The sequence below is a fragment of the Perna viridis genome, chromosome 13, assembly GCF_037379345.1.
Source record: "Perna viridis isolate PV_CMFRI_1.1 ecotype Kerala chromosome 13, ASM3737934v1, whole genome shotgun sequence".
Taxonomy (NCBI): Eukaryota; Metazoa; Mollusca; class Bivalvia; order Mytilida; family Mytilidae; genus Perna; species Perna viridis.
Window position 1 is genome coordinate 6,760,744 of NC_142457.1, and position 72,089 is coordinate 6,832,832.

The 72,089-nt window shown below is 31.8% G+C and overlaps 3 protein-coding genes across 4 annotated transcripts; 2 read left to right on the plus strand and 1 right to left on the minus strand.

Moving 5' to 3' along the window:
* Window positions 1–845: 845 nt before the first annotated feature.
* LOC148599395 (degenerin-like protein asic-2) lies at window positions 846–4,408 on the minus strand. The gene is made up of 2 exons (XM_088558948.1): window positions 4,337–4,408; window positions 846–1,574 (listed from the first exon to the last, which is right to left on the minus strand). Exons 1-2 carry the CDS (start codon window positions 4,397–4,399, stop codon window positions 1,413–1,415), a joined length of 225 nt encoding a protein of 74 aa, XP_088415074.1. The 5' UTR covers window positions 4,400–4,408; the 3' UTR covers window positions 846–1,412.
* Window positions 4,409–10,886: 6,478 nt separating this feature from the next.
* Window positions 10,887–28,470, plus strand: LOC148599396 (luciferin-binding protein-like). 2 transcript variants are annotated; one of them, XM_088558946.1, is made up of 4 exons: window positions 10,887–11,020; window positions 11,948–12,049; window positions 26,251–26,352; window positions 27,892–28,470. In XM_088558946.1, the coding sequence occupies exons 1-4, from the start codon at window positions 11,001–11,003 to the stop codon at window positions 27,980–27,982; spliced, it is 315 nt and encodes a 104-aa protein (XP_088415072.1). In that variant the 5' UTR covers window positions 10,887–11,000; the 3' UTR covers window positions 27,983–28,470. The 2 variants fall into 2 exon arrangements, with proteins under 2 accessions (XP_088415072.1, XP_088415071.1); XM_088558945.1 differs by lacking the exons at window positions 26,251–26,352; window positions 27,892–28,470 and adding an exon at window positions 12,320–12,834.
* Window positions 28,471–57,303: 28,833 nt separating this feature from the next.
* LOC148599397 (luciferin-binding protein-like) lies at window positions 57,304–59,298 on the plus strand. The gene is made up of 3 exons (XM_088558361.1): window positions 57,304–57,471; window positions 58,404–58,505; window positions 58,774–59,298. The coding sequence occupies exons 1-3, from the start codon at window positions 57,452–57,454 to the stop codon at window positions 59,228–59,230; spliced, it is 579 nt and encodes a 192-aa protein (XP_088414487.1). The 5' UTR covers window positions 57,304–57,451; the 3' UTR covers window positions 59,231–59,298.
* The last annotated feature ends 12,791 nt before the right edge of the window (window positions 59,299–72,089 follow it).

Here is a 72,089-nt window from a genome sequence, read left to right on the forward strand (position 1 = left end):
GGAAACTATGGTCCATGTATATTGAAAAATCATTGTTTGTTTGATAGGTTGAACAACTTGAATCAACTATACTCTCAATTCAAGGCAACCTATTGGTCTTCAATGAACGAAAATGAACGAAAAACATTATACATAGGTTCAGTGTTGTAGCTATAGACTCCAGAAACATAAAAATAAATGGAAACTGCAAAACGAAGCAAGACACACAGAGGGTATAGCTTGTTCACCTCTGACACGGGAGGTCGTGTGTAAGATCAGAATCATAACAAATACTTTGGAATTGGTGTTTTTCCGACTTGAATACAGCATTAAAGGATAGGAAGACAACTATTTGGGAGTTAGAATGATGTGTCCAGGTGGGTTGACATTATTTCCTGTATGATATACGACTAGTTAGTTGTCCGAATAGTATAGGACAGGGCCTGTTTGATTAAAAAATGAAATATATGTCATACGACGTATTACTACAACTAATCAATCATATAAGCTTTAATGGATCACTTACCCAGATCACTCGATCCATATTTCTCTATACAGATGACATCTTGCATTTTAACAATCCAAAATTTGGGAATTTTCTGCATCTACACCAAAATAATTGAGGTAAACAACACTCCAGACATTGATAACTTATCCTCATATCTTCATTAACTCTTACAGATAGATGGAAAGGGACGTGTCGTATCGTCATGTATTTTCATCCGTGGCAATATCACTTCAGCACCTCTTTATAGAGATTTCATACATTAGAACTTGCTAAACATACGCAGACTTTTTTGTGCCGTGCTAGACCTCTTCCAAGTTGTCTACTGGAACCGGGTTATTTTGCTGCAAGATTAAAGTCATCTCTACAAAAAATTATGGTCGTCATCATGAATTTGTGGATCGTTATGTGTATTCATCTGCACCATGAAAGCCAAATGATCAACTATGATATACATTCCTTTTCATCTTTGATGACTTGTATTGGGCAAATCGGCGGGTGTTTCAGGACAAGGAGAGGACGCCTACACTATCAAAGCACCTGGTGAATGCCTTTAATTTTTAAAAAAAGTAAAAAAAAAAAAAAAAAAGAAACAGGGTATGAATGTTCTATGCAAAAAGGTTTCTACGGTATAGTTGGATGTTTTACCAAGTTAACTAGATGTTTCATATATTGTTGTGGTTACAAAGTAAATAAGGATAACTACAAAATTACAAAACACTAATCCGATATATAATCAAGTAAACTATGTAAATACATATGTACCTACTCAAAACAATACTTGCAGACCTCAAACATTTACTAAGAGAAAGTGCAATGAAACACACAAGTAGAATTGCCGCTTTGTTGTATCACAATGAGTGCCAGCATTAATTTACAATTATTGAATCTTCATCAATGAACGGTTCATTTAGAAACGTTTCAATATTTAGTCTTTTACAACTGGCCGAGTAACGTATCGTTTTGATTTGTTTTTCCTGGCCGTTCGACTGAGAATTAATAACAACTCAACCACTTCTCCGATACTAATGACAGACATTCCAATCCAAAGTCCAAGAGTTCCACCAATGTTGGACAAAAGGTTTTCAATCTGCAACAAAATGACTACAAATTTAGATCATAGCCAAAGTAAATGTTTTCATAGAATTGTGTCATATAAGAGATAGAAATCTTCCTGATATATTTCTTGTCGTTCGGGGGTATGATGAACCTTATTACTTAAACAATGTGTCTTAGCTAAACAATTTAGTGTGAACGTGTGAATTGGACAAAGCAACGTTATTTCGTATAAATATGCAAATATTTTCCCGTTCAATTCATGTTTATCGAGCTTCACGTGAACTCCGCATGACATGAACGTGATTTCATATGAAGTTCACTTAACACAAATTTCATGTGAACAATTCACGTGAATTGTTCATATAATATTCGTGTTTAATGAAATTCACGTAAAAATCCCGTTTATTTTATGTAAAGTTAAAGTGAATTTCATGTGATGCTCGATTTTTATTTCACATGAAGGCTCGGTTTACCCGAATTTCTCCCGCACTCTGTCAGAAAATGTATTTGCTCAATTCTAGTGAATATCATATAGATTCGTGAAATAATTATGTGACATAATTTTGCCTGTGAATCTGTTCCATAAATAAAAAAAATCCCGATAATTTAATTTTAAATGAATGCCCGTACTATTCAAATAATTGTTTTTTTTTCTTAAAAATGGTTGTTTTATAGTCGATTTATGAAATTTAAGACTGAGGAAAATGGATGTAAATAACGTCACGATACCAAACAAGGTAGTACATATTAGAGTAGGGTTGAACTGTTTACCGTTGAAAATATTATCAAAATAAATACGGAGCGGGCCTTCCATTCATTAGACTGAAAATCGAGTAAAAATTTCAGAAGTACCTTTCGTTCCATTACGAAGAAATGCGTGTCGCTCGGATTATGACCATGGAAGAAGAACAAACATTTGTTCATCTTTATTAAATTTTCTTACAATTTTAATACTTATTATATTTTTATGATATTATCAGCATGAATGAAAAATCAAACTTATGCATTATGAATTTTGTAAAATGTAAACTATTGATTCTTTGCAAAATATTTGCAAAAGCTACACATCATTTAAACATTATTAAGACAATGTGTTGACACATGTAAAATATGAAAATTGATTCATATATTGAAAGATAAACAGTTCAATATCTCTCAGGCACATAATAGCTAGAAGCACTCGCATTTCTGATATCCCTCGTTTGTCATTTAGAATTCTCAGTCTTTTTAAGTCGAGGTGGTTATGGTCCTGAATGGTAGAGAAGACTCTGTTAGTGACTACTTTGATAGTGTGGTTCTTGTTTTATTCACCTACTGTCTGTAGTTGACGTTGGTATACTCGATTAACATACAAAGGAAAAATATCTCCCGAGACGAAGTCTGAGTATGGTGATCTTGTATACCAAACTCAAATGCAGAACAATATATGTTATATTATACTAAATATCTCTAAGTTTGTGTTTTGATAAATTTTCACGAATTTGTTAGGATATATTTCGGAAAGTTTTACTTTTTTTCTGTTTCCCACCTTTGTTGGTGTCACCAAGGGGGAAATGACCGATGATTTCCGGTTATGATAAATATCGAAACAGTAAAAAAATTAAGAACAATAACATTGAAGAAGAAAAAGTACGATATATGACGGTAAAGTTTTTATTAATGTAATTTCCCTGGAAACATCTTTTGATAAACCATTTTTAAAAGATTATTATCTCACTCAACACGCCTTACACACAACATAGTGTATAGACTAAATAATACAACAGCAGATCCAGGATTTCATGTTAGTGGGTTTGTTAATAGGTGATAATGAGGTAGAATGTCTGAATAGTCAGGACTTCATGCCAAAAAATTCCAAGTTTATCTTGGGTTCAAGCATTAAAAAAACAGATAAGCGTGATAAAAATAAGCGCATTTATGATTAAGTAACGCGTTTGATGAACTTTTTTTGTACAGAAAGAGGTTTCAAAACAAGAATTGACGTGTTCATGTATTTACAGGGAAAAAGGTTATTGTAAATATAAATATATATATATATATCAATTGAGAATAAAATCTAAAAGCGTCGTCAAATCAAATAAAAAAAACCAATCAGATTACAGTATTTATCTCAAATTATTTTTTTTATAGATATAAGTCCTAGACCATATATCAATGTGAATTCAAATATATTTTAAATTTGCTCATACGACTTTCAATGCAAGATCTCAAATCGAAAAAAAATATGATGTCGAGCCCTGACAATGTACTACACGTCTTTTCAAACTATGGACCATATCTTCTGTTAAATACTAAAACAAAATAGAAAACTATACGTGTAAGTAAAGCCTGTGTGCATGCGAACGACTTTCAGGTTAACTGTTCTATCGCTCTCGACTATTACAACAAAGCTTGAATTATTATATATTCTTAAATATGTATCTCCTAAGTTTACTATCGGATTGACGGAGCCAGTGCGTTCCTGGGTTTGAAATCCCCTTCTTTCAGGAAAGTCGGTAAATTTCAAGCATAATTAGGACACAAAGAGCTAGAAATAGCCTCAGAACCCCCTTTTTTTCTCCAGTCTACTCCCCTCCTTTAATTATGCGGATCCGCCCTGCTTATCGGAAGTACTGCGCAAAATATTATGTCTATATTGACTATTCAACACAGCTTTGAAAAGTTGTGGTATGGATATTTTGAATACTGAATGGAATTTTTCATTGTTCTCTCAGTTATTAAAATAAAATTAGAAAGAAGCAGAACTTTACAGATACATCCATCTATATCTTACAAGGAAGTTTTTATACTTACCGTAAACGCTTTCTCTTCCTCTGTCATTTCTGTGGACAAATCAGAGAAGAACACGTTGACCATTAACAAATTTTCTCTACAAAAGCAAACAAAAAAAATTAAAGTTACATTTTTGAAAAGTGTCCAACTCGATTGCGCATTAAATATGCAACAAACATGACATTTTAATATAAACAAACTCAATCCAAAAATGTACCTCTGTTTTGAGTACTCTAAAACTCCAGACATTCCATCAAGTTTTGCTGATAACATATACTTCTTGGCTGGCCAAGTTGATAGAGTCATTTCTCTCTCGTATATTGATTCTCTGTAAAAGCCAACATGGTTTATTACACTTAGGGGCATAGAACGCTTTGCAGGACTAATTGAAGTATTTATCACGTAAAGGTAGCACGATAAAAGTCTTATTAAGACAAAATGACAGTATAAGATACATGTTTAGACGTATAGATGTGATGTTTTCGGTGGGAAAGTGCCATTTCACAGAGTATGACAATGTTATCAATAGGGTTCGAAACAGATGTGATGAGCATGTACGATTAGGTACAAATGTATCAAATATAATGAGCATATATATTTATGTTGGAAAGTGCTGTTTCAAGTAGTTTTGCTATATATTAGGAGTGCTGCTGGCGTCTTATGTGATGGGCATGTACAATTTTGTGAGGAAAATGCTGTTTCAAGTAGTATGGTTGTGTTCAGAGTAGAGTCTATTTCAGATGTGAAGAGGGTATATGTTTGATTTGGAAAGTGATACTGCAAGAAGTATGGCCATATGAAGAGTACAATTCACATCAGATAGTTTCGTTTTAGTAGAAATTACTAGTCTCAGTAGTAAGCCAATTTATGCCAACACTCCGTATTATATGTGATGACTTCGTACTTTCCATTTCAAGTAGTATGGTCATGTTAAGAGTATGGCACAATCAGATGTAATGAGCATGTTTTATTTTGGTAGGAAAGTGCTTTTTCAAGTGGTATGGCTATATTAATAATAGGGTTTGAATACCATATGATGGGTATGTATGATTTTGGTTAGGAATTGCACTTTGAAGTAGTATGGCAATAGTTATAGTACAGACCGCGTCAAATAAGATGAACATGTATATTTTGAGTAGGAAAATGCTATGATAGGTATTATGGCAATGCTAAGAATACGGTACAAATGTGATGTGATGAGTCTGAATGTTTTGGGTAGGAAAGCGCTAGTTCATATAGTACCGATATATTATGAGCACATGCGAAATACATGGAATCAACAAGTACACTTTTTGTATGAAAACCCGTTCTTACGTTGTCAATCAATGTTTAGAGTACATTAGGTATGGTTGGCTATATCAAGAGCACAGTACAAATCAGATATAAGAACATGTATGAATATGTATGAATTTGGTAGGAAAGTACTATTTTTAGTTATAAACCCATGTCAGCAGTAGGAGTCGGAGAAAATGTAATGACTATGAATATTTTGGGGTAGGAAGATGCTATTTCAAGTTCTTTGGCTATATTGAGAGAGAAGTCGGCAACTGATGCGAGAATCACATATGTGTTTGGTAGTTACGTGCTATCTCAAGTGATTTGGCCATATGATGGGTACTGTCCACATCAGATGTGATGTTTTCGGTCGGAAAGTGCCATTTCACAGAGTATGACAATGTTATCAATAGGGTTCGAAACAGATGTGATGAGCATGTACGATTAGGTACAAATGTATCAAATATAATGAGCATATATATTTATGTTGGAAAGTGCTGTTTCAAGTAGTTTTGCTATATATTAGGAGTGCTGCTGGCGTCTTATGTGATGGGCATGTACAATTTTGTGAGGAAAATGCTGTTTCAAGTAGTATGGTTGTGTTCAGAGTAGAGTCTATTTCAGATGTGAAGAGGGTATATGTTTGATTTGGAAAGTGATACTGCAAGAAGTATGGCCATATGAAAAGTACAATTCACATCAGATAGTTTCGTTTTAGTAGAAATTACTAGTCTCAGTAGTAAGCCAATTTATGCCAACACTCCGTATTATATGTGATGACTTCGTACTTTCCATTTCAAGAAGTATGGTCATGTTAAGAGTATGGCACAATCAGATGTAATGATCATGTTTTATTTTGGTAGGAAAGTGCTTTTTCAAGTGGTATGGCTATATTAATAATAGGGTTTGAATACCATATGATGGGTATGTATGATTTTGGTTAGGAATTGCACTTTGAAGTAGTATGGCAATAGTTATAGTACAGTCCGCGTCAAATAAGATGAACATGTATATTTTGAGTAGGAAAATGCTATGATAGGTATTATGGCAATGCTAAGAATACGGTACAAATGTGATGTGATGAGTCTGATTGTTTTGGGTAGGAAAACGCTAGTTTATATTGTACCGATACATTATGAGCACATACGAAATAGATGGAATCAACAAGTACACTTTTTGTATGAAAACCCGTTCTTACGTTGACACTCAATGTTTAGAGTGCATCACGTATGGTTGGCTATATCAAGACATTACAATACGATGGAAACTATTGGATTTAAACGTGAATTATCTCATAAAAACAGACAGACTGGAATGATTAATTATTCATTTAATAATATAGACCTATAGAGCAACTTAATAACAAAAATAAAAATGTATAGCCTTTTTGGGGGAGTATCATTCATTACAGAATTTGCATGATTCTGACAAAAACTAATACTTGCAAATTGCAGTTTGGAATAATTTGTCCTTGAGTTTATGTACAAATTATAAATTAATGCTAGTGTATTTGGTGTAGTTAAACACTTTATCAAGAACACTTATAATGACATGATACAGCAAATAAAACATGTTTATGTCACTATATCACAATCCTTACAAACTGATTATTTTGGAATATCGTACAAACCATTAATTTGCCATGGTTGTTTTGCAAAACAGGAGTCGCATGATTAGCGTAATTACTACTTTATTCGACTCAAGCAGTTGAACTATCATTGTGAAACGAAAGAATAAAATGTAGTAAGTTTGTTTCATGTATATATAAACACTGTTTACAGCAGTATCATACCAATACATACTATGAAGCTGGTAAGGATCTGCTGCAAAGAAAACATACTGTCTTGTGGTCATTTATTGTCACCATTTGGTTCACCACGCCCAAAGGCAAAGTAGTCCATCTCTATCCTTCTACCATTTTGCATTTATCTCCAGTCCCCATTAGGTTTATACCGGTGATGTTGCGTCCACCGACAAGAAAATGTAATCCTTCAATAAAGCAAAACAAAAAAAAAACAAACAAATTTATATGCTTTGAAATGGAAAAAACCAGATGAATCCGAAAATCTGACGAAAGTGGCTTAACATGAGCAGCAAACATCCCTAATAAATTTGTAATCGTGAATGGCCAAAATACAATCTTTTTCATCGAACGACTCAAATAATGTTATAATGAACAGAAAATCGGGGGTCATCGGGCAAAAAATATGTATGGTTTGAATTGGATAAAACCAGAGAAGTCCGAAATCTAAAAATAAATAGCTGAACATGCGCAACAAACACCCTCAATCAGTTGGTAATCGGGAATAAAACAAAATCGCTCGTTAATGCCTTGGATAATTGGCACCCGTAATCATACCTTTATTATTCACTCGTTTACATAATCATCCCATAAATACGATTTCATTCACCTGTATTCATTTGTTAAAGATTATGCCGTATAAGCATCGTTTCTTCTAATGTTTCAAAGTTAACAATGTTTGAGCCTCGACGACGGGCTGACACAGCGCCTGAAATATATAATACATATTTTGTATAATATATTGCATAAAGTTTTCATTAATGTCACTATATAATGTGTCACAATTTTTTTTAAATATTGTATAAAAATGATATATGCATTCCATTACATTCCTTTTCATAGATGTTTTTAACCTAATGACATAATTATGAGCGGTTTTAACTATTTAAGAAACATGACATACAATCAATGTATTGCACATTTGTAACAATAACAGAATGCAAATTTTGATTAATGTTTAACTGACTTTTAAAATTAGTAAATGTTATAAATAGATAATCTTCACCAGTGACTACAAATACATGCACCATCAATACAAACAAATACTAATTCGTCTTACATGCCAGTTACTATGTCAGAGTTACAACGTATCTTTATTGACTTATAAAAGCAGTGTCGGAAGAGACTTTGTTTTTGGAATCAAATAACAGCTATTCCCTATCCGTCTCCATTGATACTAACAATCACCTAATTAAAAAATTGACAAAATGTTCAGATTCATTAAACAAAGAATATTTACATTAACTCTTTGATATTTTCTATATCATTGTATGAGGTAGAAAATTTTCCATTTTTGAAATCGATAATGTATATACAGTATATTGTTTGTAGTACAAAGAATAATGTTATGATTAGCTTTTCTCTTGTGGAATTGACAATTCACGATGCATTTAGATAAATAAACAATGCCAAAATGCAGGTTCTCATCATTCAAAGTCTTGCTGGAACAAAGTTTGTTACGGAATGTTTAATCCTATTTTTATTTGTGCTGTCGTATCAGCGTGTAACACATGTTATTTGTTACCTATATCATGTCGATTGAATTTCATTTTTTTTTTATTTTCATTGATTTTTTTTGTTGAACTTCAGGGGAAGGTAACATATGTTGTAACATTCATGACTCACAGGAAATATATTTTTCATATCGAAGAGATTTTTAAGTACCATTATGCGTAAGAATCAGGGATTGGGTTGCATACCTTTTTACATTCTTTTATGCCTTAAATACTTTCGACGAGAGTGCATACTATCAACATTAGTATAGAATAAGCTAAGTGAAAAACAAATTTCCGACTGCTGATTAGTTTACAATGGTTTTAATGAGATTTAAGCAAAACAAAATTCATATCTGTTATGAACACATTTGTAAGATGTAAACTTCTTACGACCAATAAATCATACTAACCTTATCTTCATCTGAGGATAGATTATAAATTACAGAAGTTGAAAGAACAACACAACCAACGGAAGATATAGTAGCGTCTAGTCATCATGTGACATATCATAACAGGCAGATGGCAAAAGAAGATCAGATCAAAACTTACTGTATTGAACTATTTTTTACTTGTGTGTTCTTTTAAGAACCCAAGAGCTTTACAAAAGATTTAATTGATCGGTTCATTTATGCTTTCAAATAAACAAGTTTCCGTATTTTCGGAGACATCATGATACTTTGGAATTGCTATTTAGTAGCAGTCTTTATAAAATATTGACAGGAGGTGATTCACGTATGTTCAGAAACAGTTACTGATCACATAACCAGCCGTAGTTTCTTCGGGAGCGTTAAAAGGTTTCACCTTCATTATATTATTTTTATGTAGATTTTACTATTCTTCCTACAAGATTTTAATGCTATAATAGCCTTAGACTGATTGTCTCCAAAAGATCTTTCGAATTTGTGGTAGGACTGCAGACCCTCTTTGACAGAGTATAGAAGTTAAATGTTTTGAAAGAGGTTTGGTGGTACATTTTGCAGATCCTACTATGAAACGTTGTTTGCATGGATTCTTTTAGAGTTTAGGAATTCAGTATATAGACGGTAAATCACAATCATCGTCATTGGTATAGAGACCAAAAGAGGATAGCACAGATTTATGGTTTTCCACAATCCCTTTTTAGAGAGTGTGGTAGTGCCTTATCACTGCTATTGTTTTCTACGTCTACCTCTGATAATAAATATGGGTTGTAAAACGTTTTGTAGAAAAAAAACGATGTTGTTTTGGGCTTTGTCTGCTGGTACGACAACATATTTGTCATGTTTAGTAGACAATATTTTTGCTACATCGGGGTCTTTGAAAACTGATGTAGCATTGGCACTCATTGACCTAATTAAAACTTTAATTCGTTTCAAAATTAAAGACCTCACGACCTTTAACCACTCTGACAGAAAATCAATGTCTTCTAGTTCTCGTTTTATCTATTTTCTTGCATAGTCCTCGACGGCATCCATAAGAACATAAAGTTATAATTCCAATTTATGGAGCGTGGTTTACGGTACTTGGGACTTTTAGAAAGGATATTACACAGATTCGTTTTTAAAAAAAATATATATTACTTTCTTACGAAAAACAATAGGCGTCCTCTGTTGTCACTATGTTGTCATACATTCAACATTCCACATTTTGTTCGATTGCTACAAAAAACTATTAGTCTTTTGTAGTAATATTTATAAAATATCATAAGTTGCGATTTCCATTTGAATAATTTTTAATTTCATTGCAACAACCACTCTTTAATACTTATTTTCTCTATATTAATGTAAGATTATCCATTCGTCTGAATCTAAATATTTATGATGCTAAAACCACTCAGCTATTCCGTGTTTACATCGAGTAATATTATTAAATTCCCTCTATAAAATGGCCATCACCTGATGAATTTCCTTAAGTATTCATTTGACAAAAAGTTTAAATAATTTTATTCGTAAACTATCACGTGTAGTGCTTTAAATGTTCATCACATGCAGGTATTAAACATCCACATGACATTGAGCAATATCATCGAGTATTAACCAAATTGGATTTTTTAAAATTTTTTTACAGTCTTTGTATATAGTTCTGTGTATACCATTCACGATAGCTAAATTCTTCTGTATTCCTATACACGTCGATGGTGCAGACATATTTGAGGTAAGATTATTTCCCTAACAATTAAAATCCTTTGTTGAATGCTTGATTTTGATTTTGCTGAAATTTCAATTAAATAATCTTGCGTCTTTCAAGGGTTTGATTACCACACATTAAGTTTTCTAAAATCATTTTGTACTTATATTCAAAAGTCGACCGAGACAATATGGATCTCATTCTAAATCAATGTAGAATTCAATATATAATTGTGAATGGACAGAATAAGGAATTGAAAACATAAAATATAGACTTGAACGAATTAAAGCTTTCCAGGGAAAACACGACGAACATTATTATTAATGATACCTATTGTGGATGCTGCCTAAACCAAACCATAAATAGCCAGACTTTTAAAAAAATATAACGAAAATGGAAATTGTGAATATGTCAAAGAGACAAACTTTACCGGGATGAAAAATGTCAACTCAAGGCCACTCATGTATCTTCAATGAACGACAAGGAAACCTTCGGACCACAGGGCAGGTTGTAGTTTGCTCGAAAACAATATTTTACACAGTTATAGAGAAACATTTGCCCATAAAGCCCTCTTTCATCAATACAAAAGTTGTGTGACCTTGGTAAACCAACACCTATCTTAACCCACTAGATGTGGTTCGGTTTTGAAAGTTTTTGGTGTTTTAAAATCAATTTCTGATAAATCTATACACTTTGCTTAATGTGAAAGAATACTAGCGTAAATACTATAACAGCTTTGACATAATGGTGGAGGTAAAAAGGAGGATGCTTGACCATCTGCTCACCTGGTCAATATTTTAAGTTCTTTAGTGGAGTCCTGGTTTTACATTTACTTTTGTTTCATGTTATTTCATATTTTTTGTTGTGTGTATATTTTCCCTATCCAGTCTTTATCCTTGAAATACATTCGTTTGATTTCCACTGAAATCTTGAGTCTCTTGATTACTCTTTCAGAATGGTGACTCCTTACCTAATAGAGAAGTGGAAACACGCATTCAAATGCGCAGATGTTAATCATGACAACGTGCTTACAGTTGTGGATGCGTATTGTTTTGCGTAAGTAAAAATAGAAAAAAAAATCTATGTTTCGCTTTTTTTACGGATCTTCTTAAAAAAAAGACACGAAAATGGTTCCAAGTCGAGCAAATGTTTGTTTTCGTGACGGTTAAGTGAAAAACATTTTTAACTATTTTCCTAATCAATGATGATCTCTTGAACACTGTTAACATACTTTTTGCCATTTATAAACCTATCAACCCTTCAACGGTGTCCTCGAATGACATGTATTTGTCGCTTTATTTAAAAAAAATAAGACCTATTTTATAGTGAAATGGCTGCCAAGGGAGCAAACCTGAACGGTCAGGCCGCTGATGACTTCCGATCAAAATATGCCAAATTATTCTCGGAATTTTTTCTAAACGGAACAGAAAGACAAACTGAAGATGAACTGGTTGGAAGATGGCGATGTGAATATGAGACAAATAGAATAAAATTCGAGCAACAGATGAAAGAAGTGTGTGGATCTTATGTTCGTCTTACAGATTTAAACAGCGACGGAAATATATCAAAAGATGAATTCAAAGCGCAGTTAATGGCCCAAGGTTTAGAATCTTTTGATGATAAGTATTTCGATGCGTTTCCAGAGACGAAGAATGGAGAAATTTCAAACGATATTCTTCTTGAAGCATTAGTAAAATATTACTGTAATAGCGATGAGAACAATGTAGGTCGTTTGGAAAGAATCATCTGTTATGGAATGAAAGTGGTTGCTCACAACAATTAAACAATTAACAGCAATATATATTTATTTTATTTTATTAATGCGATCAAAACCTATTAAACGGTAGTAAAATTGTCGTTTGTTTTTTTCTATTTGCTTTCTGACTCAACTCTGCAATGTATGTACCTTCAGCTCAACTTCTGATTTTCTGATTTTTGAAAATTTTCCTTCTTAATTTTCCTAATTCATTTCTGTCTTAAATTGATAAAGCTACTTAGATGAAAATATATATTATTTTACGTCTCATAACGAAACAATCCTTTGATTATATATGATATGAGCAAAATTGAGGGGTACGTGTCAAATCATAATTGAGTCCTTCAGATTTTATCCGTTAATTAACCATTATTAAATCATCAATTATTAAGTTTATGGCTAACGTACCATCAGTATTCAGACTTATACATATTCTAGTAGATGTTACAATCTTTTGACGGATTCAAAACCATAAACAACGAAATAAAAAGGTATTCAAAGAAAAAAAGAAAAACAAACACAAAAACATTTCAGGTTACAGGAAAGTACAAAAAAATGTCCGAAAAAATATCGTCTCTTTTTGCATTGTAAAAATTAATATGATCTATATCAATAAAACTCTGAGAGTAAAATGGAATACAAAAATGATAATAATTAGTAAAACAAATGCTTATTTGTCTAACAATGGGTTTGTTGTCGAGTATTGCATAAATTGCATTGGAATTGTAAAAGCACATTGCAACTGAAAAGATAACGAAAAGAAACACTTGCTTTCCTGTGTCTATAAAAGAAATATTGGCCCTCACTTATATACACCGGCCTTGTGTAAACATACAACTGTTGACCATGTCTAGTTAGTCAAAGCATGTGACAAATATTTTGGATCAAAATACCACTTGTAAACCTCATACTTTCAAATCAATAACATTTGACGTCAATATAACTTGAAATATTGTTACAAAATAAAATATTTGTGAAGATGTAGCTACCTTTACAAGATGAATATAAAAGTATGCAAGACATATTTTTCCTTGTAAACCTGAATTTTCAAATTCTTTTACAGGACTGAGAATTAAAATATAAAATATATAGAGATATAAAAGACTATAACGTTAATTTTCACGTGTGATTGTAAGGTGGGTTTGACAACACACTATGAAAAAAGACAATTGTTTTTTTTCCAAAATAACTTCCGCTATAAGCAGACATTTGCAACCTTTTTCATTATTTAGGTAAATGTAATAGAGCGGTGCAACCAAATAAATTGAATCCTGTTTGAAAAAAGAAAACAAAATCACCTTTCCATGTGAGGTAATCATCCAAAATAAGGCATTCCCATATGACACCCTTTTGGATTATTAGATTGTGTGACAATAATGTTACACAATTCAAGAGTTTTGAATAAAGTAATATACTACGACACACTAGTACGGTAAAAATAACAGTTTAATGTCATTTGCTCGGCTGACCGTGACTCTATTTTGAATTTGTTGGTCAATGTTATCGAACCGAAAACTTATTAAGACTTGTTAATTTCCAAATAAGAAATAAACTTACCACGAACGGTTCAAGTGTAAAATACACACGACTAACATTTCAATTTGACAGATAACTATCAAACCACTTCTCTACATAAAACTCTTCGAACGAAAACGACTACCACGCAACAACTCGCTGGATATCTTCCAGATCGCCGAATCAGAGATTTGCATAACCTAATGTAATAAAATACATTAGACAGAAAACTTTTTGTCAAATAGGTCTTTTCTTTTCAAAGTAAAGCCGTCAACGTCTGTACATGTATTAATCAAAACTCGCCAAGTCAACAAAGAACTAAATGAAAGTCTCCTTAAATGGACACATGTCATTTTGTTAACAAAATTCGCAAATATTTTCAATTTAAATGCTTATTTACACTTTTAATAATACTTGAAATCCCTCTGAATGACACAAACATTTGTAAAATCTAGTATTTTACTTTTAACAGGATCTAAAAAAAACAAAAAAAAACCTGAATGTTTAATCTATTATTGAGATTTTTCCGTATATCGACAATGAATGCACGATATTCATTGTCTGGTCCATCTATTGAAATGCTCATAATGCTGATGTGCTTTAACAGGAAAAGCAGGTACAGAACTAACGGAATTCAAATTAAACAGACATAAAAATAATCTAATATTTTACTACTATTCTGGCCTACTCAACAGGAAATAAATCTTATACGCTTGGAATCAATTAAAACTTGCTACCTACGAATTACAAATAAATAAAAAAAGTTTTTTGATTGCATATTTCTCTCTGACAACACATCTTCTAATATTTGTGGGAGAGAGGGTAGTGGCGTTATCAGAAAGGTTAATTGCATAGATTTTCTGTGTCATATGAAACAAGTCTAGTTATTAAGTATTAAGAGCGTGCGCTGATCTTAGATCCAAATGTATATATCAATAGCAAGTTTAATGTAAAATGGTTCATGAAAAATATTTTGCCGGGATTAAAATGTAGTTAAATAAAGTCACACCATGGAGAAATATAAATAAAAATTTAACATTACAAAAGTAATGGCTGTATGATATATTTATTCCGTAGGTACATATATTCCTAAATAAAATAGAGATTGAAAAGATAATTGTTTGCATTTTGCACTTGAACCGTTCGTGGTAAATTTTATTTCTGATTTGGAAATCAGCAAGTCTTAATAAAATGTCAGTTAGATAACATTGATTAACAAATTCAAAGAGTCACAGTCTGTTGAGGAAAGAACATACAACCATTTTAATTTTACCGCAGTGGTGCGTCGATTATATTGTTTCATTGAAAACTCTTGAGTCGTGTCAAATTATTGTCACATAAAGTTATAATGTATAAGGGTGTCATATGACGAAATCATGCCTTATCTTTTTATGTTTATCCAAGAAAGGTGATTTTTTTCAACAGGTGACATGAAAGTTGATTCGGTTGCATCGCTCTAGTCTATTTACCTATATAATGTAAAAGGTTGAATTGTCTGCCTATAGTAGACTTTATTTTTGAAAAATGAAATTGTGGCTTTGAACATATTGTGTTATCCAAACCAATCGTACGATCACACGTTAAAGTTAATTAAATAATAAAGAATTTTATATCAGTTCTCAGTCCTGTAATCGTATTCAAAATTAATCTAAACAAGGAATAAAACTTGCTTGCATACTGTCTTATTCATAACACAAAGATAATGACAATTAAACAGTCATTTTATCTAGTAACGATATTACAAATGATATTGACCTCAAAGCTTATTGTTTTGAAATTGTGATGTTTGCAAGTGGTACTTCGAAATATAAATCACATGCTTTGACAAACGACTTTTTTCAGTTATCTGATAACACTAGACCGGTGTATATATGTAAGGGCCAATATTTCTTTCATAGAAACATCTCAGGAAATCAAGTGTTTCTGTTCTTTTACTTTTCATTGAAAATGTCAAAGCAATTTATGCAATACACGACAAAAACACCCTTGTTAGACAAATAAACATATTAGATTATTTGATATTTTTTCAACGAGAGGGAGTTTTTCATGAAGATCTCGTCGAGAAACTTGGTCACGAGACGAGATGAGCATGAGAAAGCCCCGCGAATTAAAAGAAAATATTAAATAATATGTTTATCGCATTTAATGAAGTGTAAGGTATTAGAATGCTCTTATTTTCAGTCCTAACATGAATATGTAAGTTTATTAGCGCTGTAAAGTTTCCTTTCTGCACTATTTTTCAGCAGAGTGCTAAGTGCAGTCACGTATGTTGTGCAGCTATACGATAATTTTCATTCTCACTCGATTGACGTGAGATTGTAAATTATCCTATAGCAAGATCAAAGGGATTTTATACAAAATAGCTATAATTTGTTTTACTAAATATTATGAAACATTTATTCAAATTTGGCAAAGTTTACTCACAGTTTTATGTTTGATACTGATATAAATTTTTTTAAATGCAAAAAGAGACGATATTTTTTCAGACATTTTTTGAAACTTTCTTGTACCTGTTTTTTGTCGATTTGTTTAGTGTAATGCGCTTAGAAGCAGTAGTATAATCTTATTTTTTGCTATCCTATCACTTAACAACACATTTTAAATAATATGTTACATGTAAACAATCATTAGAAAGAAGTGATGGAACAGATATTTGTTTTAAATTACATATACTACTTCATGCAACTCAGAGATCTAAGTTACAGAGACGGAGGTACGGCAGGGTGATCTGATCCTTTCAATCAAGCTTTATTTCTTCGTGTGATTGACACATTACAAATAATATTGTTTACAATATTTAACACTCTTAAACATTTTAATCTGGCCTGACCATAGTGTTCATTTTTCATATGTTGCCATAAATTAAGCCCATTGAATATTAATCGAAATAGTTTGTTTATGTTCTATACAAACATCATACCTCTAACATTATATCAAAGCCTATATCATCTTCTAAAAATGTTTATATAAATGAAACCTCGTTTTAATTTGTTTTCAGTTATTTTTATTGTTTAATTTTTTTTCCAACTATATGGGATTCGTTTCTGGGATGTTCGTTAGACAAATGAACGACATTATTCACTACAATATAATAGGTTTTTATTTCAAGTGACTAAACTACACATATTTTTAAATATACATTTATATCTATGAACTATAGAAAGACAGTTTACATAACAGAGTTCATGTTTGTGAATAGTGATCAATGTCATTTTACACGGTATTCCATTGTTATTTGTTCTATTATATAAACTGCGCCAAGGAACTTTTTTTAAATTATCATTACATATATGTATGCATATTTTCTAAATATAGAGACTAGATATCATCAATCACCCTCAAACCATAACAGATGATTTGTTTCTAAATGACCTACATTATTTTCATCACTGTTACAATAGTATTCAAATAATGCTTGAAGAATTACTTCGTTTGAAATTTCCCCATCATCCGTCTTAGAAAAAGCATTGAAGTATTTTTCATAAAAAAATTCAAAACACTGGGCCGTTAGTTGCGCTTTGTGCTCTTTTTTTGATATATGTCCATCACCATTGAAATCAGCGAGGCGAACATATGTCTGATAACTTTCCCTAACCATTTTCTTGAATTTTGCTTTACACATCTTACATTCATAAGTCCACTTTTCAATTAGTGCCTCCTCAGTTTGTCCTTCAGTTCCGATGAGGAAAAAATCTGAGAAAAATTTGGCATACTGAGTTCTGAATTCATCTGCAGCGCGATCTGTTAGTTTTGCACCTTTGGCAGTTTGTCACTGAAGCAAAAAACAGTATTTGCATTGACGAATGCAGTTAATTATAGAACGTTGCTAGAAATCAACATTTAAGACATAAAACTTTGTGGAGAAAACTCTTGTTGGCAATTATAAACGTTTTTGGTAGTTTATCAGTTATATAGTCTGATACCTGTTTTAAGACATCATTTTAGCGCGGGTACAGAAATTAAAGCCCATCGTCACGCTTCAGTTATTTTCTTTTTATTCATTTTTTTTCCCGACAAACAGGAGGGCACGCACCAGGCACTTTGTGCCTGGATCCGCCTACTGCTTTAAAACTCCTTACTGTAAAGAAAACTGGTTTATTGGTATAAATTTGAATGAATTATCCTCAATTCGCAAATAAAACAAACATAGTACAAAGAACAAAAACAAATACAAATCAAATGCACAGACAACACATTTGATATTGCAATCTTTTGTCTTTATAATAAATGTTCTTTCTATAGTAAGGTGAAGGTTAAATGTTCATTAAACGACATTGTACGCTGGAAATGTCATTTATTTGAAGAAAAAGGATTTTAGTGGAGTCCGGGTTGCTCATTTACTTTTGTTACTTTGTAGGTATGATTTTAGTTACTTTATGTTCTTTGTTGTGTATGTCTGTTTTCCATTTCTGTTCTTTGTCCCTAGATTACATTCTTTTGATTACCGCTATGGCCTTGGTTCCCTTGATTACTTTTACATACGCAAAACAATGGGCGTCTTCTATTGTTAGTATGTTGTCGTGGTTCAAATCTGCGCATTTGAATCCCGCTTTCCACTTCTTTATTAGGTAAGGAGTCACCATTCTAAAACAAAACAACTGCCTTATAACACATACGTTTACCCAAATGTTTCAAATTAGTAACTGAGTTTGTCAATATCATCCTTGTTAACACAAGTGACAGATTTTATAATAGATTTTATGTTGTTGTTTTCAATGAAATCAAGTTCAGACACTGCCAATAGTAGAGGTAATTAAAGCTGCAGAAAGGACCACAAAATAGTGCTGTTTTCACATACAAACGCCATATTTTTACGTAAGGACAGCCATTTCTGTATACATATCTGTATTGTGGAAAAAAACCATACATGTATCTCCTTCTTAAATCAACCAAACTCAAGAATGAAAACATTTTTTTTTTATTTTGTAAAGTAGCAACTTTATTAAAAGTCTATCAAACTTTCGTTTCAAAAGTGCAATACGGAATTGAAGATTGGTTATGTTATCTGAAACTGTTTCTAAATAGTTAACTAAAATGAATTTGGTAGATTTTTTGACATGGATAAATCCAATTTAATAAATAACGACCGTTATTTAATTATATTCTGCTTAATGGTGTAAAGCATACGACCCCCTTCGGCAGCTAGGAATTTCCATAAAGAAGGCTGTTTTAGCATTCGTATTGCTGTCGTAGTCAAACTATTTTTTTTTATCTTAGTGTATTGAATTTGCCATTTTAAAACTATTTTAACAGAATTAAATAATGTATGTTAATCTTTAAACACAGTCTTCTAAAGATGGAAACAAACATCTTACCTCAAGGAAATGTGTCTTAGATTTGTTATGAAAACCAACTAAAATGTTTGGAACGGTACAATTTACATATATTTACACAAACTATCAATTAAAAAATAAATAATCCTCGTGGTCATTGCCTCATTTTAATTTACAAAAACTGTAAATGAGAAAAATGGAGTACTTTATTCTAAAGACAGTGAAGTACCAATGTAAAATTTCACAGTTGTCAAAGGTAAACTCAAAAATATAATGACGCAAAGCTGGATAAACCAGTTATGGTTTTCCTAGTTTTTAGAAGTATTTAAGAAGCACTCCATCTAAGAATCATGCAAAATGACATACATGTACATGGTTGGACAACCTACATATTATTATGTTTGATGTTTTGTTTAATATATCAAAGTAAATAGAAATTCGCATGTGACTTTACATAGCATTGAATATTATTTCGATTGGAATAGTAATATACTGAAAACGTGAAATATCGGAGAATGTAGGAAACGTGAATGGTATACACTGAACAATATACAAGAGCGGTACAAAATAAAAGAAAATCAATCTTATTTCTTCAATACACGATGCTTATTTAAATGTCTTTAGCATGTGACGAACATTTTAAAAGTACTGCACATGATAATAATTTATACATTTAAAAAAAAAATCGGTGTTTATTCGATTGGATGGCTATAGTATTTTGCGTTATGTACATTGTATTACGTCTTAAGTGTAAGTTTTTGTAAGAATTAGGCAAAATTGGAAAAATCAGGTATGTCAAAAATACTTTTTACAGCACAAGGAAAGAAAACAAGGTTTTCCATATGACTTTGGTTAATCAAGTTATAACTACATTGAAATGCACAGACAAAAAATGAACATTAACTCTGTCAAAAACCTCATTTTTCTAACATTTTCTGACCAAATGATGCAGAGATAAAATAATGATCTCTTCAAATACCGAAAGCACCCTTAGTGAAATTATATTGTTAGATCGATGGGGTTTGACAAGCATATTTCTGATTTTTCACATTCTGTCTGATTCTTACAAGAATTACACTTAATATATTCATTGCAACAACCACACGGTTTTATATTTATTTTCTTTATATCAATATAAAATTGGCCGTTCGTTTTGAAGTACTAACCATATTACATTCATCACATTATTTCATTTCTTACAGCGAGTTATATAGTAAAGTTCCCTCGTTTTAATGACAATCACTTTCATTACTTGTTCAGACTAACATTTATGAATCCATTGCCAATTTGTATCTCCTTGTAAATTAACCGATATACTGCCTAAGATATTGTACTAGCTAATAGTAATTAAATCAAGGATATATCTTTAATTTTACCATCTTTGTTTGGGAATAAGGATGACAATAGTTAAGGTAAAGAATACATATCACGTGTGAATGCCTTTTTTTATGTTATCTTACAAGAAAAGGTGAATTTCTTATTATAAAGGATACATGAAGGATGATTCAGTTGCATCGCTCAGGTCTATTTACCTATATAATGCAAAATGTTGAATCGTCTGCCTATAGTATAATTTTTTTGAAAAACAAATGTGTCTTTGAACATATAAGAAAAACCTTGTTAGACAAAAAACATTTGTATGTACTTAAATATTATGAAACATATATTCATATTTGGAAAAGTTAACTCTCAGTTTTTCGTTTGATTCTGATCATATTAATTTTCAAAATGCAGAAGGAGACGATATCATTGTCATTGTCTTTCTAGTACCTGTTTTGTCGACTTTGCTTACTGAAAGCACTTAGATGCAGGAGCGTAATTTCATTGTTCGCTATCCTATCACATACATCACATACATTTTGTCACATGTAAACAATCATGTTTACGTGGAAGATTGGTGTCATTTTATTTGTTAAAGTATAGAGTACGTTTAAAGTTAAACCTTAGGTTTAAATGCCTATCTGGGCAAGTATGATTACAAATTTACAATGAAGTTGTGAAATGCGGTCAAACGCTGGTAAAGCAAATGGGATGGGGAACAAACTTTTTATCAAAATACAGGGGTTGCAATGTGTTTAATCATGTGACAGATAGATTACATAATACGTGCACAGATTTGGACTTAATCATTTTTCAAGAGATTTTACGTGTGATTTTTTGGAAGTTTTTTTTTCTAAATAGAGTGAAAAAAATCCATATTATTAACTGAACAGCCTTCCGTACAGTTGTTGTGCATTCTTTCTCAATTTTCACACTTTTTGAATTACAAACTTAATGCATACAATTAAAATTTTACAATTTAAGTTACACTATTTAAAAATTTTCTTCCGAATAATTGATAATCCCCGCCCCGATTATTTCAGTAGGTAGAATATGGAGTTAGGGGCCCGCATCCTTTGTAATATACACATGTATGATTGGCATTTTTGTATTTTATTTATTACCGCATTCCTTTCAACCATAATGATTGGGACCTTAAATCTATACCTGTGTAAGCCTTTTCACGGTGTTGCTTCACTATCTATAGAAAGATATACTCATAATTTATTTCATTTATAGTTATGATATATTGAATTAAAGTAACCACGATGATGATCCAGTTTAATTGCAACAGTTTGTATCTTCATATCAGAATTCTGAAGTGCATCAATTGAGGTAAGGTGTTTTTTATCCATAAAGAAAGCTTTTGTTTAAGACAATCACATACATACTTATTTAATTCGGCTAAAAAAATTTGTAAGTATTCTATATAAGTTCCATATCAAAATTATATGTACGAATTTGTGGCATACGATAGTTTCCCAATTGTAATATTATATGCATGTTTAATATTCATGAAAAATGATTAAAATAATAGCAAAAACTGATATGATATACCACCATTTAACCTCTCATATCCAAATACTTTGTAGTGCATTCTCTGTACATATCTATGCAACATAATGATCCTAATTGCAACATAGTGCTATGATGATTTTTTTTGTAAAAATAAGTTTTTAAAAAGCAAAATGGTTTAAGTCTTAGAAAGACTAAACTCAGTGGAACAAGTCCAACTTAGCAAAAGCATTACAAAAAATATTGTGTGTTTTTCAAAATCCCTCTACAACAAAAAACATAAATGCAAAGAATGGCAAATTCAATCTGAGTTAACATTATTTTGAGAGGATAAAATGCGATTCAATAATAAATATGTGACATATCTTAACGAGATGAATATTGACTAACATAACTAATATAAGATGTCAGTTATTTTTTCAATTGCTCTTAGGAGATAAAAATTATATAGAATGCACTGTACATTTTAGAATTAAGGGAGATAACTCTGTAAATGGCGCTCAAATACAATAGACTCGACTGTCAATGTCGATTATCTCCTAAGAGCAGGCAGATTTGAATGAATAATTACACATTTCATAGTATAGACCTATAAAAGAACTTAATTACAAAAAATAAAAATATGTAGCCCTTTTTAGGGTGTATCACATTTTTCAGATGTTGCATGATTCTTACAAAGACAGCTACTTAATATATCAATAAACATTATGATGTAAAGCAGTGTTATACTAGCACTATCTAGGTTGGCGAGAACATCTGGGGAAAGTAAACGCAGTTGTCGTTCCATCTTTTATACAAACTATTATAAAAAAAAGACAAAGGGGGCAGGAGATATCTATTATAGAAAATATTATTCTAAATAGGCAGAAAAAAATAGTGAGACCTTTTAGTGATAATGAATAGAGAGAGATTTTGAAACTTCCGTTTCTAGTTACAAAAAATATATAATTTACAGTGGTTAAGAGTTAAGAATTAACCTAACCATAGAATGAGAGCAACAAATGAATTATTATGCAAAATTAAAATCTTAGATGTGAATATTATATTGCCAATCGATTGTTTAAGAAATTAATATTTGAAATATTTGTTCACTGTGATGTAATACTGCTGTTATCGTGCATTCAATATGACATTATAAATGTGTTACATATTTCTGTTTTTACTGTACAGAAAGAATTCCTTAACAATTGCGAGAAAGTTTGTGTTATTATCAGCATTTTGATTGAATTCATACTAAATAAGAAGCTACTACTTGCACCATGAAAACTGATTTATTCAACGGATCATAGTTTTCCCTTCCTCTTTCCATTACCCCGGACGACTTTTTATGAGCAACTCAGCGGGTGTTTCTAGAAAAATAGAGGACGCTTACCATACCAGTGCACCTGGTCCAAGCTCCCAGTTGTTAGTAGAGTCCGAGTTGCTCATTTGATTTTATTACTTTGTATGTATGATTTTAGTTACTTTATGTTCTTTGTTGTGTATGTCTGTTTTCCATGTCTGGTTTTTGTTCCTGGATTACATTTTTTTGATTACCGCTATAACCATGGTTCCCTTGATTACTGTAATTAAGATGAAGTCAGCAGAATGATTTAAAGTAATGCTGATACTTTTTATTTGTATTTTACTTACATTGATCCCCTTTTTACCATTTAGATATGGCTTGTACCTTTCACTAATTCATCATTCATAATTGTAGTTAACTGAACCACAACAAAAAGAATATTTTAATTTTAAAATTGCAAATGTATGCTTTATTTTTATTATTTGTAATCCAGAATTCTGTCATATGGTAGGATCATAAAATATATTTCGAACTACCCCATCTAATGACATTACAATAATCAAACTTACGATCATGTCTTATTTACGTGAAAGCCACAAAAATATTAACATATATTTCAATAAAGATTTTTAAAAGATCTGATAGTTTGACTACATTAATGAACTTAAATGTTCATTGGTAGTTTTTTTTTTAAATTTTGTCACGTTATGCATACAATGGTAGGAAGATAGAAGTTCCTGTTTTCATGTGGGTCTTTTAATGACCATTATACCAACAAAATCGACGTTTTTCTTAGACCAGTTAGAAAAGTATGTAGTCCTTATCATTTAATTAATAAAAGGTTTTTGGTTTTTCATACATGTGGTATCAAACTATTGGCCAAAAAACTAAAAAAGGCCATTACTCTCTTAAGGAGTCGTCGTCCGACTTCCATGCAGTCTCGTAAGGTGTAAATTTCATACACAGTATATGTCATGTTCGTCTCAATTTACAACAACCGAATGACAAACTAAGTCTGTGGTCTGTAAATATTTCTTAATAATAGATAAAGTTTTGACTTGGATAAAGAACCACATGGTTGATTTTTTATAAAATAAAATATGAGTTTCCTTTTTAATTTCAAAATTATTAGATACTATACTTTAATAGCACATCATGTGATGAAATGGATTTATCTGAGATTTAAAAAACCACTACCTTTAAACAAATACGGGAAATTTTATATATATACATATATTATAATTTTTTTCTCGAGATGCTATAATTCTGAATAATATTCATTTCACATTTCATAGTCCATACAATGGTATCCTGATATAAATGTCTCCAACAATGAATTACTGTTTTAAATACTGAGGCGCATGGTGTAAAGGCAAGTTGCTTTGTTACCACAGTTATTCTTTGCTTATATACTGTATTATTATATTATATGGCTTTTGCTAAAAAACATGATGTTTACTTTATAAACAAAGCATTGTTCTATCTTTTAAAAACGCGTCGTCACTGCGACACAACTAACAATTCACAGAAATTAATGTAACCTGGACGATTGAGATGAAACAAGAAACAAGATTATAAATGGCAAATCATTTCAGATTTAACATTTGTATACTATCAGCTTGTATGCGCATACGTTTCATAAGCATATGCGTACGTCGAAAAAGCATCGGTATGCTTTAACAATTATACATATAAATATCTAAATAATGTTTATTAAAAACAATTAGTATATGTTCAAGTAGTATACATGCTTCTGTCAAATTGATATTTTCTTGAAAGCATCGGTTATCGTTCAACATGTATATTTATACATGTGATTATCTCTTTGAATAATAGGTTTAAATATTAAAATAACAAATAACAACAATGATCATTGCCAAAAATAAAGCACTGTCGTCCTCGTCAACTTCTCTTTGAATTCTGGTTGAGATATGTACTATAAAATATAGTTAAAAGTCAGTATACCTGTAATACAACCTGAGTGGAAGTTCTGACATTATACTGTAAACGTATTGATTTTTGCGGATTATGTTAAGTGAACATATTCGCGGGTATGAATTTTCGTAGTATATAAAATATAAAGAAAAATTCATTAGCGCACACCTTTTGAAAATTTCCCTACCATGACTATTTATGGCTTTACTTTTAAGATAATATACTCAATGAAACGTCTCTGTAAAAGTAGACTGACATTACCCTTTAAATGCCAATTTCATATAAAATCTATGTTATTTGCGTCTCAACCGAACACCAAACGAAAATTGGATATGCGAGGTGTAACTATTTCTGAATTAAAAATAAAAGAAAATTTGGATGGTTTTTGACTGGCATGAATCACTTCCAGATTGAATGTTATATAAACTGCTACTCAAAAATATAATTCAAAATAAGGTCAAAATTATTGTACGGTATACTTTAACGCTAAATGTATCTGAAATGAAATAACAAACGGTCATTTAACAAGTATGGGGTATGGAGAAATGGGCATTTGCTATTGAGCAACGTTTACCTCCACAGAAAGCAGGTAACTGTCTCATTACAATATCATATCACTCATTTTAACCACAATATATATGTTCATACGCTATTACAGAATGGTGACTCCGTACCTTATAACGAAGTGGAAAACTACATTCAAATGTGCAGACCTTAACCATGACAACATACTTACACTCGAAGACGCCTACTTTTTTGCGTAAGTAAATGCTTGCGTCTATAACGTATTCAGTATCTAAAAAAATCCATGTAACTGTTTGTGCGATCTTTCATTGATCATCGATCAGCTACAGACCAATTATTGACCTATTAAAGTGACTCATTCAACTGGTGGTCGCTTTGACACTACATAATAGGTTAATCGGTTTATGATTTGTGCGGAATTATTTAGAACTCAAACTTTTTAAAACTGCTATTTGCTTATGTGAATTATGTGTTATCACCCTTCAACTAAATCAGTCATTGATCATATGATTACATCAATAATTGCGCTATTCTCTTTTTATATCACCTATCTAACACTATAAAAGTCGATGACAACAAGTAAGAGTTGTACGGCAAACACATATCTTACTTCATTCTTGTTAGCAGTAGTCTTTAAAACACTTTGAAAGAGTGATCAAGGGAACCAAGGTTGTAGTGGTAATCAACAGAATGTAATCCAGAGACAAACAAAAAAAAACAAACATGAAAAACAGACATTCACAACAAAGAACATAAAATAAATAAAATCATACATACAAAGTAACAAAAGTAAATAAGCACTGTGAAGTCAGCTTCATATCTTGACCTACACTTAGAAATCGATGGTAAAGGAAAACTATTGATCAAACTTTACGACAAGCGTGATGACCTTTCATTCAGAATCGTCAACTTTCCTTTTATCTGTGGCAACATCCCTTCAGCACCTGTGTATGGAGTGTTCATATAACAACTCATATCAGAGCTTGCCAAAACTACACTAACTTTTAGTATCGCGCTAGAATTCTAACAAATACTTTTCTGGAACAGGGTTATGTTGCTACAAGATTGAAGTCATCACTACAGAAGTTTTATGATCGTCATCATGAACTCGTGGATCGTTATGGTGTATCCATCTGCATATCCATATGGGTCATAGTTTTCCTTTCCTCGTTTGTCAACCCCGGACTTGACTTTTTATGAGCAACTCGGCGGGTGTTTCTAGAAAAGCAGAGGACGCTTACCCTACCGGTGCACCTGGTCCATGCTCCTAGTTTATAGTGGAGTCCGGGTTGCTCATTTACTTTTGTTACTTTGTATGTATGATTTTAGTTATTTTATGTTCTTTGTTGTGTGTGTCTGTTTTCCATGTCTGGTCTTTGTCCCTGGATTACATTCTTTTGATTACCGCTATAACCATGGTTCCCTTGATTACTCTTTGAAAACACGTCCACCACACTGGACAAATATGTTGTCGATTAAAAATTCCAGCATTTTGTAAACATCTTCCTCTGTATATTTGGAAGATGATTTGGCATTATCTCTTACAAAGTATGTGGAATCTCTACCAAGACCTATATATTTGTATCTAGGTGTACCATCTTTTTTGAGAAAAAAAAAAACAAACAATTATATATAATGTTTTAAGTCGGGATTTTACAACAAAGAACATAAAGTATTTAAAACCATTCATACAAAGTAACAAAGCACATGATGACATTATTTAGAAGCGTATTTTTGTCAGTGTGTCAACAATAAAAATGATTTTATACTGTAGTGATAAAGCTGCTAAGGGTGCTAACCTGACAGGTCAGGCTGCAGAGGAGTTTAGAGCTCAATATGCAAATTATTCTCAGACTTTTATCTAGATGGAACTGATGGGCAGTCTGAGGAGGAACTGATTGAAAGATGGAGTAATGAATATGAGACAAATATAACAAAATTCGAGAAAAAAATGAAAGAAGTATGTGAGTTTTATGTTAATCTTACTGATTTAAACAGCGACTGAAAAATATCATTAGAAGAATACAAAGCGCAGGTGTTAGCACAGGGTCTAGACTCTTTTGATGATAAGTATTTCAACGCCTTTCCAAAAGATGAGGACGGAGAAATTCCAAATGGTATACTTCTTCAGGCACTTGAGGAATACTATTGTAACAGTGACGATAATAATGTCAGTTATTTAGAAAAAATCATCTGCTATGGATTCAAAGTGATCGATAACATTTAATTTTTTAACTTAATAGCAATGCGTATACTAATACCTGTTTATATTTTGATGAATTTTTAAAGCTTACTTTATATCGATTATATTTCATTAGCACATATATCATGTATTATTTGCAATATTAAACTATACCAGAAAAGTAAATCTTATCATCTATTTTTCTTCCTTCTATATCTTTCTTACAGAAACTAAACCGACAAATAACAGTGAAAAACTATGAGTTTTGTTTTCAAAGAGCAGTACGTGTGAACAAAAATGGTATTGTTGCATTTATTTCAAAAACCCAATGACAAATGAAATTATCAACTCAATTTAGCAATATCATCACAATTGATTTATTTTATCTCGCACACTTTTATAACATCGAGTCTTCTGACTGAGACACTACATTGGTTTTACACAATTAATGGAGATCTTAATTTTCTGAAGAAAAACGATTTCAAAATTATCAATGTATACTTGAAACAATAGGATATAAACCATCCACGAATCATTATACATGTAGAAATGGTAATTTGTACATATTTGTTGTTTTAGGTTACATTTTCACGTATTTTAAAACTACAGAATGGCACAAATGTAAATCAGAACATCAAGTTGGTGATCAGCATGTAGCAATTATCCTGGACAACATATTTATCACTTTGGGAGGAATACTTTTTATAACAAATTATCTGCATTCAAATTGGCACTTATTGTGCCACTGTCCTAGCCAACATGTATATTTGTACATATAAATGGACTTTCTATAAAAGGCAGTTAAAGTCAAGAAGCTTAAAGATTCTCTAATTTTAAATATCGATGTATTTACAATATTCTTTCTGTGTACACTCCTACATTCCATGAATTGCTTCTGTTGATTTGACCAACAAAATTAGAAATTAAAGCTAATTGACATACCGTCTACTGCGCAAGTACGTTAAGACATTTACCTCGAACTCAACGACAGAAATTATCATATCCGTGCAAAAATATAAAATTTACGAGACAATTTGGATTTTCACTCCAGTTAAGAATCATGCAAAATGTGATACATGGCTGGAAAGCCTACATATTTTTAGTTTTGATATTCATTTTGAAATGTCACAGTAAACTGAAAGGTAATTTTTCATATAATCCGTGTTCATAGGAGGTTAAATTATATAGAATGCACTATAGATTTCAAAATTAAGGTAGATAACTCTGTAAATGACGCTAAAATATTATAAAAACTGTTGGATTTTCAATGTGGATGATCTTCTAAGAGTAGACAGATTGGAATGAATAATTGTTCATTTCTTCATATAGACATATGAAGTAACTTAATAACAAAAATACAAATGTGCAGCCTTTTTGTGGTTGTATCACATTTTACAGAAAAAAAAATACACGATATATATATCGTAAGTACTAAACTACTATTTTGACTACTAATTTTAGTTACTTTGTCCTGTGGCGATTTTGTAATGTCTGTTGGGGGAGAAGTTTCAGTGTGCTATCAGACATTCGTTTAAATGAACGTTATCATCAAAATGCCTGTACCGGACCATTGCAACGGTTTTCAACTAGGATTTTGTTACAATCAAGATCATTGTTAACTTCATGGATCAGGTTTGATTATTAGCAAGAAAAGTATCAAATGCAGAAGATTGGAAAATTTACAACTAGATTTTAAATTTCAATGGAGTAATAGAAGTTAGTTTCATTTTGAAATAAAATCTCATTTTTTTTTGTTCACTGACTACCTACGGAAGTAATACATATAATGGTTATGTAAACGAGGGAAGTTAACTATGTAACTCGCTATAAAAATGAAATAAAGAACGAACTCACACTTATGTAATAAAAAAGTTTAAAACCGTGTTGCTGTCGCAATGAAAATACAAAATATTAAGGGTAAGGTTTTGTAAGAATCAGGCAAGACAGGAAAAAATCAGAAACATATATGTCTAAAGACCACCGATCTGACAATATAATTTTACTCAAGGATGCTTTCCTGTTTGAAAAGACCATTACCCTAAACGTATTAATTTTCGCTGTTTTTGCGATGGACAGTAAAGCGCGAAAAATGGTAACGGCGAAATTGATTTTAACGCTATAAAACGCTAATCATATTTTGAAACCGCGAATGATAATGCCCGCGAATATGTTTACAGTATTTGATGTCTGCGTCACTGGATTTGCTTATAAATTTTTAAATAGGACTATAGAAATATAAGATTTTTGACAGAGCAAGCCCTTGAAATGTTCATTTTCATTGCATTTCAATGAAATTACTATTTAATTTACCAACGTGTTATAAAAAATCTTGTCTTTTGTTCTTGAGTCAAAGTGTGTACATAGTCAAATTAACTTTTCAAAATAGTGTTTTTATACTTTGTTTAATACACTACATGTTTCTAACATTTAAAATTTATATTATAACTAATTATATTCAACTTACATCATTTGTTAAAAAATGTGTGTGTTAACCAACAGAATTCCTTATATTACGACATGAAATTAATGTTAAAACAATGCATCATAGGAGATTATTAATCACATTTGTCATAGTGAAGTGTTAAATATATCCCTAGAGGAACAAAAATATCTATCTCATTTGACCCGGTCCTAAGAAATATTTGTCAGTAACTTAGAATGCAATACAATGTACATAACGAGAAACAATATAGTCATCCAATCCATAAACCTGCCAAAAACGTTTAAAATAATTTCATACATAAATATCACATGCAGTACTTTAAATGTTCGTAACATGTCAAACATGCACATGATATTTAAAACATCATCGTGTATTGATCACATTGGACTTTCTTTTAGTTTTTAAAGCTCCTGCATACAGTCATCCAATCCATAAACTCCCAAAAAAAGTTTAAAATAATTCTATACATGAATTATCACCTGCAGTACTTTAAATGTTCGTCACAGGCAGGCGTTAGGCATGCATATGGCATCGAAAATATCATCGTGTATTGAACTAATTGGACTTGTTTTAGTTTTTGCAGCTCCTGTATATAGTTATGTGTATTTTTTTTGTGGTTTCTACAGCTCCTGTATATAGTTCTGGGTATGCCATTTCCGATTCCTTCATTCTCCGGTATTACACATGTTCAATATATAACTGTTCTATTTGAAATAATCTTCATTGCGATGTATTTCTTCTTTTTAGCTACTTTTCGTCACAATAGCCATTGGGGTTTAGATTAAAAAAAATAGATGAATATATTAAACTTGTTTTGAATCCCCATTAAAACCAAATGCCACTTATGTTTTTGAGCTAACCTCAAAATTTTAAAGTGTTACATCACTGTCCACAGAGTAAGTTATTCCATTTTTTCATATACAGTTTTGAAATATTTAAATGCGTCAATAACCAAAATGATTATTTATTTTTAATTCGATAGTTTGTATAAATGTATGTGACGTGTGCCATTGCAAACATTTCAGTTGGTTTTCATAAGAAATCTAAGGCACATTTCCTTGAGGTAAGATTTCGTTTCTATCAATAGAAGACTTTGTTAAAAGACTAGCATTTCATATTATTAAATTTTTCTAAAATAGTTTTGAAATAGCAAATTCCTTACACCAAGATGCTAATATTTGGACCGAAACTATATATAGTTAAAAAGCGTTCGTTATACATTAAATTGAATTGAATTTAAATTGTATATATGATTCATGCATGTAAAAAGCCGACAGAATTCATTTTAGTTAACAATTTACAAAGAATAACGGATAACATAACCAATCTTTTTTTGGTTGATTAAAGACGGATCCATGTGTTTTTTGTCGAAATACAGATAATATATGTATACAGAAAGGATTCAACTTATGTAAAAATATGGAATTTGAAGATTGAAACAGTATTGTTTGCTGCTTTAATCATTTCTATTTAGGCAGTGTTTGACTGAAAACAAAAGAAACATTAAATCTGTCAAATCATTCCATGTGTAAACGAGGTGAATATTGACGTATTCATTTAATATTTTTTCTTTAAATTTCAAAACATATTTGAAATAAAAAAAAATGAGTCAAGGTACATGTGGCATAAGTGCAGTTGTTTTTATTTCAGGATGGTTACTCCCTATCTAATAAAAAGTGGAAAGCCGCATTCAAATGTGCAGATGTGAACCACGACAACATACTGACAATAGAAGACGCCTATTGTTTTGCGTACGACTTATTAAATCCCCCCGCCCCATTTCAACCAAGTCACCATGTTTTCACAACACAAGAGAACTTTCAATAACGACAAAAGAAATCTTTCTACGATCGCATTATAAAATGTCTTTTTTTTTAAGTTTTGTACATGTATTAATTGTTCCTCTTTGTTTTATTTGTTTTGGTTTTAACTTATTTACGAATTGAAATATAGAGCAGTCAACTTTATGCACTCAGTAATAGTCCACTTTGCAGTACGGAGTTGTAAAGCAAACGGAAGGTCCAGGGTGTGCGTAGTTCTGTTTTTCTGAAAAAAAAATATAATAAAAATAACATTACTGAAGTGTGACGGTACTCCTCTTTGATCAGTAAGCGCGTCGTCCCGTCTTGAATTTCTGTATCCGCTCTGTAAATGATATCTTAAAATAGGTATCACCAGATTTCGTAACTGATAAACTATCAAAAACGTTGGTAATTGCTAACAATATTTTTTTCCTCAAAAGTCTATAATGCTGATTTGAAGCATTATTCTATAATTAACTGCATTCGTTAAATTCTACATCAATGCAAAAGTTGCTTTTTTTTTTACTAAAGTGACAAGGATGCCAAAGGTGCAAAACTAACAGATCGGGCTGCGGGCGAATTCAGAACTCAGTATGCCAAATTTTTCTCAGATTTTTTCCTCATCGGAACTGAAGGACAAACTATTGAAGCACTGATTGAAAAGTGGGCTTATGAATATGAGATGTGTAAAGCAAAGTTCGAGAACATGGTCAGGGAAAGTTTTATGATATATGTACGCCTTTCTGATTTTAACAGTGATGGAAACATATCAAAAGAGGAGCACAGAGCGCAATTAATGGCCCAGGGCTTAGAATCTTTTGATGATAAGTACTTCAACGCTTTTCCTAAGACGAAGGATGGAGAAATACAAAACGACGTACTTCTTCAAGCAATATTTGAATACTATTGTAACGATGATGAAAATAATGTAGGTCGTTTAGAGAAAATCCTCTGCTATGGTATGAAGGTGATTGATTATATCTAGTCAACACATTCAGAATACACACACACGCACTTATTTATTTATATAATTTATATATGGAACTCTGTTATATAACACAACTTTACAATATTCATATAAATCATAGATATAAATGTATATTTACATATATGAGTAGTCCAGACACTTGTAATAATAATAATAATAATAATAATAATAATAATAATAATAATAACTTATCTTAACGTAGTTAAAAATGTCGTTCATTTTTATTTGCTTTTTTTTATGTCATTTGCTCAGCTGACTGTGACTATTTTGTATTTGAGGGTCAAAGTTATATAATCGACAACTTATTAAAACTTGCTAATTTCCAAATCAGAAATAAAACTTACCATATACGGTTCACGTGCAAAATACACGCAATTAACATGTAAATTTTTTTTAAACATTTGAATACTGTGAATGTACTTTAATTCGTGGATATCAATTTTCGTGGATTAGGGAAGAAACACAAATTCATGGATTCTATAATTTGTGGTTTTGAGGTTTTCAGTATACAAATCAATGAAAATATCATATTAGATGGGAACCAAATTTCGTTGGTTGGCCTTCCAACGAAAATCACGAAAATTGGTACCCAACGAACATTATCACTTTAACAGTATATAAAATATATCATATACAATCATTCGCCTTCATTTACGATGATCACATAAAAGAAATTCATGAAGTTAAGACGCACCACAAAATAAAAATAGATTAATTTATCACATGTCAGAATAAAAAATGAGTGAAATCGAAAAGCAGATTAAAGATGTACATTCAAAGCTTAACACAAAAGCTGAAAATATAAAACGCACCAATGATCAGATGTCTGTTCAATTTATAACCAAAATCGATCAAACACGTGAGAAGGTAAAAATGAAAGAGGGAAAGAGGGGCTAATATACCTTCACTTACATGCAATAAAAGACTATCTAGTATTTTACAATATCCCCGAAGAGACAGGAGAAGACTGTGTTCAAGAAATACTAAAATGCATGGAAGAAAAACTTAAGATAGCAGAGGCAAAGTATAAAATCGATATCATATGTGCAAACATAATGGGTAAGAAGGGGGAAAAATCCAACCTATGATAGTAAAATTCAGTAAGAGTAAAAATATTGGTACACAAAACGAGGGTGGATTTTGTTTGCTTTGTAATCCAGACGTTTTAAATGGAATTGAAGTGGTGAAGGAAAGGTTGTTTTGTTAACAAAGCTAAACGATTTTTTTTTCACAATACCAGTAATATTTATGTATTATTTATGTATATACAACATAAAAACTATCATTTTACAATATAAATGAATGCAACTTCTTCATATGATAGAACATATAATTTTTGAATATAGAGAAAAGGGTAGTATACTCCTCTGTGGTGATTGTAATAGTAAAGTAGGTTTACTTAATGACACTTTGATGAATGATAACCTTGACCTATAAATAGTGGTGCAGGGCCTTATGAAAATCAAATAATTCCCGTACGATTCTCAATGGACAGCACGATAAATTTGTTTGGGTGTAAATTAATCTAAATGTGTTATACTACCGGACGTCTTTTCTTCAAAGGAAGGCTCTGAAACGATCTTACTGATTTCACTATTTGTACATCTAAGGGAAGAATTATTGTTGACTACTTATTAACTTTTCCCGAGAGCTGTAGACAGATACATGACTTTGAAGTACCTCATTTAAATGAGTTTTCTTAATAAACTTAGCGATGAAATGTTCCTTGCCGACATTTAGTTCACTTTCGACAGGGTGGATAGACGTATTCTATGATATAATTTCTCAGAGATTTGAGCATAATATGTGTCATACGCAAGCTACTTCCTTATTATTTGAAGTTATAGTGTTTGGCCTCTGCTGTGTATTATGTAAACGAAATAGTATTGCAATGCTGTTTATAAATGACATTATTATATTACTGCTATAGCTTTAATATGCTTTTGCAATAAACAATTTATCTATCTCATCTTAACTTGATCACCAACGTATAGGATTTTGAACCATGAAAAGAATAAAAAAACATGCTAACCAATTTCGTTAAATGTCTCTTACTAGTATATAGTTTTGACCAACGCAATTAACAGAACGTAAGTTTTGGTGATTAAAAGCGTCTCGCATTTACACGTCTATTGTTTTTTTTGTAGGCTGAATACTGCCATCGTTTGCTGAAGAATTGCTTTTGTCGTTTTATTATTTTTTTTGTTAATCAGAAATGGCACCTTAGATTGGTAATGCTTTAAATCAATTATAATATCTTTTTGTTTCCTATTATCATTTGATATTAAATTTGTTAACCACCTCATTTGTTTTATCACCGTTTGACCGCCAATGCCAACCTCATTGTTTACATTTAATCATACTTGCAACTTTTGCATTAAAACCCACAGCTCACCTGTTAACGCGTTATATTCTTTTTGTTGGAAAGGTTTTATATGAAAGCCAGCCTTGACATATGATGGATGGAGGCGCAACAATCTAATGTCCTTTTCATTGTCATGTGCTCGCCCTAACTCAATTGCAATATAAATAAGTTGAGTCATCTCGGAGTCACCACAAGTAAATACTGACTGATTAAGAGATATGACAATATGGTCATAGAGAGAAAGTTACGTAAGTATTTAGAATCAACGTTCTTTACATTTTAAGATTATATAAACAATAAGAAGGGTCCTTAACTGTTTATTTCACTGCAATTCTCCTTCTTGAAAACAGCGGTTTACTTCTGATTTTCAAGAAATGAGGGTATAGCTAATAGTCCGAAACGTCTGCTTATTTTACACAAGTTTGTCGAATCGCGCGGTAAGTTTGAACGTACTCTGTATTCTAAGTTGTTTTTGTCGAATGTGCATACTTATGGTATAGGTAAACCTTAACGGCTTGAATTTTTCATCTGTGACTACTATCAAAACTGTCATAAAATGTACAGTTATTAACCTCGTTCGTTTTTTCGTATTAATACAATTGGATATTTAAATGATAAAACTGTGTTTTTCTATTAGTTTAAACAAGAGTTGTCTGTTTAGGATATTACAGTTTCTCCAGTATCATAGACAATTTTAATTTTTTAGAAGTAATATTTCCAGACGTTTTGTCAATGATAAGGAAATAAAAGTCTATTAAACATTTAATACTGGTTCGATTAGCACTAGTTGTCAAGACATGGCACTTTATGTATGTTAGGAAAGTCATTCTTATTGCATAACCTTAAATCAGAATGTATCAGTATGAAAAAAGTTGACGAAAAGTATAGTGCATTCTATATAACTTATATCTTATAAGAGCACGGGTTATATGAAAAACTGAATGTTTATTTCTGTTTACTAAGGAGAGTTAAACAAAATATCAAAAATAAAAGTTTGTAGGCTTTTCACCCATAAATCACACTTTGCATGATTGGTAAAAATATTTGAAGATGTGTACCTACGGATATTCAACCATTCGCCTATTTTCAAACACTTTTACAGTATGTGTAACTCTAAACTAGTTTTCTCCATAAAATATTAACTCTATATTAAAGCATTTTGAAAGAGTTTTGACGAATGCAAATGTACATAAACAATTTATATGCCTGTTCTTTTCATCAAATAGTGTTAAATAAACATTATTTCTTACGATGTTTACATTTTGACACTAAAACTAACTTTTGATAAATTAATTTATTTGGATCTAACATCAATGATGCACCCACTGAGTAATTGATTACTAGACTTACTTTAAGTGCCTTCTATATCAAGGATATACATGCAATATCATACCACTGTTTCATGTATTCTTGTATCTAAACAGAGGGACTTGTACATGTAGCAAGTCTAACGTAGTGAAAGTGTAAGCGACAAAAGAGAATTTGATAAAAATAAAATGTCCATTGTTGACGACTACAGGAAATTTATATTTCATTCTAAAAACAGAAATTATAAGCGCATTCTAAATTTGATTTGATTTAAAATGTGTTCCTTTCAAATCTTTCATAAAATCTCTTGCTTTTCCCCTATTTATTTTCCTGGGATTTCAACTTTTTGCGTTATTGTGCTATTTTGCATACTTTTTAACATTTTATTTTGCCATATGTTTAAATGTATTCATGACGGCTTTTCACTTTAGAAAGAAAATATAAATGAGTGCGGAATTCTTTGATTCAAGAAGTAATAAATACTTATAGTTTTGAATTATAGTTTCTGTAGAAAAAAAAAGATTTATTTTTATATCATGTTAGTATTTATGTAATGGTATTATTATACAAAGTAATTACTTTTTTGACAGTATTAGGACCTCGTTGAACATTTCCTCAAACAATACACGATAGTCTTAATAGTTGTCTTTTATAAAATGGTTAAAACATGACAAACACGAATATTAGATGATGCATATCATTATATTACATGTAGTATTTATACAGTGAAACCTTATGTTTCAAAAAGCGTACAAAAATGAACTCTAGTAAATTATCAAATGACAAAGTTGCTCTGTGACGAATTGGTTGATTAATCACCAAGCAATCTCCACGTGGCATGTGGCCTCCTCGGTCCGGAGTAGTATATACCACCGTTCGTCATTAAGTATAACGGAGAATAGGATAAAAATTGACTATTGTGATATGGGTATGGAAATGCATAAATCAGCAATTTTAGAAATTATACTCATTTCTAGTGTAAAGAATAGTTTTTGGTCTGTTCAAACGAACTTAATATAGGTGTTTTGTATCATGCAGTCTACGAATATAAAAAATCTGGGTATTCTTTTATTTTGCACTGTAAAGGTCAGCGTTGTTTCAGAAAGCTCGGGCATATCGTATGAGAGATGTGCAATATGAAAACTCCATACGCAGGTGGTGATGAAATGTTACTACAGACAAACAGAAAGTTGATAATACAGAAAAGTCATAGCAAATGGAAGATATTTTAAAAGAACGGGGTACGAAATTGGCGGTTTAACTGTATGAATACGGTCGTACCATAAGTGTCATTGTTACGCACCCTTTTTTTTATTTTTGTGAATTAAATAAAATTTTAAAACTTATTTGTTCCCTTGACAAATGCTGATGTTATAATTAAAATGCAATAATCTTTTAAAGTTATTTTTTAATCACGCTCAGGTGATAATCTATGATTAATCTAAGATTAAAACTACACTATCGCTTGAAAGCCAGTGATTCCTAACTTGGATATTTATGGCTCGATTATTCAAGTTAGGTCAACAAAAAGTTTGAACATCCAGACACATGTCAAATATTGTATATTATGATTCCTAATATCATCCAAGGAAAACATATTTACTTGTTTGACAAGTCTGACCAATATGTTGCACATATACGTCAGCGTCACAGATGAAAGGAAAATTGACAATTCTGAATGAAAAGTCATCACGTTTGTCGTAAAGTTAGGTCAATAGTTTTCCTTTAACTATCGATTTCTAAGTGTAGGTCAAGATAAGAGGCTGACTTCACAGTGTCTGTAGTATCTTTTATCTCAAGTTCTTTTGGGTAGATGCGATGTATGAAATCCCCGAAATTAGGATTGTTTAAAGGTAATACGTCATCTATATAGCGGAAACTGAGATTGAAGCATCTAACCAAACGATATTCTTTCTTTTTGATCATGTATAGTAGACAATGTTTTTGCTACATCGGGGTCCTTAAAAACTGAAGTTGCATTGACACTCATTGACCTACTTAAAACTTTCATTCGTTTCAAAATTAAAGACCTTACGGCTTTTAACCACTCTGACAGAGAATCAATGTCTTCTTGTTCTCGTTTCATCCATTTTCTTGCATAGTCCTCGGCGGCATCCATAAGAACTTTAAAGTTATAATTCCAAATTATGGAGCGTGGTTTACGGTACTTGGGACCTTTAGAAAGGATATTACGAAGAGATTCGTTTTCGATGATGGTTAAACCTCCCATAACGACGTGATCAGAAGGACCATATTTGAATGGAGAGGTTTTGTAAGAACAGTCATGTGGATGCAATGGGTGAAGTATATGAAATAATTGATATGGATTTGTCTTTGAAATATAGAGGAATTTTGTTGGTAACTTTTTTGTGATGGAGGATGTTAGCCAAATTAATTTCATCTGTACCTTTGTTGACAAACAGTAGTAGAAGAAATGATCGTTTTTCTTCATCTTGACTTTTCACACAAACTGGTGTCTGCTTTAGAAAAATAGCATTTGTTTATGCATTTTAAAATTTCATCCACATGTAAAATGAAAAGCATGACTTAAGCAAGTATTTTGTGTTTTATATCATGCTAATGAATTTTAATTAGAAAATAAACAATTTAACTTCATGTATTATGATTTCAAATTTACCATTAATATTAAAGAAAACAAGATAGGTTACAATTTTTGCAAAGTTTGAATATATGCTGTTGACACTGATTCAAGTATATGAATCTGTTTCATTCGAGGATATATGCAATGAACTAAACAATGAATGAATTATATCGGAACAAATATATGAGTGAGGTTTGATTTAAAAGCATAATCGATCTCATTATGAAAAAAAAAATGTTTTCTTAAATTACCTGACCCTTTCCAATAGGATCATTTGATGCTTCGGTATTTCCGGTAGAAGTTCTTGAGTTATTGTCGCTAAGGTATTGAGTAGAAGCAAATCCTGTAGAAAATTACAAAGCAATGTATAGACATGAACAGTGTTACATGTATTTGCATATTGCTTTATGCTTCACATTTATGTAACATTGCACAAGATGTTCAACCATATTGCACAACGAATGTTACGGAGTCCTTAAGTAATAATCATTAAACAAGGTATAGTCCTTTTAGGGGTCAAATTAAAATGAAAATAGTACTATATTGGGGAAAGGAATCGGGAACGGGTTTATGAGGAAAGGGTAGAAAAATTTTGAATTGGCCGACATCGATTAAAGTATAAATTTTTACTCATATTTGACACCTAAAACAAACATGAGTCAATAACTTCCATGTAGCATATCAACAGATAAACTGGTTCTTACAGACACCACTCTTAGTCTGATGTTTCTATTAAGGTCGGGTTTCTGGTAGACAATTTTGTTCCTTTATGGAAGACGGATGTTTCAACAAACCATTGTTACACGAATAAACCCCCCCCCCAAAAAAAAAAAAAAAAAACAAAAACAAAAAAAACAAAAAAAACAAAAAGCAAAAAACAAAAAAAACAAAAAAAACAAAAAAAAACAAAAACAAAAAAACAAAAAACAAAAAACAAAAAAAACAAACAAACAGAAAACAAGCAAAAAACACCCCCTTGTCAACAGATGATTGTATCATTGACTCTGAGAGAAACATAACTCCTTATTATCAGTAGAGAGCGATTGAGATTAGACAGCATTCTGACATGTTGGACAAGTGATAGACTTGTACTGTATGAAAAGTTTTCTACCCCACACAGCAAGAGTCATACATTTTGGACAACTGAGAGACACTTGAGAGACAATTGTCCTAATGAACGGAAATATAGATAATGCATTGAATGTGGATATTAAATGATGGAATGACCCCAATTCCTTCGGAAGGAGTTTGAAAGCCAGATGATAATTGAGCTAGATGGATAGAGACAGGGTTGTGATCAATGAAACAGACGAAAGGACTGATGGTGAATCAAAGATTCAAACAGAAGAAGAACCAGAAGGTTCAAACAGTGACAATGATGAAACTGAACAAGGAAGAACATAAAAAAGAATAAAAAATCAGTCAGATCAGAGAAAAAAAAAGAATCAGGTAGCCAATCCCATCTGACTAATTTCTTGAAACCGATCCCACTTAATAACCCCACAGTAACAAATGTAGAACCCCACCTACATCTCCTGACAGAGGCAAAAACAAGATCGCAAAAAGTTTTTAAGAATATACATTTTTTAGTCAATTATTTTCCTTTCATTTTGTTTCCAATAAAATATTGTGTGTTGATCAATTTGTGAATGTAAACTGTATAATTACAAGTAATATTGAGGAATCGAACCTCATTATGAGACATGTTTGAAATAAAGACTAAAAGCTCAACTTTGTACATACAATTATAGTGAGATGAGATGCAATGGCGATAATGCATTTTTGTAAAAGAAAATATTATGAACTTTTACTGTTGCTGAAAAAAAACAAGATTACGAATAGATTTTCACATACCGTTAGATGCTATCGAGAATCAGAAAACCTTCGTTACCCCTTTAATTAAAGTCGAATCAAATTTTATTTTTTAGATAAAAATAGAAAATGGCCAAAACGTCAGGAGAGTGTGTTCCTCTGGATTCATATATTTTATACTTTGTTTTAGTTTGTTGTTTTGTTTTTTTTATATTTTTGTTCCTTTTCACATTGCTCCTTATCAATTTTCATATTGCCAATACAAAGTAAATAATTACATGTACTGCATTAATTTGTGCCCTATAAACAACCTCTCTGATTATTTTACTGCAGTATACTGTTAGCTGTGTCATATTCGATACAGAACTCTAAATCAGGTATTACATATGAGTATAATTAATACTAAGATTACTAAATATTACCATTCAGAACTGTAAAATCTACTTGTATTTTCTCAGACGGACTTGTATCATGTGTTAGGCACAAAATATAAGGAAACTTTACTAATATAACTAAAAGACATTCCAGAAGAATATATCGGGATCTTCCGAGGGGATACTGTCTCATATCCCCTGTTATCGTCAAACGACCGAAAAAAAGGTCGACAAGAACTATGAGCATATCAAGTAAATAAACCCTGGTGAGCGTAAAGTATGGTTGGTTGGAAATCAGGTAAAACCTATAATCTATCCTTAGATAGGTTGTCGTATCTGTTAGAGATTACAGTAATAGGATATTAAATGAAATTACTGAATTTATTTTACAGTGTGAATTTTCGAAGATGTTTACACTAGGAACATTCGGTAAATCACTACTATCTATATAATAAATAAATTTATAATACAGATAGTAGTGAATTATGGAATGTTCCCAGTGAAAAATGTACGATCATTCATTCTGTGTAATAAGAACTTTCTCTAGACATAGCGTCATAATACTAAATATTGATTCGCTGTTTATAAAATTTAAAATTTAAGTTTGAAATCGAACAATTAGGAAATCTGTAGGATGAATAGGATAATCGAGTGTTTATCATGAAAAACCAAAATATAATCACTCGTGGTCGAAAAACTGCTACTTGAATTAATTATGAAAAGGAAATATTTTTTTTATTTTTATTTTTTTAATTGACTTGAATACCTGCACAAGTGGAAAAAATTATGACAGATATAACATTTATGACTTTTGCTATAAAAACTTTGAACGCTTTCTTTGCACAGAAGCTATCATAAACTTATGCCATGCAAGTATGCACTTTTTCAGTTGAGCTACTTAAAATATCTACGATAATACAAATTTGGTTGAGTAAATGATTTCTTAATTTAACCAACCAATGCTGATTCTTGTGACTGTATAAATAAGCACATGTGTCTAACATATTTTGGCATTAACTTGCAGTTGTTAATGAATCTCCAAAGATGATACTCTCATTTACTTTTGTTACTTTGTATGTATGATTTTAGTTACTTTATATTCTTTGTTGTGCATGTCTGTTTTCCATGTCTGGTTTTTGTCCCTGGAATACATTCTTTTGATTACCGCTATAACCTTGGTTCCCTTGATTACTGTTCAAACAGTTTATTAAACTTTTATTAAACTTGTGCTATCTGGGAAGCTATTAAAAGAATATAGAATAATTAAACAATTTACAAACCATTGTGTTGTCTTGTTTAACGCGGTCTAGTACACTTCTTGCGTGATGGAAATCGAAACGTGCTAACTTTAAGAAGTCGATTTGGTTTTTGATCACTTCCTCATACTCTGAACATGTGGACATCTTTGACGTTAAATCTAACACGGCACCTTGTAATTGATCCCACCATTTCTTAAGTCTCCTTGGGTCAAAAACAGACACACTTTCTACGTGTGATAGGTTGTTCCGTATTTCCCGTATTGTATTTAACCATAATTTCTCATCGTCAGTGATTTTACAGCAGTTTCGAATGAGAGTACATAAAAGAGTCAAATCAAGTTTGTCAACCACACATGAAGCAAAAATTGTCATTCGACATATACAATACTGCTGCACAACATTTTTTTTCTTTTTAAAATGACCAGGAAATGAATTTAGCGACAAATTATACAACTTCAGGATTTGGTCCTTTTTAAGAGCTTGTCCTCGATTACATTGAACGAAGTTGCATGGCTGTTGGCAACACTGCGTGTTATTGATCCACAGATAGTAAATTTCATGTTTATGACTATCAATTAAATCAGTCAAGGAGATTTTATAAGTCGGAAGTATTTTAAGTTGAGTATATGATTTTGTTACATTCAGAGATGTATCAAATGAAAACAATATAAGCCTTAGGAACTTGGCAGTGTTATCCGATTGTGCTGAATTCATTTTCCATCCTGTAAAGAATTTAGAAGTAAATGTTTTGAGAAATTATAACTCTGTTCTAAAAAAGGACATTCAGATGTTGATGTTGCAAAGTATTATATGTATTGGTCGTTTGTAAAATACATTTAGGCAGGCAGCGTCGTAAAATGGGAATACCTTATGGCATGGTTGTGAAACAAAAAGAGTGTATGTTGTGCCATTTGTCATCCGTTAAAATTGAACATGTTTTGATATTTTATACGATAACGTATAAAGTAAATATACATAAATGTCTTTTTCGTTTCTGTTTTTATTGTTGTTTATTTGTTTGAAACCGTTTATTTCAGCCTTAGAAAAACTTAACTACTGAAAATTATATTACAAGTAACAAACCATATATACACTTATGTATATGTTAAATCAGCAAATAATATACTTACACTTATTTTACTTACAGAATCTTCTTAGTTTAAAAAAAGAAAAAAACAAACAAACAAACAAACAAACATGACTGACAGTCTGCAGTTACCAAAACGCTGATTAAGTTGAATATTTAGAAACCTTTTACACTGTATGATATTACACTATCCGTAATTGTATAGACCGAAATTTTTAGGCAATTTAAACATGATTGTATTTAAAAAACGAGTATTGCTTTGCTAATTCATGTACAACAGCTAAAGGTAATTGTTGGACGTGAGCAGTACTCAGGTAGCACGAACCTTTTTCGATTTGTTTATTCAGAGCTTATCGGTAGTTTGGTAATTAACATTTAAAACAGAACATTTTAAAATCTGTTTTAAAACATTTTGATTTTTTAAGCATTTTATCGTTTAAGTTTGAAAAATGTTTTCAGAATTGTTTATTAAAATGATTTTGAAATGTTTAAATAACAGGTCACTATAAAGTTTTTGGATATATGTTTTAAACATTATTTGAATATGTTATAAAAATGTTTCTTATATGTTACGAAAAAATATTTTCTGATAATGTTTTCATTATATTCCTATGAAACAGGGTAAACACATTTCCAGATATGGTTTTAATACGGTTTTCTGAAATGTTCAATAAATAGTTGTAGAAATGTAACATTTTAATATATTATGTTTTCAAAACGTTTTAAAACGAATTTAGAAAATGTTTCTGAACTATTTTAAATTACATATTAAAAAAAGAAACCATTTTCTCATAAATATCAAATATAGAATAAAAAAAATAATAGGCTTGAAATTAAAATTCTGATAATCTAGCACTATAAGACAATAGATGCTTTATATAATTACATCATTATTTATTTTTTTAAATATGACCGAACGAGGATACATTATACACATGAATTATACATGTACATGTAATACTTGTCTTCTTAATTTGTCATACATATTTGATTTACAATTAATTCAGCTGTGAAGACAAACACTCATGTGATTTCTGATTTTGTTTTAATTTTGTTTTTGTAATGCCCCGAAAATTTGTACTGCTACGGACAATTTAAGTGTTTCTCCTTTTCAGGTTTTGTATAATATTAATTCAGTTGAATGTCCGGAATGACAAAGTTAACATGTCAAAATTTGTATCAAACAATTAGGTGTTGATCCCTCACGGAGTAAGTTTTTAACTTTTTATTACTCTCGTATGATAGATTAGTGTCTCCGTGAAATAATTGATATGTTTATATTATAGAACTTTGTATAAATATGTGTATTTTGAGCGTTACAAAGAACGTCCTTTTTCCTGGTGTCATCGGTTCTAGATAGCATATCAATGTTGCTTACATGTTTGTTGAACAAATGTTTAAAGGGCTACAATTTTAAAGTCATTATTAGAACTGATATTGGCGAGATTGCATTGTGGGAAAAACACATTTTGACAGAAACTTTGAAACATGTACACTACAGACATTGTAAAATTGGGTTCATAATACTGGACATGTTCTGAATTTTAGTTTTGAATTTTATGAATTTTTGTATATTTATGTTTGTAAGATTGTTTTGTTTTATTTACTGTAGTCTTTTACCCTCTCCGGGTTTTGATCGAGTTAAGAAAGTTCACAGTTTTGAGTATATAATGCTTATCATTTTTAATTTATTTTTTATAAGCAAATTGTATTTCCATGATTGACATATACACCTGTTGCAAAATAATCCCCCTCCTCCCCCCAAAAAAAAGAAACAGGCAATATGTAATGGATAGTATACATAAATTGTTCCTTTAGTTTTAATTATAACTACTGTAGATATGTATATCGTGACTATACCATTACTCATGCATATTTATTATTTCAGGAAACCAAAGAACTGAATGGACGCTGCTTGAGATGCCTGAAGATGAATAAGTTCATTGACAAAATCTATCTTTGAATTTTCGTTTAATTTGTTGCTACATCTACAAAATATAGAGAACTCTACAAATTTCTTATCTCATGTTAAATCTGTTGTATGTGTTTGCAATTTTTGCATTAAAATATTCATAACTTAGATTGCTTTGAAAACATGTTATTGAAAATCATTAAAATAACATCATAGTGAATAGTTATTGAATACATTATTTTACTTTTTCTGCAACCATACATTTTTACGTTTTAAAAAACATTTCTAAATTTTTTTTCTGTGTTTTTAAGGAAACGTTTCTAAAACATTTTTATTACGTGTTTGTTCTACGTGGGTAGTCATTTGATTTGGCTAAAGTTTCGAAACCATTAAAGACCATAACTTTACAATTTGTTTAATGTTTAAATATGAACAATTCTTAAAGGTTTCGAATTTTCAATCTTATTTGTGCAAAGTGTGCTGCCATTTAATAAAAAAAACCCTTCTCCTTTGTTTAAATTTGTTTTCATATTAAGTTTTTTTTCCATTTTGTTTGCCACAACTTTTTGTTGTCCTTCTTTTGTATTGATGTTTATTTATAAAATCCTGAACTTACCTTTTCTTGTCACATTTATGGAAATACATGCAGCTATGGATTACTTGTAACTCGCTTTCATTGAAAATAATCTTGTTTTTGCCTTTTCTAGACTTCTTGACACTTTTTGTCGCCTCTGTATGCCCCTTGCTACTTCTTATCACAAATTGTTGTCACCGGTATTACTATGTTTTACTATGTTTTCCTACCATGGTCATTTTTCTGTAAAGCCAGAAAGGCCTACTCCAATGGTATGACTTTTTAACCTATTAAAACTTTTACAAGGCAACCAGCTGCAGCAATATTAAAACCGCTTCTTTATAGTAAAACTGACCGCTGCTGCGATTCATTTTCCTCCCCCTTATGAAATGAATTCCTTCTCTGGTATTTTACCTACAACTACTGTTATGATGATCTATCTGCGTCGCAATATTGTTTTCTCGACCTTCTAATTATTCCACCCAATGATTATTGAAATTACTGTTGGGATCATAATACAAACTAAACAGTGAAAGGTTGAATTATGATAAGAGGTCAACATTTCGCTATGATACTTTAACCTTGGGTCAATATTTGTCGGGGCATAATATTATACGACTCTGGAAGACAGACACCAAACGGACAACAGTGGAAGGACATGTGAATTTCTAAAACAATCACCCAAACAAACACACATAAAAACCAAGTCTAAGCAAACTTTAAACAGAGAGGTTTCAGCAGAAATGAATTCCTATTTCTTGTACAATACCTAACATGTCCAAAATACCGCCGTTAGAAAAAAATAATCACCACAGATCCTGGTCGTTTGTCACTTTATAACATATTATCAATACCCTTAACATCAATCGTAATGGTGACGACAGTAGTATTTATGAGTAAACGAGCTCGTTCTATGTAAAGAACCTCATTGTCCCAGCGCCTGTGTGTTAACCGCTAAGCGTATGAACTAAAACAACACCAAAGTTTTAATTTTACTACATCCAAGTTATATTAATTTTGCATTTGAGTGTATTTCCTAGTTATTATATAATTTCTGGCTTTTCGTCAGTCTATACAAGCTGCAAACTTCAGTTGGTCTGTGATGTTTTTCATTGCAAGCTCTGGGGATAGGTAAGATGAAAATAAACAACACAATCGTTGATTATTTAGTGATTTGGTGCAATCGTAGGGAAACTATGGTCCATGTATATTGAAAAATCATTGTTTGTTTGATAGGTTGAACAGCTTGAATCAACTATACTCTCAATTCAAGGCAACCTATTGGTCTTCAATGAACGAAAATGAACGAAAAACATTATACATAGGTTCAGTGTTGTAGCTATAGACTCCAGAAACATAAAAATAAATGGAAACTGCAAAACGAAGCAAGACACACAGAGGGTATAGCTTGTTCACCTCTGACACGGGAGGTCGTGTTTAAGATCAGAGTCATAACAAATACTTTGGAATTGGTGTTTTTCCGACTTCAATACAGCATTAAAGGATAGGAAGACAACTATTTGGGAGTTAGAATGATGTGTCCAGGTGGGTTGACATTATTTCCTGTATGATATACGACTAGTTAGTTGTCCGAATAGTATAGGACAGGGCCTGTTTGATTAAAAAATGAAATATATGTCATACGACGTATTACTACAACTAATCAATCATATAAGCTTTAATGGATCACTTACCCAGATCACTCGATCCATATTTCTCTATACAGATGACATCTTGCATTTTAACAATCCAAAATTTGGGAATTTTTTGCATCTACACCAAAATAATTGAGGTAAACAACACTCCACACATTGATAAGTTATCCTCATATCTTCATTAACTCTTACAGATAGATGGAAAGGGACGTGTCGTATCGTCATGTATTTTCATCCGTGGCAATATCACTTCAGCACCTCTTTATAGAGATTTCATACATTAGAACTTGCTAAACATACGCAGACTTTTTTGTGCCGTGCTAGACCTCTTCCAAGTTGTCTACTGGAACCGGGTTATTTTGCTGCAAGATTAAAGTCATCTCTACAAAAAATTATGGTCGTCATCATGAATTTGTGGATCGTTATGTGTATTCATCTGCACCATGAAAGCCAAATGATCAACTATGATATACATTCCTTTTCATCTTTGATGACTTGTATTGGGCAAATCGGCGGGTGTTTCAGGACAAGGAGAGGACGCCTACACTATCAAAGCACCTGGTGAATGCCTTTAATTTTTAAAAAAAGTAAAAAAAAAAAAAAAGAAACAGGGTATGAATGTTCTATGCAAAAAGGTTTCTACGGTATAGTTGGATGTTTTACCAAGTTAACTAGATGTTTCATATATTGTTGTGGTTACAAAGTAAATAAGGATAACTACAAAATTACAAAACACTAATCCGATATATAATCAAGTAAACTATGTAAATACATATGTACCTACTCAAAACAATACTTGCAGACCTCAAACATTTACTAAGAGAAAGTGCAATGAAACACACAAGTAGAATTGCCGCTTTGTTGTATCACAATGAGTGCCAGCATTAATTTACAATTATTGAATCTTCATCAATGAACGGTTCATTTAGAAACGTTTCAATATTTAGTCTTTTACAACTGGCCGAGTAACGTATCGTTTTGATTTGTTTTTCATGGCCGTTCGACAGAGAATTAATAACAACTCAACCACTTCTCCGATACTAATGACAGACATTCCAATCCAAAGTCCAAGAGTTCCACCAATGTTGGACAAAAGGTTTTCAATCTGCAACAAAATGACTACAAATTTAGATCATAGCCAAAGTAAATGTTTTCATAGAATTGTGTCATATAAGAGATAGAAATCTTCCTGATATATTTCTTGTCGTTCGGGGGTATGATGAACCTTATTACTTAAATAATGTGTCTTAGCTAAACAATTTAGTGTGAACGTGTGAATTGGACAAAACAACGTTATTTCGTATAAATATGCAAATATTTTCCCGTTCAATTCATGTTTATCGAGCTTCACGTGAACTCCGCATGACATGAACGTGATTTCATGTGAAGTTCACTTAACACAAATTTCATGTGAACAATTCACGTGAATTGTTCACATAATATTCGTGTTTAATGAAATTCACGTAAAAATCCCGTTTATTTTATGTAAAGTTAAAGTGAATTTCATGTGATGCTCGATTTTTATTTCACATGAAGGCTCGGTTCACCCGAATTTCCCCCGCACTCTGTCAGAAAATGTATTTGCTCAATTCTAGTGAATATCATATAGATTCGTGAAATAATTATGTGACATAATTTTGCCTGTGAATCTGTTCCATAAATAAAAAAAATCCCGATAATTTAATTTTAAATGAATGCCCGTACTATTCAAATAATTGTTTTTTTTCTTAAAAATGGTTGTTTTATAGTCGATTTATGAAATTTAAGACTGAGGAAAATGGATGTAAATAACGTCACGATACCAAACAAGGTAGTACATATTAGAGTAGGGTTGAACTGTTTACCGTTGAAAATATTATCAAAATAAATACGGAGCGGGCCTTCCATTCATTAGACTGAAAATCGAGTAAAAATTTCAGAAGTACCTTTCGTTCCATTACGAAGAAATGAGTGTCGCTCGGATTATGACCATGGAAGAAGAACAAACATTTGTTCATCTTTATTAAATTTTCTTACAATTTTAATACTTATTATATTTTTATGATATTATCAGCATGAATGAAAAATTAAACTTATGCATTATGAATTTTGTAAAATGTAAACTATTGATTCTTTGCAAAATATTTGCAAAAGCTACACATCATTTAAACATTATTAAGACAATACGTTGACCCTCAATGTTTAGGGGGCATCACGTATGGTTGGCTATATCAAGAACACAGTACAAATCAGATATAAGAACATGTATGAATATGTATGAATTTGGTAGGAAAGTACTAGTTTTGGTTATAAACCCATGTCAGCAGTAGGAGTCGGAGAAAATGTAATGACTATGAATATTTTGGGGTAGGAAGATGCTATTTCAAGTCCTTTGGCTATATTGAGAGAGAAGTCGGCAACTGATGCGAGAATCACATATGTGTTTGGTAGTTACGTGCTATCTCAAGTGATTTGGCCATATGATGGGTACTGTCCACATCAGATGTGATGTTTTCGGTGGGAAAATGCTATTTCACAGAGTATGACAATGTTATCAATAGGGTTCGAAACAGATGTGATGAGCATGTACGATTAGGTACAAATGTATCAAATATAATGAGCATATATATTTATGTTGGAAAGTGCTGTTTCAAGTAGTTTTGCTATATATTAGGACTGCTGCTGGCGTCTTATGTGATGGGCATGTACAATTTTGTGAGGAAAATGCTGTTTCAAGTAGTATGGTTGTGTTCAGAGTAGAGTCTATTTCAGATGTGAAGAGGGTATATGTTTGATTTGGAAAGTGATACTGCAAGTAGTATGGCCATATGAAGAGTACAATTCACATCAGATAGTTTCGTTTTAGTAGAAATTACTAGTCTCAGTAGTAAGCCAATTTATGCCAACACTCCGTATTATATGTGATGACTTCGTACTTTCCATTTCAAGAAGTATGGTCATGTTAAGAGTATGGCACAATCAGATGTAATGAGCATGTTTGATTTTGGTAGGAAAGTGATTTTTCAAGTGGTATGGCTATATTAATAATGGGGTTTGAATACCATATGATGGGTATGTATGATTTTGGTTAGGAATTGCACTTTGAAGTAGTATGGCAATAGTTATAGTACAGTCCGCGTCAAATAAGATGAACATGTATATTTTGAGTAGGAAAATGCTATGATAGGTATTATGGCAATGCTAAGAATACGGTACAAATGTGATGTGATGAGTCTGAATGTTTTGGGTAGGAAAGCGCTAGTTCATATAGTACCGATATATTATGAGCACATGCGAAATACATGGAATCAACAAGTACACTTTTTGTATGAAAACCCGTTCTTACGTTGTCAATCAATGTTTAGAGTACATTAGGTATGGTTGGCTATATCAAGAGCACAGTACAAATCAGATATAAGAACATGTATGAATATGTGTGAATCTGTTAGGAAAGTACTAGTTTTAGTTATATGCCCATGTCAGCAGTAGGAGTCGGAGAAAATGTAATGACTATGAATATTTTGGGGTAGGAAGATGCTATTTCAAGTCCTTTGGCTATATTGAGAGAGAAGTCGGCAACTGATGCGAGAATCACATATGTGTTTGGTAGTTACGTGCTATTTCAATGATTTGGCCATATGATGGGTACTGTCCACATCAGATGTGATGTTTTCGGTGGGAAAATGCTATTTCACAGAGTATGACAATGTTATCAATAGGGTTCGAAACAGATGTGATGAGCATGTACGATTAGGTACAAATGTATCAAATATAATGAGCATATATATTTATGTTGGAAAGTGCTGTTTCAAGTAGTTTTGCTATATATTAGGAGTGCTGCTGGCGTCTTATGTGATGGGCATGTACAAATTTGTGAGGAAAATGCTGTTTCAAGTAGTATGGTTGTGTTCAGAGTAGAGTCTATTTCAGATGTGAAGAGGGTATATGTTTGATTTGGAAAGTGATACTGCAAGTAGTATGGCCATATGAAGAGTACAATTCAAATTAGATAGTTTCGTTTTAGTAGAAATTACTAGTCTCAGTAGTAAGCCAATTTATGCCAACACTCCGTATTATATGTGATGACTTCGTACTTTCCATTTCAAGAAGTATGGTCATGTTAAGAGTATGGCACAATAAGATGTAATGAGCATGTTTGATTTTGGTAGGAAAGTGCTTTTTCAAGTGGTATGGCTATATTAATAATAGGGTTTGAATAACATATGATGGGTATGTATGATTGTGGTTAGGAATTGCACTTTGAAGTAGTATGGCAATAGTTATAGTACAGTCCGCGTCAAATAAGATGAACATGTATATTTTGAGTAGGAAAATGCTATGATAGGTATTATGGCAATGCTAAGAATACGGTACAAATGTGATGTGATGAGTCTGATTGTTTTGGGTAGGAAAGCGCTAGTTTATATAGTACCGATACATTATGAGCACATACGAAATAGAAGGAATCAACAAGTACACTTTTTGTATGAGAACCCGTTCTTACGTTGACACTCAATGTTTAGGGTGCATCACGTATGGTTGGCTATATCAAGACATTACAATACGATGGAAACTATTGGATTTAAACGTGAATTATCTCATAAAAACAGACAGACTGGAATGATTAATTATTCATTTAATAATATAGACCTATAGAGCAACTTAATAACAAAAATAAAAATGTATAGCCTTTTTGGGGGAGTATCATTCATTACAGAATTTGCATGATTCTGACAAAAACTAATACTTGCAAATTGCAGTTTGGAATAATTTGTCCTTGAGTTTATGTACAAATTATAAATTAATGCTAGTGTATTTGGTGTAGTTAAACACTTTATCAAGAACACTTATAATGACATGATACAGCAAATAAAACATGTTTATGTCACTATATCACAATCCTTACAAACTGATTATTTTGGAATATCGTACAAACCATTAATTTGCCATGGTTGTTTTGCAAAACAGGAGTCGCATGATTAGCGTAATTACTACCTTATTCAACTCAAGCAGTTGAACTATCATTGTGAAACGAAAGAATAAAAGTTTTTAACACCTTATTAAATCTATCGAACTCTCATCGCGAATACGCAAATTTGTTAACAATGACACACATGAATACTTTCATATACTGATGTTTTTTGTTGTATATCAAATTCGTCAGCGTCCAACGTCACTGATTTGTTAGTAAAATGCGTAGCTGGAAGAGGAAAACACTAAATGTTAAATCAAGGCGCACTCTGACTGACGGTGTGTTTACAAACTTTTAGTCGAAACATTGAGTGAAAGAACGACACGTAACTGAAAAAAATCACAAAGGCTAGTCATGGCATTAGTCAAAAACATTTCGTGATATTGTATCTGAAAATGTAGTAAGTTTGTTTCATGTATATATAAACACTGTTTACAGCAGTATCAAACCAATACATACTATGAAGCTGGTAAGGATCTGCTGCAAAGAAAACATACTGTCTTGTGGTCATTTATTGTCACCATTTGGTTCACCACGCCCAAAGGCAAAGTAGTCCATCTCTATCCTTCTACCATTTTGCATTTATCTCCAGTCCCCATTAGGTTTATACCGGTTAATGTTGCGTCCACCGACAAGAAAATGTAATCCTTCAATAAAGCAAAAAAAAAAAACAAACAAACAAACAAATTTATATGCTTTGAAATGGAAAAAAACAGATGAATCCGAAAATCTGACGAAAGTGGCTTAACATGAGCAGCAAACATCCCTAATAAATTTGTAATCGTGAATGGCCAAAATACAATCTTTTTCATCGAACGACTCAAATAATGTTATAATGAACAGAAAATCGGGGGTCATCGGGCAAAAAAATATGTATGGTTTGAATTGGATAAAACCAGAGAAGTCCGAAATCTAAAAATAAATAGCTGAACATGCGCAACAAACACCCTCAATCAGTTGGTAATCGGGAATAAAACAAAATCGCTCGTTAATGCCTTGGATAATTGGCACCCGTAATCATACCTTTATTATTCACTCGTTTACATAATCATCCCATAAATAAGATTTCATTCACCTGTATTCATTTGTTAAAGATTATGCCGTATAAGCATCGTTTCTTCTAATGTTTCAAAGTTAACAATGTTTGAGCCTCGACGACGGGCTGACACAGCGCCTGAAATATATAATACATATTTTGTATAATATATTGCATAAAGTTTTTATTAATGTCACTATATAATGTGTCACAATTTTTTTTAAATATTGTATAAAAATGATATATGCATTCCATTACATTCCTTTTCATAGATGTTTTTAACCTAATGACATAATTATGAGCGGTTTTAACTACTTAAGAAACATGACATACAATCAATGTATTGCACATTTGTAACAATAACAGAATGCAAATTTTGATTAATGTTTAACTGACTTTTAAAATTAGTAAATGTTATAAATAGATAATCTTCACCAGTGACTACAAATACATGCACCATCAATACAAACAAATACTAATTCGTCTTACATGCCAGTTACTATGTCAGAGTTACAACGTATCTTTATTGACTGATAAAAGCAGTGTCGGAAGAGACTTTGTTTTTGGAATCAAATAACAGCTATTCCCTATCCGTCTCCATTGATACTAACAATCACCTAATTAAAAAATTGACAAAATGTTCAGATTCATTTAACAAAGAATATTTACATTAACTCTTTGATATTTTCTGTATCATTGTATGAGGTAGAAAATTTTCCTTTTTTGAAATCGATAATGTATATACAGTATATTGTTTGTAGTACAAAGAATAATGTTATGATTAGCTTTTCTCTTGTGGAATTGACAATTCACGATGCATTTAGATAAATAAACAATGCCAAAATGCAGGTTCTCATCATTCAAAGTCTTGCTGGAACAAAGTTTGTTACGGAATGTTTAATCCTATTTTTATTTGTGCTGTCGTATCAGCGTGTAACACATGTTATTTGTTACCTATATCATGTCGATTGAATTTCATTTTTTTTTATTTTCATTGATTTTTTTTGTTGAACTTCAGGGGAAGGTAACATATGTTGTAACATTCATGACTCACAGGAAATATATTTTTCATATCGAAGAGATTTTTAAGTACCATTATGCGTAAGAATCAGGTATTGGGTTGCATACCTTTTTACATTCTTTAATGCCTTAAATACTTTCGACGAGAGTGCATACTATCAACATTAGTATAGAATAAGCTAAGTGCAAAACAAATTTCCGACTGCTGATTAGTTTACAATGGTTTTAATGAGATTTAAGCAAAACAAAATTCATATCTGTTATGAACACATTTGTAAGATGTAAACTTCTTACGACCAATAAAGAACAACCCAACCAACGGAAGATATAGTAGCGTCTAGTCATCATGTGACATATCATAACAGGCAGATGGCAAAAGAAGATCAGATCAAAACTTACTGTATTGAACTATTTTTTACTTGTGTGTTCTTTTAAGAACCCAAGAGCTTTACAAAAGATTTAATTGATCGGTTCATTTATGCTTTCAAATAAACAAGTTTCCGTATTTTCGGAGACATCATGGTACTTTGGAATTGCTATTTAGTAGCAGTCTTTATAAAATATTGACAGGAGGTGATTCACTTATGTTCAGAAACAGTTACTGATCACATAACCAGCCGTAGTTTCTTCGGGAGCGTTAAAAGATTTCACCTTCACTATATTATTTTTATGTAGATTTTACTATTCTTCCTACAAGATTTTAATGCTATAATAGCCTTAGACTGATTGTCTCCAAAAGATCTTTCGAATTTGTGGTAGGACTGCAGACCCTCTTTGACAGAGTATAGAAGTTAAATGTTTTGAAAGAGGTTTGGTGGTACATTTTGCAGATCCTACTATGAAACGTTGTTTGCATGGATTCATTTAGAGTTTAGGAATCCAGTATATAGACGGTAAATCACAATCATCGTCATTGGTATAGAGACCAAAAGAGGATAGCACAGATTTATGGTTTTCCACAATCCCTTTTTAGAGAGTGTGGTAGTGCATTATCACTGCTATTGTTTTCTACGTCTACCTCTGATAATAAATATGGGTTGTAAAACGTTTTGTAGAAAAAAAACGATGTTGTTTTGGGCTTTGTCTGCTGGTACGACAACATATTTGTCATGTTTAGTAGACAATGTTTTTGCTACATCGGGGTCTTTGAAAACTGATGTAGCATTGGCATTCATTGACCTAATTAAAACTTTAATTCGTTTCAAAATTAAAGACCTCACGGCCTTTAACCACTCTGACAGAAAATCAATGTCTTCTAGTTCTCGTTTTATCTATTTTCTTGCATAGTCCTCGACGGCATCCATAAGAACATTAAGTTATAATTCCAATTTATGGAGCGTGGTTTACGGTACTTGGGACTTTTAGAAAGGATATTACACAGATTCGTTTTTAAAAAAAATATATATTACTTTCTTACGAAAAACAATAAGCGTCCTCTGTTGTCACTATGTTGTCATACATTCAACATTCCACATTTTGTTCGATTGCTACAAAAAACTATTAGTCTTTTGTAGTAATATTTATAAAATATCATAAGTTGCGATTTCCATTTGAATATTTTTTAATTTCATTGCAACAACCACTCTTTAATACTTATTTTCTCTATATTAATGTAAGATTATCCATTCGTCTGAATCTAAATATTTATGATGCTAAAACCACTCAGCTATTCCGTGTTTACATTGAGTAATATTATTAAATTCCCTCGATAAAATGGCCATCACCTGATGAATTTCCTCAAGTATTCATTTGACAAAAAGTTTAAATAATTTTATTCGTAAACTATCACGTGTAGTGCTTTAAATGTTCATCACATGCAGGTATTAAACATCCACATGACATTGAGCAATATCATCGAGTATTAACCAAATTGGATTTTTTAAAAAATTTTTTACAGTCTTTGTATATAGTTCTGTGTATACCATTCACGATAGCTAAATTCTTCTGTATTCCTATACACGTCGATGGTGCAGACATATTTGAGGTAAGATTATTTCCCTAACAATTAAAATCCTTTGTTGAATGCTTGATTTTGATTTTGCTGAAATTTCAATTAAATAATCTTGCGTCTTTCAAGGGTGTGATTACCACACATTACGTTTTCTAAAATCATTTTGTACTTATATTCAAAAGTCGACCGAGACAATATGGATCTCATTCTAAATCAATGTAGAATTCAATATATAATTGTGAATGGACAGAATAAGGAATTGAAAACATACAATATAGACTTGAACGAATTAAAGCTTTCCAGGGAAAACGCGACGAACATTATTATTAGTGATACCTATTGTGGATGCTGCCTAAACCAAACCATAAATAGCCAGACTATAAAAAAAATATAACGAGAATGGAAATTGTGAATATGTCAAAGAGACAAACTTTACCGGGATGAAAAATGTCAACTCAAGGCCACTCATGTATCTTCAATGAACGACGAGGAAACCTTCGGACCACAGGGCAGGTTGTAGTTTGCCCGAAAACAATATTATACACAGTTATAGAGAAACATTTCCCCCCATAAAGCCCTCTTTCATCAATACAAAAGTTGTGTGACCTTGGTAAACCAACACCTATCTTAACCCACTCGATGTGGTTCGGTTTTGAAAGTTTTTGGTGTTTTAAAATCAATTTCAAATAAATCTATACACTTTGCTTAATGTGAAAGAATACTAGCGTAAATACTATAAGAACAGCTTTGACATAATGGTGGAGGTGAAAAGGAGGATGCTTGATCATCTGCTCACCTGGTCAATATTTCAAGTTCTTTAGTGGAGTCCTGGTTTTACATTTACTTTTGTTTCATGTTATTTCATATTTTTTGTTGTGTGTATATTTTCCCTATCCAGTCTTTATCCTTGAAATACATCCGCTTGATTTCCACTGAAATCCTGAGTCCCTTGATTACTCTTTCAGAATGGTGACTCCTTACCTACTAAAGAAGTGGAAACACGCATTCAAATGCGCAGATGTTAATCATGACAACGTGCTTACAGTTGTGGATGCGTATTGTTATGCGTAAGTAAAAATAGAAAAAAAATCTATGTTTCGCTTTTTTACGGATCTTCTTAAAAAAAAGCCACGAAAATGGTTCCAAGTCGAGCAAATGTTTGTTTTCGTGACGGTTAAATGAAAAACATTTTTAACTATTTTCCTAATCAATGATGATCTCTTGAACACTGTTAACATACTTTTTGCCATTTATAAACTTATCAACCCTTCAACGGTGTCCTCGAATGACATGTATTTGTCGCTTTATTTAAAAAAAATAAGACCTGTTTTGTAGTGAAATGGCTGCCAAGGGAGCAAACCTGAACGGTCAGGCCGCTGATGACTTCCGATCAAAATTTGCCAAATTATTCTCGGAATTTTTTCTAAACGGAACAGAAAGACAAACTGAAGATGAACTGGTTGGAAGATGGCGATGTGAATATGAGACAAATAGAATAAAATTCGAGCAACAGATGAAAGAAGTGTGTGGATCTTATGTTCGTCTTACAGATTTAAACAGCGACGGATATATATCAAAAGATGAATACAAAGCGCAGTTAATGGCCCCAGGTTTTGAATCTTTTGATGATAAGTATTTCGATGCGTTTCCAAAGACGAAGAATGGAGAAATTTCAAACGATATTCTTCTTGAAGCATTAGTAAAATATTACTGTAATAGCGATGAGAACAATGTAGGTCGTTTGGAAAGAATCATCTGTTATGGAATGAAAGTGGTTGCTCGCAACAATTAAACAATTAACAGCAATATATATTTATTTTATTTTATTAATGCGATCAAAACCTATTAAACGGTAGTAAAATTGTCGTTTGTTTTTTTTCTATTTGCTTTCTGACTCAACTCTGCAATGTATGTACCTTCAGCTCAAGTTCTGCTTTTCTGAATTTTGAAAATTTTCCTTCTTAATTTTCCTAATTCATTTCTATCTTAAATTGATAAAGCTACTTAGATGAAAATATATATTATTTTACGTCTCATAACGAAACAATCCTTTGATTATATATGATATGAGCAAAATTGAGGGGTATGTGTCAAATCATAATTGAGTCCTTCAGATTTTATCCGTTAATTAACCATTATTAAATCAGCAATTATTACGTTTATGGCTAACGTACCATCAGTATTCAGACTTATACATATTCTAGTAGATGTTAAAATCTTTTGACGGATTCAAAACCGTAAACAACGAAATAAAAAGGTATTCAAAGAAAAAAAGAAAAACAAACACAAAAACATTTCAGGTTACAAGAAAGTACAAAAAAATGTCCGAAAAAATATCGTCTCTTTTTGCATTGTAAAAAATAATATGATCTCTATCAATAAAACTCTGAGAGTAAAATGGAATACAAAAATGATAATAATTAGTAAAACAAATGCTTATTTGTCTAACAATGGGTTTGTTGTCGAGTATTGCATAAATTGCATTGGAATTGTAAAAGTACATTGTAACTGAAAAGATAACGAAAAGAAACACTTGCTTTCCTGTGTCTATGAAAGAAATATTGGCCCTCACATATATACACCGGCCTTGTGTAAACATACAACTGTTGACCATGTCTAGTTAGTCAAAGCATGTGACAAATATTTTGGATCAAAATACCACTTGTAAACCTCATACTTTCAAAACAATAACATTTGACGTCAATATAACTTGAAATATTGTTACAAAATAAAATATTTGTGAAGATGTAGCTACCTTTACAGGATGAATATAAAAGTATGCAAGACATATTTTTCCTTGTAAACCTGAATTTTCAAATTCTTTTACAGGACTGAGAATTAAAATATAAAATATATAGAGATATAAAAGACTATAACGTTAATTTTCACGTGTGATTGTAAGATGGGTTTGACAACACACTATGAAAAAAGACAATTGTTTTTTTTCCAAAATAACTTCTGCTATAAGCAGACATTTGCAACCTTTTTCATTATTTAGGTAAATGTAATAGAGCGGTGCAACCAAATAAATTGAATCCTGTTTGAAAAAAGAAAACAAAATCACCTTTCCATGTGAGGTAATCATCCAAAATAAGGTATTCCCATATGACACCCTTTTGGATTATTAGATTGTGTGACAATAATGTTACACAATTCAAGAGTTTTGAATAAAGTAATATACTACGACACACTAGTACGGTAAAAATAACAGTTTTATGTCATTTGCTCGGCTGACCGTGACTCTATTTTGAATTTGTTGGTCAATGTTATCGAACCGAAAACTAATTAAGATTTGCTAATTTCCAAATAAGAAATAAACTTACCACGAACGGTTCAAGTGTAAAATACACACGACTAACATTTCAATTTGACAGATAACTATCAAACCACTTCTCTACATAAAACTCTTCGAACGAAAACGACTACCACGCAACAACTCGCTGGATATCTTCCCGATCGCCGAATCAGAGATTTGCATAACCTAATGTAATAAAATACATTAGACAGAAAACTTTTTGTCAAATAGGTCTTTTCTTTTCAAAGTAAAGCCGTCAACTTCTGTACATGTATTAATCAAAACTCGCCAAGTCAACAAAGAACTAAATGAAAGTCTCCTTAAATGGACACATGTCATTTTGTTAACAAAATTCGCAAATATTTTCAATTTAAATGCTTATTTACACTTTTAATAATACTTGAAATCCCTCTGAATGACACAAACATTTGTAAAATCTAGTATTTTACTTTTAACAGGATCTAAAAAAAACAAAAAAAAACCTGAATGTTTAATCTATTATTGAGATTTTTCCGTATATCGACAATGAATGCACGATATTCATTGTCTGGTCCATCTATTGAAATGCTCATAATGCTGATGTGCTTTAACAGGAAAAGCAGGTACAGAACTAACGGAATTCAAATTAAACAGACATAAAAATAATCTAATATTTTACTACTATTCTGGCCTACTCAACAGGAAATAAATCTTATACGCTTGGAATCAATTAAAACTTGCTACCTACGAATTACGAATAAATAAAAAAAGTTTTTTGATTGCATATTTCTCTCTGACAACACATCTTCTAATATTTGTGGGAGAGAGGGTAGTGGCGTTATCAGAAAGGTTAATTGCATAGATTTTCTGTGTCATATGAAACAAGTCTAGTTATTAAGTATTGAGAGCGTGCGCTGATCTTAGATCCAAATGTATATATCAATAGCAAGTTTAATGTAAAATGGTTCATGAAAAATATTTTGCCGGGATTAAAATGCAGTTAAATAAAGTCACACCATGGAGAAACATAAATAAAAATTTAACATTACACAAGTAATGGCTGTATGATATATTTATTCCGTAGGTACATATATTCCTAAATAAAATAGAGATTGAAAAGATAATTGTTTGCATTTTGCACTTGAACCGTTCGTGGTAAATTTTATTTCTGATTTGGAAATCAGCAAGTCTTAATAAAATGTCAGTTAGATAACATTGATTAACAAATTCAAAGAGTCACAGTCTGTTGAGGAAAGAACATACAACCATTTTAATTTTACCGCAGTGGTGCGTCGATTATATTGTTTCATTGAAAACTCTTGAGTCGTGTCAAATTATTGTCACATAAAGTTATAATGTATAAGGGTGTCATATGACGAAATCATGCCTTATCTTTTTATGTTTATCCAAGAAAGGTGATTTTTTTCAACAGGTGACATGAAAGTTGAATCGGTTGCATCGCTCTAGTCTATTTACCTATATAATGTAAAAGGTTGAATTGTCTGCCTATAGTAGACTTTATTTTTGAAAAATGAAATTGTGGCTTTGAACATATTGTGTTATCCAAACCAATCTTACGATCACACGTTAAAGTTAATTAAATAATAAAGAATGCTCATTTGATTTTATTACTTTGTATGTATGATTTTAGTTACTTTATGTTCTTTGTTGTGTATGTCTGTTTTCCATGTCTGGTTTTTGTTCCTGGATTACATTCTTTTGATTACCGCTATAACCATGGTTCCCTTGATTACTGTAATAAAGATGAAGTCAGCAGAATGATTTAAAGTAATGCTGATACTTTTTATTTGTATTTTAATTACATTGATCCCCTTTTTACCATTTAGATATGGCTTGTACCTTTCACTAATTCATCATTCATAATTGTAGTTAACTGAACCACTACAAAAAGAATATTTTAATTTTAAAATTGCAAATGTATGTTTTATTTTTTTATTTGTAATCCAGAAATCTGTCATATGGTAGGATAATAAAATATATTTCGAACTACCCCATCTAATGACATTACAATAATCAAACTTACGATCATGTCTTATTTACGTGAAAGCCACAAAAAATATTAACATATATTTCAATAAAGATTTTTAAAAGATCTGATAGTTTGACTACATTAATGAACTTAAATGTCCATTGGTTGTTTTTGTTTTAATTTTGTCACGTTATGCATACAATGGTAGGAAGAAAGAAGTTCCTGTTTTCATGTGGGTCTTTTAATGACCATTATACCAACAAAATCGACGTTTTTCTTAGACCAGTTAGAAAATTATGTAGTCCTTATCATTTAATTAATAAAAGGTTTTTGGTTTTTCATACATGTGGTATCAAAATATTGGCCAAAAAACTAAAAAAGGCCATTACTCTCTTAAGGAGTCGTCTTCCGACTTCCATGCAGTCTCGTAAGGTGTAAATTTCATACACAGTATATGTCATGTTCGTCTCAATTTACAACAGCCGAATGACAAACTAAGTCTGTGGTCTGTAAATATTTCTTAATAATAGATAAAGTTTTGACTTGGATAAAGAACCACATGGTTGATTTTTTATAAAATAAAATATGAGTTTCCTTTTTAATTTCAAAATTATTAGATACTATACTTTAATAGCACATCATGTGATGAAATGGATTTATCTGAGATTTAAAAAACCACTACCTTTTAACAAATACGGGAAATTTTATATATATACATATATTATAATTTTTTTCTCGAGATGCTATAATTCTGAATAATATTCATTTCACATTTCATAGTCCATACAATGGTATCCTGATATAAATGTCTCCAACAATGAATTACTGTTTTAAATACTGAGGCGCATGGTGTAAAGGCAAGTTGCTTTGTTACCACAGTTATTCTTTGCTTATATACTGTATTATTGTATTATATGGCTTTTGCTAAAAAACATGATATTTACTTTATAAACAAAGCATTGTTCTATCTTTTAAAAACGCGTCGTCACTGCGACACAACTAACAATTTACAGAAATTAATGTAAGCTGGACGATTGAGATGAAACAAGAAACAAGATTATAAATGGCAAATCATTTCAGATTTAACATTTGTATACTATCAGCTTGTATGCGCATACGTTTCATAAGCATATTCGTACGTCGAAAAAGCATCGGTATGCTTTAACAATTATACATATAAATATCTAAATAATGTTTATTAAAAACAATTAGTATATGTTCAAGTAGTATACATGCTTCTGTCAAATTCATATTTTCTTGAAAGCATCGGTTATCGTTCAACATGTATATTTATACATGTGATTATCTCTTTGAATAATAGGTTTAAATATTAAAATAACAAATAACAACAATGATCACTGCCAAAAATAAAGCACTGTCGTCTTCTTCAACTAGTCTTTGAATTCTGGTTGAGATATGTACTATAAAATATCCAATATTTAAAAGTCAGTATACCTGTAATACAACCTGAGTGGAAGTTCTGACATTATACTGTAAACGTATTGATTTTTGCGGATTATGTTAAGTGAACATATTCGCGGGTATGAATTTTCGTAGTATATAAAATATAAAGAAAAATTCATTAGCGCACACCTTTTGAAAATTTCCCTACCATGACTATTTATGGCTTTACTTTTAAGATAATATACTCAATGAAACGTCTCTGTAAAAGTAGACTGACATTACCCTTTAAATGCCAATTTCATATAAAATCTATGTTATTTGCGTCTCAACCGAACACCAAACGAAAATTGGATATGCGAGTTGTAACTATTTCTGAATTAAAAATAAAAGAAAATTTGGATGGTTTTTGACTGGCATGAATCACTTCCAGATTGAATGTTATATAAACTGCTACTCAAAAATATAATTCAAAATAAGGTCAAAATTATTGTACGGTATACTTTAACGCTAAATGTATCTGAAATGAAATAACAAACGGTCATTTAACAAGTATGGGGTATGGAGAAATGGGCATTTGCTATTGAGCAACGTTTACCTCCATAGAAAGCAGGTAACTGTCTCATTACAATATCATATCACTCATTTTAACCACAATATATATGTTCATACGCTATTACAGAATGGTGACTCCGTACCTTATAACGAAGTGGAAAACTACATTCAAATGTGCAGACCTTAACCATGACAACATACTTACACTCGAAGACGCCTACTTTTTTGCGTAAGTAGATGCTTGCGTCTATAACGTATTCAGTATCTAAAAAAATCCATGTAACTGTTTGTGCGATCTTTCATTGATCATCGATCAGCTACAGACCAATTATTGACCTATTAAAGTGACTCATTTAACTGGTGGTCGCTTTGACACTACATAATAGGTTAATCGGTTTATGATTTGTGCGGAATTATTTAGAACTCAAACTTTTTAAAACTGCTATTTGCTTATGTGAATTATGTGTTATCACCCTTCAACTAAATAAGTCATTGATCATATGATTACATCAATAATTGCGCTATTCTCTTTTTATATCACCTATCTAACACTATAAAAGTCGATGACAACAAGTAAGAGTTGTACGGCAAACACATATCTTACTTCATTCTTGTTAGCAGTAGTCTTTAAAACACTTTGAAAGAGTGATCAAGGGAACCAAGGTTGTAGTGGTAATCAACAGAATGTAATCCAGAGACAAACAAAAAAAAAAAAAAAAAAACAGACATGAAAAACAGACATTCACAACAAAGAACATAAAATAAATAAAATCATACATACAATGTAACAAAAGTAAATAAGCAACTCGGACTCCACTAAAACTGGTAGCATGGACCAGGTGCACCGGTAGAGTAAGCGTCCTTTGCTTTTCTAGAATCACCCGCCGAGTTGCTCATAAAAAGTCAAGTCCTGGGTAGACAAACGAGGAAAGGAAAACTATGACCCATATGGATATGCAGATGGATACACCATAACGATCCACGAGTTCATGATGACGATCATAAAACTTCTGTAGTGATGACTTCAATCTTGTAGCAACATAACCCTGTTCCAGAAAAGTATTTGTTAGAATTCTAGCGCGATACTAAAAGTTAGTGTAGTTTTGATATGAGTTGTTATATGAAAACTCCATACACAGGTGCTGAAGGGATGTTGCCACAGATAAAAGGAAAGTTGACGATTCTAAATGAAAGGTCATCACGTTTGTCGTAAAGTTTGATCAATGGTTTTCCTTTACCATCGATTTCTAAGTGTAGGTCAAGATATGAAGCTGACTTCACAGTGTCTGTAATGTACTTTATCTTAAGTTCTTTTGGGTAAATGCGACGTATCAAATACCCAAAATTAGGATTGTTTAAAAATAATACCTCATCTATATAGCGGAAACTGAGATTAAAGGATCTAGAAAAATGATATTCTTTCTTTCCGATCAGATCAGCTATAAAGTCAGCCTCATACGGAATAGGTCAGCAAGTAAAGGAGCACAATTGGTTCCCATTGGAATGTCGACCGTTTGTCGGGGATTTGATACATCGCATCTACCCAAAAGAACATGAGATAAAGGATACTACAGACACTGTGAAGTCAGCCTCATATCTTGACCTACACTTATAAATCGATGGTAAAGGAAAACTATTGAAATGTCATTTTCTAGGACATCCTATTTTCTATAAATTACAAGGATAGATGGGTATCTTTTTATGCAAAGTAAAAAAATGTGGCTTCTATTTTGGTCCATTTGCATTCAGAGATTTACTCATATCTCGACGTACGATTTAGAAAATTATGCGGTTACACAAAAAGAAGTGTTTGATCAGCTACGTGAATTTAAGACGCACTTGCTTAATCAGGAGAGGGAAATAAACGAACTAAGAGAAACCGTTGGGATATTGAAAGAAAAATGTGCTCGTTCTTGCAATTGCCCAAATAGCTTCGACTTAGGCAAACAAACACATGAACATAGTGAAAATATAAATAAATCCAAAACAGTACAAACATCAATTAGTTCAACGCAGGATGGTCAAATGGATATGAATCAACACACACATATCACGAACATTCAACTTAATGGAATACATGCAGCCCGTAAACGACTCCTGTTAAATAGTGAGTTATATACTTATGTCTTTGATATGTTTAATGTTTCAACTTTACTCAGAAACACCGGTTTTTACAGGATTCAACGCATTTCAATTATACATGCAAAGTGTAACAGCTTATTTTAAATCCTTCAAATAAGAAACCAAAATAGTAAATTTTATTTAGCAGCTTTAGTATCTACATTAGTTTAAATTCACAGTTTTTAGTGGAGTCCTAGTTGTTCAGTATTTAGTTATAGTAATAATAAGTTCATACATTAAGTTCATAAGTTCATTAATAATCAGTTCACTAACTTACAGAAAAAGAAATGCTTGTTTTGTTTTTATTTGTGTACTACTAAAAGCCAGATTGTTATCACATTCGAAACATTAATATTTGTTTCAATATTGTGTTATATAAAACATTGATGTCTTATGCTTCCTTCATATCTTAAAATCAACTTGCAGAAATATGTTTTACATACAAATTGGACTTTTTTAAAACAAACGACAGCGAGATGTGACAACAGTTAAAAACCCAAATCATAAGTGTTCTATTATAGAGCCTGTGCTTGTCATTTCGTTTGCTATCTATGTGTTTTAAGATATTATTATTCCTTTTATTTGACTATTTGGTTCTATAGGTGTTTCAGAAAATGAAATGGTTGCATTTTACGCTTGGATGAACGGGAATGAAGGTACTCCGGGAGAACATAAAACTTTGATTTTCGATGGAGTTCAAACAAATTTGGGGAATGCCTACGATAAACACAGTGGACTATTCAGAGCTCCACAGACCGGATACTACGTTTTCACATGGACCATAATGTCTGATTATCACGGATGGGTTTATTCTGAACTTGTCGTTAATTCAACACCACGTGGAAGTATCCTTACTAACAGCCAAGAGATAAATGACGAACACATGACTACCGGCATCGTTGTTCTAAGTATTCAAAGGGGTGATGATGTTTTCGTTCGGACAAAACCAAAAGCCAGTTGGAGGGGTGCAATCCTGAGTAGTGACAAACATCGTTCGTCTTTTAGCGGGTGGAGAATTGGATGATAACTGAACTGATGGATATAATTAAAATTTGCAAATTCAGAATTTATTGGAATGTTTTACAGAAGATGAAAAAGCGTTATCTTCACACTCCGGATACTGGGTTATAAATTGTGGATTGTTTTATTGAAACTTGGACAGTCTTTGAATACGTCGGCTTTGTCAAAGTGAAATCAATGATACAAAACTTGAGAAAGTGTCAATCAAATGATTACATTTTAAGGATAAAGACTAAACAGGGAGAATAGACATACACAACATGGAATAATTAAAATAATAATATGTACAAAGAAACTAGTGAAAAAGAGGAACCCGAACTACACAAAAAATGTAATTGGGAGCATGGATCGTGTGCACCGGAAAAGTTAGGGTCCTCTGCTTTTATAGAAATGCTCAGCGAGTTACTAACGAAATGTCACACCCACTTTATACAACAACAACGAAAAAACAAAAAGAAAACAAAATATGGCATGAACAATTATTTCAATTATTTCAATTATTTCAATTATTTGTCTTGTAAGTATGTGGAGTCCCCATATGGGAATCTTAGCACACTCACATCTGGTATGGGAAGTGCCCCGACCAATTCAACTGAAGGTACCCAATCACACGTTCAGTCTGCAGACCATCTATTCCAGTACAAAAATTCTGACTATTTTAAAATCATTAAACCCTGTTCCATCACTTTAAACGATATATATGACTACAACGATGACGAACCACATTGTACCATATCAAAATTAGGTATAAAAAATTGCAAAACATGCAACAGATCCCTTACAAACAAAACCTTCCATACAAGAAGTCACGATGACTTAAGTTGCAAATCAACAAACTTAATATATGGATTAGAACGCAACTTATGTGGTTTAATATATGTCGGAGAAACGCAAGAACGATTAAATAAAAGAATGTGCGGTCATCGTTCGGGAATTAACACCACCAAATTTCCGACAATTTATAAACACTTTAATCAACAAGATCATTCAATCCTCTCCATGAAAGTTCGTATTTTAGAAAAAAAAATTACCATTCTACGAACAGTCCCGTTCTAAGTAAAAACTATCGTAGGGAAAGAGAGGAGTACTGGATACGCAGACTAGGTACTGCAATACCTTACGGATGCAATGACAACATCAAAAGTATAGGAAACCTTTCAAGCCAATATAACAATAACATAAATGTGATGAATTATTTGACAAAAATCCAAGACGGGAAAGGAGTTATGGCCATCGCCACTATACGTCACCTAAGTTACATGATGTCTCCATAGATGGTCTCCTTCCTTTCATACAAAAACCTCTTGGACTTCATCACATTAGAACCAAAATTTATTCTATACCTCTCACTCTACTACACTCCCTTTACAAAACAAGTCTTGACACTCCTGTTTCTGACCCCACTTCATCATTATACAGACTTGTTGCCATCATTTTGGATATTGGTTTCCACAGACTCTTTAAACCAGTTTGTTTGTAAAGTCAAGATGAAGAAAAACGATCATTTCTTCCACTACCGTTTGTCAACAAAGGTATAGATACAATTAATTTGGCTAACATCCTCCGTCACAAAAACGTTGCCAACAAAATTCCCCCATATTTCAAAGACAAATCCGTACCAATTATTTCATATTCCTATACTTCACCCATCGCATCCAAAATTTTCAATTATAAAAGGCTATTGCAGAACCTCGAGATTGAGGACTTCAAGGCTAAACCACCTGACTGTTCTTGCAAAACCTCTCCATTCAAATATGGTCCTTCTGGTCACGTCGTTACGCGAGATTTAACCATTATCGAAAACGAATCTTTGCGTAATATCCTTTCTAAAGGTCCCAAGTACCGTGAACCACGCTCCATAAGTTGGAATTATAACTTTAAATGTCTTATGGATGCCGTCGAAGACTATGCAAGAAAATGGATAAAACGAGAACAAGAAGACATTGATTCTCTGTCAGAGTGGTTGAAGGCCGTGAGGTCTTTAATTTTGAAACGAATGAAAGTTTCAAGTAGGTCAATGAATGCAAAGGCTACATCAGTTTTCAAAGACCCCGATGTAGCAAAAACAATGTCTACTATACATGACAAATATGTTGTCGTACCAGCAGACAAAGCCCAAAACAACATTGTTTTTGTCTGCAAAACGTTTTATATCCAATGTTTATTATTAACGGTAGACGTAGAAAATAATAGCAGTAATAAGACCTATACTTCTACCACTCTCTCAAAAGTAGAGATTGTGGAAAACCATAAATCTGTGCTTTTCTCTTTTGGTCTCTTTACCAAGAACGATGATTGTGATTTACCGTCTATGTACTGGATTCCTAAACTTCACAAGAATCCATACAAACAACGTTTCTGGATCTGCAAAATGTACCACCAAACCTGTTTCAAAACTTTTAACTTCTGTACTCAAAACTGTCAAAAAGGGTCTACAGTCCTACCACAACACTTGTTACTCCCGTACTGGTATTAATTCAATGTGGATCCTGAAAAATTCAAAAGATCTTTTTGAGACAAACAGCTCAAGACTATTATCTGAATATAATAGCATTAAAACCTATGATTTTTCAACACTGTATACTTCTATTTCCTATACTCAGTTAAAATCCCGACTTAAAAACATTATACATCGTTGTTTTTCCAAAAAAGATGGTACACCTAGATACAAATATATAGTTCTTGGTAGAGATTCCTCATAATTTGTAAGAAATAATTCCAAATCATCTTCCAAATATACAGAGGAAGATGTTTACAAAATGCTGGAATTTTTAATCGACAACATATTTGTCCAGTGTGGTGGACGTGTTTTTCAACAAACAGTCGGCCTTCCAATGGGAACAAATTGTGCTCCTTTACTAGCTGACCTAATCCTTCACTCTTATGAGGCTGACTTTATAGCTGATCTGATCAGAAAGAAAGAATATTGTTTGGCTAGATTCTTCAATCTCATTTTCCGCTATATAGATGACGTGTTATCTTTAAACAATCCTAATTGTGGGGATTTGATACATCGCATCTACCAAAAAGAACTTGAGATAAAAGATACTACAGACACTGTGAAGTCAGCCTCATATATTGACCTACACATAGAAATCAATGGTAAAGGAAAACTATTGACCAAACTTTACCACAAACGTGATGACTTTTCTTCAGAATGGTCAACTTTACTTTCATCTGTGGCAACATCCCTTCTGCTCCTGCGTATGGAGTGTTCATATCACAACTCATACGTTATGCCAGAGCTTGTCAAAACTACGCAGACATTTTGTATCGCGCTAGAACTCAAACAAATAGGCTTTTGAAACAGGATTATGTTGCTACAAGATTGAAGTCATCACTATCAATCAGCACCATGAAAACTGATTTATTCAACGGGTCATAGTTTTCCTTTCCTCGTTTGTCTACCCCGGACTTGACTTTTTATGAGCAACTCCGCGGGTGTTTCTAGAAAAGCAGAGGACGCTTACCCTACCGGTGCAGCTGGTCCATGCTCCCAGTTTTTAATGGAGTCCGAGTTGCTCATTACTTTTGTTACTTTGTATGTATGATTTTAGTTACTTAGTTATATTCTTTGTTGGGTATGTCTGTTTTCCATGTCTGGTCTTTGTCCCTGGATTACATTCTTTTGATTACCGCTATAACCTTGGTTTCCTTGATTACTCTTTCAAAAAGTGATAACGCATGAGTGGTGCATGAAATGAACACTTTATAGGCACATACGGAAGGGACGTTGTCACAGATGAAAGAATACTTGACAATATAGAATAAAAAGTAATCGGGTGTGTATTGTAAGTCCATGGGCAAAATTGGGAAACGCTGCCTCCTACTCTTTGTGGATTTCATGGGACTATGTTTCAGTTATACATTTTTGTGTATTTTCATAATTAAGGTGTTTGCTATTGGACAATTACTGCAGAATATAAAATAACAAATACTCTCTTCGGAGAGTATTGATAATTATTCTAGCTTATTAGATGATAATTATATTAAATGTTTGGTGTTATTGGCTAGATTTTAAATTTATATTTGTATATTCATTATCACAATATACAATAATTGAAATTATATAGTTATTGCAAACTTTTGCATGCAGCACTCGTATTTTAAAGAGTAACATCTGACCAGCAGTATTATATGGAAAAAGGAAGTAAAACAAGCATCGATAAGTCGCTAAGAGACTGTCAAAGGAGTAAGAGTTATTGATTTTTTTGTATTTGCGCTATGGCAAATGACACTAAATAATATATAATATATTATAGTTTGTTGTAAAAGAAGTCTGACCACTTG

What these genes read in the sequence shown, in the direction of transcription:
- LOC148599397 (XM_088558361.1), top strand. Translation starts at nt 57,452, where the DNA reads ATGGTGCAGACATATTTGAG. An exon ending in ATGGTGCAGACATATTTGAG is followed by an intron (nt 57,472 to 58,403) that starts GTAAGATTATTT and finishes TTACTCTTTCAG; the next exon opens with AATGGTGACTCCTTACCTAC. An exon ending in GTGGATGCGTATTGTTATGC is followed by an intron (nt 58,506 to 58,773) that starts GTAAGTAAAAAT and finishes CCTGTTTTGTAG; the next exon opens with TGAAATGGCTGCCAAGGGAG.
- LOC148599396 (XM_088558945.1), top strand. Translation starts at nt 11,001, where the DNA reads ATGGTGCAGACATATTTGAG. An exon ending in ATGGTGCAGACATATTTGAG is followed by an intron (nt 11,021 to 11,947) that starts GTAAGATTATTT and finishes TTACTCTTTCAG; the next exon opens with AATGGTGACTCCTTACCTAA. An exon ending in GTGGATGCGTATTGTTTTGC is followed by an intron (nt 12,050 to 12,319) that starts GTAAGTAAAAAT and finishes CCTATTTTATAG; the next exon opens with TGAAATGGCTGCCAAGGGAG.
- LOC148599395 (XM_088558948.1), bottom strand. Translation starts at nt 4,399, where the DNA reads ATGGTCAACGTGTTCTTCTCTGATTTGTCCACAGAAATGACAGAGGAA. An exon ending in AGGAAGAGAAAGCGTTTACG is followed by an intron (nt 1,575 to 4,336) that starts GTAAGTATAAAA and finishes ATTTTGTTGCAG; the next exon opens with ATTGAAAACCTTTTGTCCAA.